A 65,416-nucleotide genomic window follows, 5' to 3' on the forward strand; every position below is an offset into this window, starting at 1 on the left:
TACTTTTTCGTGTTCCTTTGTTTTTAAATTGAACACGTAATAGGAACACCTTATAGTCATTAACATCGAACATATAGATAAAACCCGATTTGCATTTTCTATTTTAAACATTAGTGCATAGTTGTATCTTATCAAAACACATTCTCGTTTCTTGCCTTTGCTTCGCCATTGTGATGTGTCAGCCTGCTCTGTTCCGGCCGCTCGGCATTCCTCGCACCGAAGTGGGTCACGTAACGGGATTTCTCCGACTCTGAGGCTAAAAATAGCCTCCTGCTGCTCGATGCCTCGGCCTCTGCAGCACGGGCTGCCAACCTTGGTGTGTAATATCTCAGCTCTTCTCGATTCACTGGAATTCATGCTGCCATCTCCGCTCCCCTGGCAAAACTGCTTCTTTTGTCCTGTAATAAAAATTGAGAGATTGATTTCAGTACAGCGTACCTTTCCTATTCCCCCCCACCCCCCCGAATTTATGTGTGATTTTCTGTTTTTCATTTCTGTTGTGCCTTGTGTTTTTTCGTTTTATTTGGCTCTCTCTTTTCGGAATCAGTGTTCTGTTTAAGAAATGCTTTTTTAAATGTTTCTGTTTCACTTTGTAGTTTTGTCAGTTTATGTAAACTCATCTGCCCCCTTCTTGTTGCTCCTGGTTCTTCTTCTTCTTCTGTTTCTTCGTCAGTCTCCCTCCCCATGGTGAAAGTAAAGCCTTTCGGCACGGGGAATGAGGTCTTGGGAACGGTCCATCCCTCTTTCGTCTCGGTCTCTTCTTCCTTGTCTTCTTCTTCTTCTATAATTATTTCCTCGACCTCCATTTCAGCATTTGATGTGCTTGACGAAGAGTCGTCTATGTTCCTCTCTCCCTCTTCTGTGCCTCCTCCCGACCCTGTCGGCGACGTTGAATTTTTTCTTTTGCCTCGCCTTCCGCTGTTTCTTTTTCGTCTTCTTCGTGTTGTGTTATTGTCCGACTCCATATTCACTGCTTCCGGAGTAGCTCCTGCATCCTCTGTTTTTTCACTCCCCCCCGAAACTTCTTCGATGTCACTCTTGTCTACTTTCTTCTCAGTCCCTTGTTGCTCTTCCACCGCCGGGATGTTTCCCCCCTTGGTTTCTTCTTCCTGCGTGTTCTCACTTTGCTCCCGCACCGCTCTCTCCACCTCTTCTTCCATTTGAGTCTGTTCTTTACCTATGTCACTCACTTCCATTGGATCTTCCCCCCTCACCCTCTCGGCGTATGTAGAGTTGGTGCCCACACTTAGTATAAGTGGGCAGTTTATCCTCAAATGTGATGTCTCCCCACACCTGGAACACGTCGGCTTTTGCCCGTAATATAATATTGCTGCTCTGTATCTAGCCACCTGTAGATACGACGGGATGTCTTTTGTCAGCTCCATTTTCACGCTGCGGGCACCCGTGTAAGTGCCCGCTAACGTTTTGGGACCAGCCCAAGTGTTTAATTGGTAGTCGATTATCTTTCCGTAAGGCGCAAGTGCCTTCAACACCTCCTCCCTCGGTACCTCGATATTCAGCAGGTGAACTTTAACAATTGTCACTCTTCTACTCGCCGATGTAATCTTAACCTCCCTGTTGCCCATCTTCCTTAACTCGCCTGCGGCGAGTATTTCTTCCATTTTTTCCTCCGTCTTCAATTTCAAAAAAACCGTTCTTCTTTTGTTCGTTATTACTACCGCTACTGCCTCTTCGGATCGAACCCCGAGCTCTGACATGATGAAATCATGGATCTCTAGGGGCTGTGGTGCTTCAAAATTCTTCTCAAACTCCAAACATAGGGTGTTAACCTTTGGGTATTCCATGGTTAACCCCTGTTGCACTAGAGTTTAACTTGCTAAAACACACTTGCGTGTGTCACACGTTTTTAGTCGCGTCACAAGGTCGCAAAACTGTCCGAGCCCGCACTCAGCAAGGCTCCCGGCGATCGCAGGGCGCGATCGCCGGGGCTTGGAAACCGGTCTTCGAAATCCACGAGAAACAAAACACGCTCGGGAGCTCTCTCTCTACACGTCCTCTCGCCTCGCGTATTCAACGTGGTATTTTTTTCAAATCATTTATTTCAATCAAACTCAAAAATACATACTTCAGAAAAATTGAACCTTTCATCATTTACACACAATACACAAAAACCACCAAATAAGAAAAAATTTCTTTTTCCATTATTTTCCACAGAATTTTCCCTCTTTTATTTTTTATATAAAACGTTTGGAGGTCTGGGGATTCGAACGTCCGGCCACACACACTGCTCACCTCTTCTCCTCAGCCGAACGCCGATCCACCAGGCTACCACAGCTCTTGCATTTACAATAGGAAAAAACTGACAAAATGCTTTTCAAGATCCATTTGGACATTTAAAAAAAGTTATTTTCCAATTTTAACATTTATTACTTACAAAGAATAGAATTGTAGCATGTATTATTTCCACCTTGTAATTAAGTATCACATTTATCGCATTTCACTGAGATAATCTTCACGATTAAATTTTTATCCTGGGGACCTGGGGATTCGAACACCAGCCCAATTCACTCTCCCCTACTCACCAGTCGGGCGCCGATCCACCAGGCTACCCAGGGCGACACAAACACATCACGTAACCACCCATTTCATTATTCTCACTCTATTGTGGTCTCTTCGTCCGTGACAAAACACTTTTCTAACCACCAACCACAATTTCAACAGACATCAGGTATACAGGAAAAACACTTACGATTATACTAAATTAAAATAAATAATTAATTTCATAAATACCCAACACTGAACTGTATGGACAGATATTTATAGATCAAATATTATATTCAGAGAGATACAAACGATAATACAATAAAATTCCTTTTCCCAAACAAAACACAATTAACATTGGTAAAATTGGATCAGGAAATCCCTTGCATCTTTGTTCAGTGCTTTAAATTCATCCTCTTTTACATTCTTATTCACTACAACATTCCATTTCAAAATTTCATAACAATATCTTGCAATAATAAAAACCATTATCTCTGTCTTAAACGATGGAAACAATAGGAAATCTAGTTTTATCAGTCTGATACCATCTATATCATTTTCACCAAATAAGTTTAAAGTTCTGAACGTTTTTTTTATTTTGTCCCATTCATTTTTTATCTTAGGGCATGTTATAAATTTATGTCTTAGGTCCTCAAGGGTATTGCAGTTTTCACAATTCCCTGATCTGTCCAAACCTATTTTTTGAAGTTTTTCTTTTGTAGCTACCAACTCATTTATCACATTGAAAATTGCCAGTTTGTAATCTATTGGCATAGAAACTTTTTTTAGATTACCCCACGATTTTTTTGGCTATTTTATTATTTCTTTCTCCACCATACTGTTTTCCTTCTTTTTCCTCCATTAAGAGATTATATACATATTTTGTTACAACAATGTTATGCATTTCTACTTTGGGGATAAGTTCTTTTAGACTCTTTACGTAGGATTTAAAATTGTCAGTTATTTCCATTGTATTTAAAGCACTCTTTAGGAGAGTCTTTCTGTAGTCCTTTGATTTTTCCATAGCCTTTATTGTGGCCGTGTAAAAGAGGGCCTTAACTTTACTTTGAAAGTCTATTAGTCCTAGGCCACCCTCTCCCCATTTTCTGATCGCCTGTTCTTTCCTTATTTTGAAAATATAATCTTTCCAAACAAAAAAGTTAATATACTTGACAATCTTCGCCGCTATTCTATTTGGTGGTGGTAGTATATGCGCTACATACCACATCTTACTTAGGATTGTTGAGTTCATAAATCTTACTCTGTACACAAGGTTTAAGTGCCTGTTATGGGATTTAACAGTCTCCCACCATTCTGCTTACCAACAGTTCCCAGTTTTTAGTCAATGTTTCTACAATGTCTTTATTCCATTGTATTCCTAAAATTTTGGTTGTTAATTTCTCTACCCATATGTCCGGAAGAAGACCGTCTTCGTTTTTCAAGTTCAGATAATAAGTTTTATTCTTATTAATAGACATACCACTGATACTACAGAATAAGTTTATTACTTCTTCTACAGTTCTCTGTTGCTGTTTATCGGTTATCATGACTGTCACGTCATCTGCAAACGCAACAGCTGATATACTATCATTGCCAATTTTTAAACCCACTCCTGCCCGGTCTAACATGTCCAACAACGGGTTTAGCTGCAGACAAAACAAAAGCATAGAGAGAGGGCATCCCTGTCTAAGGGACTTTCCCAATTTTATCCAATCCGTAAACTCATGGATTCCTACTTTAATCTTAACATGTGGCTCATTATAAAAGACTTTAATTGTGTCAATTAGTTCTTCAGGGAAACCCATTATTTCCATTACCCTAAAAAGAAATTCCAAATTTACCTTATCAAAAGCCTTTTCAAAATCGATAGCCAGGAGTTGGAGGTTTGCTACATTTAGGCTACCTTTCATGACAATTAGATCTCTTATTATTTGTGTCGCATTGTTTATGTTCTCTCCATTCTTACATATACCAAATTGAAGGGGGTGCAAAACATCAGCAGCCACCGTCATTATATTTTTTTAATTATTTTTACAAAGATATTGTATTCATTATTTAAAATTGTCAAAGGCCTATACTCCTGAATTTTTGTCGGATTAGCTGTCTTAGGAATGAGGACAATTCTCCCTTCTCTTTGTGAAATTGTCATTTTCCTCTGTGTTAAATAGCATAAAAAACAATCAAATAATTCCTTGCTAACCGTCTCCCTAAAGGTCAGGTAAAATTCCGCCCCTAGGCCGTCGGTCCCAGCGGATGTTCCTTTCTTTAAGTCTATAATTGCATCCATCATATCTTCTATTCTATAGTTTTTTCAGTCTCTCTTTAGCTTCTTCTGTAAGTTTATTATGAACGTAAGGGTCTTCATTTGTAACTACATAACCTTGTGTCAAATTTGATTTAAAATAATCATGAACTGACTTTTTAATTTCATCTGCTTCTGAGGTCCTATTTATGCCATCTTTACATTCTGTTAACTTGAGAGCTGTTTCGTTAGCTTTCCTTTTCGCTTTTTCTAACTGATATAATGAACTTATTTCTCCATCTACGTAGTCGTCACGATTTTTAATAGTTAGAAATTCAGCCAGTTCTTTCTCTAGTTTGAGTATATGTTTATTCAACCCATAAATTATCTCTATGTCGGAATTGGAGTGCACACAGTCAAGCAAGGCATCTCTATAGAAATTAATTTTTCTTTTTGAATTCGAGATTTTCTTTTTCCCTTCCCACACCAGATACTCTTTTGATTTAATCTTTAAGAGTTCCCATTTATTCCCTGGATTTAAGTGCTTATATTTTTCACACCACTCAACCCATTTATTTTTAAAGTTCCTAACAATCATCTGATCCAAAAAAACGTTATTATTTACCCTGTTACTACCTTTCCTCAAATTTGTTGGGGGTACTAAGTTAGTATTAAATTCAATGATTAAAATATTGTGATCACTCATTGTCACCGGAAAGGTTCTCTGCTTAATTATTTGAAGACCTGAGTTTTTTTAGTATAAATTCGGTCAATTCTAGTAGCATAATATTTTTTAACAAGGGTATATTTAATTTTTTGGTCCTCAGAGACTAGGTCATTAACATCTATCGCATCAAATATGTTTAATAGGTTCTTTAAAACCTTATTAATTGGGTACGTAACCCTATCTTTGTTATTTAAACTATCTTTGGGGTCGACTATAGCATTAAAATCACCCCCCAGGAAACTCCTCTCCTGGAAGTTATTCATGTAATGAGGTAAATCTTCATTATAAAAGCTTACTCTTTCTGCCGCCAGCCTACTGCCAGCTGGAGCATATACATTAATTATATTAAACCCTCCAAAATTGACAACAAGAATTCGACCATCAGGACTATGACATTCACTTTTAACACATAATTTATTTTTATATATAATACCTGTTCCACGTTTTCCCATGGAATTAATTATCACCTTTGCATCCTTCCTTTCCCAAAATTCAGAAGGCATCACTTCTTGTAGTAATAACACATCCAAATCATTACTTCTAAAACATAAAAACACTTCGTCAATTTTCTTTTTTGCGGTTATTCCGCCAATATTAAGGGTAGCTATTTTTAACAACATGATTGGTTAATTAAGTGTTACTCTTTTTCTGAATAGCACTAGTCACTTTCGCTTTTCTCTCCTTCTTGAAGTACTCTAACGAGGTGGACGCTTCCATCCCGTGTTCCTCCTCTCGCATCATCATTTTTTTTGCTTCGTCTTTTTCGCTTTTCCCGTGTCTCCTTCACTTATATTCCCACTCCCACCCGTATCTAATGCATTAAGTCCCTTTTCCGCCTGACTAGACAAGGTGTTACTCCTCTTTTCCCTTGCTCCGCCAGCCGTGACGGCCGCAGGCAGGGATAACCAGTTTCCTCCCACCACTTCCAAATCCCCGTCGATTTGTTCCGTCCAGTCCATACTGCCCCTCAAACCGTCGTCCAACTCACCAGTCTGACTCTCTTCCCCTCCCCCAAGCTCTCCCCCAACACTTGTCCCACGATAGACTGGTTTTCACTTTCATTGAGATTCCCCGACACTTGTTTACTTTCCCATATGCATGTATTTTCAACCGTCGAGCCGGCCCCACTTTTTTCCCCATCTGAACCATTATCCGAAGCACATGTTTTCTGTTCGTTCCTAGTCCTCCCAATACGTTGTCCCCTTCCGCCTCGCCTCGCCTTTTTCTTCCCCTCATCTCCGCTGCACTCACTCTCCTTTGGAGACCCCTCCCCCTGACCCACTTCCATTTTCTCTTTATTACTTGAATTTACCACCTCTTCTTCATTTTCACCTTCCCCCATTCGTTTTAATTCTACGTGACTATCCTCTAAGTCAATAAGTTCTACCACCGTTACTGACTTTACAGCGTCACTATACCCCCTCTTAATTGGAGCAAGAATATTTGGGCAATTTACCCTAAGATGTTCTGTGCTACCACACTTCGAGTACGTCACCACCTGGCCGTCATAGTGGATTATGGCCCTCTCCCCAGCGATGTACAAGTAACTGGGGATATTTTTTTCAACATACATCTTCACTGTCCTATTCCCATTTCTCACCTTGATCCTGTGATTCCCTCCCCACCTCAGCTCAAGGTAAGATACAATCTTCCCGTAGTTACTTAATACTTCACGTACCTCTGTTTCGGTAACCTCAAAGGGGAGGAGACAAATCCTCACATGGGTGGCACTTCTTGAGGCAGGCTCAATATTTACCACCCCCCTCCTGTTCCTCGTTGAAGGGAAGGGTAGATCCCCTTCGTGGTCCATCAGAATCTTCTGCATTATCTCCGCAGTTCGGGCTTTTATGAAAGCTGTCCTCCGGAAGGGTCCAAATTGTATCCCCAGCAAGTCCTCCTCCTTTACTTTGATGATCTCCTCCAAGAAGGTCATTAGCTCGTAACTCGTTACATCGGGTACAGTGTTAAAGTTCACCTTTAACGTGTTGATTCTTTCTTTTGGCATGGTTAATTCCCGGCTGTTCGCGTTTCCGCGCTCAGCGTGCCAAAAATCACTTCTAAAATAAGAAAAATAAGTTTTAGACTCACGATCGCTCGCGAAAACAAATTACGCCCGAGTTTACCCCGAGCAAACCGAGCCCGGGCGAATGCCGAGGCAAACGCCGGGCAGAGAAACTCTCTCTCGCCGTATGAGTAAACCAAAAACGATCGGTCTGAGCGCTCCGCAAACACGTCCGTCTGGTATGGCCGTTGGCGAAGATATTATAGTCTTTTGAAGAATCTTATACTCATTCGGTGATTAGAGTCGATAGTTTACTATCTGACTTTGTAACAATTTGGATTTAAATTTCATACAGGAATGAAATGTAGCATCAACGGCGCATAAAAAATGTCCATTTCAAAGGTATCAGTTTCGGTAATGGATCGGTAACGGTAAGTTTTTAGAAATGTTGCAGTTTCGGAAAGGAAGGCAGCTGAAGCGCGGACTTCCCGTGACAAAGTAAAGGATTTTTAAGATGGATTTCAACGTGAAGCCAACGTGGAATATGGAGTGCAACTGAAAATGGTGGAATAACGGAGAAAGGGTTTGACGAAAGAGCAACTGTCCGACCAGTTTGCTGAGTGACATAGTGCCTTTGGTTGCAAATGGGATCTTACAACGAAATAACGTTAAGGAACGTCTCGTGCGGCTGCAATTAGACAAAGTTTCAACGCACTGGACGGATTGCCATGCAACGAGGAATAGTGGAGATTCGCGTGTGTCGTTGCTGAAATCAGCATTTATTTGCGTTTTATCGACTAATTGTCGATTTTTTCGCAATGAACTGTCTTCTTTTTATTTCCTAATGTTAGGCTTTCCCTCGCCTAAGTTTTTTGGCAAATGCTCTGTTCTTTTGTATCTATCCCAAGTGCTTGATTTGGGAATAGATAGGTCACTTATTATTTCATGCTCGTTTTGACTTAGTTTTTCATAATATGTAGTTATTTGTTCCTGTAATATTTCTTCTATTGTTTTTGTGTTCGCCAGTTTATATATTGTTTCATTGTCATTATTTACTCCCCATCTTGTTTTCAATATGGCCCGTAAAAATTTCCTTTCGGTGACACCCATTTTTGTCCTATTTATTTTATTGATTAGTCCGATCCACGCCGGTGCTGCGTAAGTCATTATAGGTCTTATGTACGTATTATAAATATATACTCTTACCTCAGGCGGCGTCGAGTTGTTATGAATTATAGGTGCTAAGCCGGCTTTTGCTGTAAGTGCCTTTGTTTTTATGTTGTCAATATGTTCACTAAATCCAAGTTTATTGTCCAGGGTCACCCCAAGGTACTTGGCCTTGTCAGTATACTTAATCCCTTGTTGACGAATACGGAGGATTAGGCACCGCCGAGCGTCCTTTCTATTGTGAAAAACTATCGTCTGTGTTTTGTCCGCGTTTATCTTAATTCGCCACTTCTCATACCAAGCGTGAGCTTTGTCAAGTTGGTCTTGTACCAGTTCAGCGGATAACTCAGCGTCCCTACTCCTCGTGAGTATAGCCGCGTCGTCAGCGTATAATGCTATCTTCGTGCGCCAATCCTCCGCATCTCTCGGGAAGTCGGAAGTAAAAACGTTAAAAAGTAGCGGTCCATATATTGACCCTTGGGGGACCCCTGCCGTCAAGGTTTTTAAATCACAAGTTTCATCACGCCATTTGACTTTAAAATGTCTATCTCTGAGGTAAGAGTGTGTCCATTTTAAAATCCAACCTGGAAAACTGTTTCGTTCCATTTTGAGAAGTAAACCGTCGTGCCAGACTTTGTCAAAAGCCTTGGATATATCCAGAAATACTCCAGGGTTATTTCTTTTCTGTTAAAACCGTCAGTAATATACTCCGTCACGCGATGGATTTGTTGGGTGGTGGAGTGAGAGCTTCTAAATCCAAATTGTTCTGGTGGGAGAATATTATTTGTCTCTACGTAATCACGTATGTGCGGTACAATTATCCGTTCTAACAGGTTTCCCAGGTTGGATAGAAGTGAAATAGGTCTCATCTCCTCGGGGAGTAATGTCTTCTTTTGTTTCTTAGGTATACATTTCACGACTGCAGTTTTCCATTTACTTGGGAAATGCCACGTTTTTATTGAAAAATTGGCCATTTCGGCTACATATTTCATTGTTTCGATGGGTATTTGTTTTATTACCTCGTTTGGTATATTGTCTTCCCCAGTTGCCTTTCTATTTGGAAGGTTCTTTATTATTATTTTGACTTCATCGACAGTTATTTCTGGTATATTATTTTCGTCAATTAACCAGTCATGAGGATTTATATTTATTTCCGGCGTGGATGGGCACGCTTTATTGGTGGAGAATATTTTTTCTAAGTTTCCAGCCATTATGTCCGCTTTCTCTTTAGAATTGTAAATTTCTGTGTCGTTCATTTTAATTACTGGGTCCCTCTGCGGAGTTCCTCTCATTGATTTTACTACTTTCCAGATCGACCCGTCACTTTTATTCAATTGGAAGAGAAGATCTGCCCATCTTTCTTTCCTTAATTGAACTATTTCTCTTTTTATCTCTTTATTTAGTGTTTTTATTTTATTTTTCAGATATGCCGTACCAATATTTTTATACATTCTTCTGGTATTATTTCTTTCTTTAATGAGATTTTTTATGTTATTGTTTAGTTTTATATCTTCCGCCGGTCTTTTTGGCTTTCGAGTGATTGCAACCTCCATGGCAGTTATGATCGCCTGCTCTAGCGTTGTGGCCATTGCGTCCAAGTCATTATTATTTTCGATGTTTTTAGTTCTCTCCGCCGCCGTCGCGCGGAAGAGACCCCAGTCTGCCGGGCCGTAACATAGCCTTTTTGGTAGATCTGGCAGCTGTATTGGTCGTGTACCAATATTTAAAAGAACCGGGTAGTGGTCACTGCTAAGTGCGTTCACCGTTATTACCTTAGCCGGGCGCCTCAGTCCCTTGGTCACGGCAAGGTCAATAATGTTATCGCTGTACACTCTTGTCGGCTCGTCCGGTGCAATAATTCGTAGGCGCTGTGTCTGTGTCCAATTGTATAATCGCTTGCCGTTGACATTGTCCTTTGGGCAGTGCCACTGCGTATGTTTACCATTAAAATCTCCTCCACAGATTATTGGTGTGTCGTGATTTAGTAACAGATCGAAGTCAGTGACTTCGAATTTTTTAGTTGGTGGCAAGTAGCATGAATAAATTGCTATTTCTCCCATATCCGTCATAATTTTCGCACCCACTACTTCGAGGCTCGTCATATTATGTTTTCCTATTTCTTCATATGGTCGTCTTTTATTATAATGGCTGTTCCACCAGAGCTTTTCCCTCCCCTCGTTTTTACTCTATCGTTTCTCAGAACGACGTATCCACCTACTTCCCACACCTTACCTGGATGGAGGTGAGTTTCAGAAATGAGACACACTTGTATCTTCTGTCTTCCCAGAAAGTGTACTAGTTCTTGCGTTTTTTTTATCTACGCCTTCGTTTATATTGAATAACATGATGCCCAGTGATCTATTTTTCTTTTTATTATACATGACTGGTTCTCCTGATAAGCATGTCCGTTATTTTCGTTATCATCTCTTGAAACATTTGCATCTGCTGTTGCATCATTATGCCGAAGTTTTTTAATGTCTCTAATATGCTCCGAAGTTCGTTGTTTTCGTCAGATATGCCCGAGCTTATATTAATATTATTTGAATTCGTTTGCGTGTCCGGAGTTGTGTGCTCAACTTCCCTTGTCTGATTATTGACGCTGTCATTGACGTCATTCTGTGACCTTGAGTTCGGATTAACGTTCACTTCGGGCCGGGCCTGCGTCGTAAGATTTGGATTATTTTCTCTGCCGTCGTTTGTCCTTGACCTTGTGTTGTGTACCTGAGTTTGAGAGTTAATCTCACGTGACGAGTCTGCGATTGCCGTTTTTTCTACAGGTGCTTGCTGCCTTATTCGTCTTTGCTCCCATGCATTTGTTGATGGAGCTGCTGCCGGAATAATTATTTTTGGTTTTTCAACGATTTTAGGGGCCTCTTTTCCTATATTTCTTTTTTCCTTCATTGCGTTAATTCTTCCCATTTTTTTTGGTAAAAGACGCATTCTTGCGATCTTGCCTCATGCGCCTCACCACAATTGCAGCATTTCTTCTCCCTTTGCCCCTGGCAGTCTTTGCCTTCATGAGGCCCTGCGCAGATTTAGCACCTCTGTGCCCTGGCGCAGTATCTCGAGCCGTGGCCATAGGCATTGCACCGGTAGCATCGCTGAGGAGTATTGTAGTAATATGGCGATATGCTTATCGGATGAGAGCATATTATCTTTATGCTCTCGATTTGATTTACATTAAAGTTTTCTTTCTTCTCCACCGTTGTGACGTATATGTCATTGATCTTTCTTGACATGGTGCGTACTGCTACACAAGGGATGCCCTGTTCCGTAAGACTTTCTTGTATGTAATCCAGTTCTATTCCCCTATCTAGACCATGGATTACATATCTCACCACTCCTTCTCCTTTCGGTGCCCAAGTGTGGTATTGCGCCTGTTCTCTCGTTAGGAATGTTTTAATTGTTTCGTAATCCTCCATATTCCTCATTTGGATTCGTGATCCATTGTCACTTTTACGTATTATAAACGTTTTGTTCGTTGCCATATTTTTCAATTTTCTTATGAAGTTCGTCATGTCCTTTATTTTCGTCACGACCATTGCCGGCGGCATTTTCTTTTTTAATTTATTTTGCACGGTAGTATTATTTGTGTCCGTGTTGTCTTTCTCGTTGCTTAACCCTTTCGCGCCGAATCCCGCACCTGTGCGGCGAGGATTTTTTTTCTTCAACTACGAATGCCACACCAGTGCGTTCAGAATGTTCTTACCCTAACCAACGAATGCCGCGCCTGTGCGGCACAGGTTGAAAAAAGGGACCGTGGCGGACACAATAGACCCACGGACGCGGTCGCTCCTTGTGATACGCCTTAGCGCGAGCCCAGCCCCTTCTTCGGCCGCTCAGGTCGACCCTCTCCTATCCGCTCCACGCGGTCAACTACTGTTATTTGCAGTGTGTTTTCCAAAAAAATATTTGTTACTTACTTTTGAAATCCAATGCTAGAAATGAAATTATCTTTTTTTGCTGACCACATGGAAATTTCAAACGAAATTCTAACGTTAATATCAACAGAGTTATAAAACAACTACTAAATATACTAAATCCGTCTATATAAACGTTAGAACTTCGTTTAAAATTTCTGCACGCTCAGAAAATAACACGAAATTCATTTTGAATTGAAAAAAATCGATACGAACAACAAGTATTTGCATATATTCTGCGTTAACATTTTAGCTAGTTGACCGCGGACTTGTGCTTGGAAGGGGCTTATAATCCCTCTGGGGTCCGGGACAGAGGCCGAGGAAAAGGATCGGCGCCCCACCGAGTTGGGTCCAAAAATGTTTCGGGAGGGACCCACTGCCTTTAGTCGATGCGGATAGGCTTCGTACAGAGGAGTAAGGAAAACTTTCAAGAGACTCGTATTGAGGAAGAATTTCCTTCAACGAAGGTCCGGCGCGAAAGGGTTAATGGACTGAATTTAATGTTCAGGGGTATGACCGGTGCCTGATCATTAAGCGTGGAGGAGAAGCGGCGCCTTTTGTTGTTTTTCCTCCGCGTTTCGTCGATCCTTTCAAAGATGCCCTCTTCCTCTGTGCCGTGGTCCTCGTTACTTTCGTTATTTTCCTCTTGAGTCTCCATTCGCGTGATCTCAGGTTCTGTAGGGTTTTGGCATGACTCAGTGATTATTTCTGATGCCTCCTCTGATGTCGTGACCGATTTTTTCTGCATACGTGCCTGGGTCTTCGATTCCCTGTGAAAAAGTACTCCCGCTATGTTACTTGGGAGCGAAATTCTCCCCTCCGCAGCGCGGGGTTTGGCTCCCAAACTATCCGACCTTTGCCGTATTCTTGGGTCCCGTGACGAGATTTTCGCCTGATCATTGTCCAATGCCTCGGTTCGTGCGTCTGTTATGGTGGCCGATGGCCTCCCCTTTACAGGGGAATGAAACATCTCGCAAGAGACTCTGCCCTAGTAATGCGTGTGTAATGTAAAAGCTCAGTGAGAGGGCGCGGTGATCCCGCCGATCCCCAACCACAAGCGGAAGGGGGCACAGAGGGTCTTCACCAACCCTCTCCCTACCCTACTCTCTAGATCCCTGTAAGAACCCACCTGCCACTCACGGAAGTGCAAGGAGGTTCACCACAATTGATCAGCTCAATTAGGGGCCCTCTATCCGGAAGTGACAAGTGAGAACGACCGATGTAGATGGCAACGAAAGTCTACCACTCTGGGATGAGAAGGTGGTGGCTCAGTTAGCCCCCCTCCCCGAGTGCAACTTTCGCGCGTGTCGTGTACTGTCGAGTCTCTTGCTCCGGTTGTAAAATTTTCCGAAGAAAAAGGTAATTAACCAAGCCAGTTGCTCAAAAAAACTGAACCATTCGTGAAGCAGCCGCTCTTAGCCGAGATCGCCGAGCCGAGGCCCTTAAGAGGGCCAAAGTGGCGAGAGACTCGGCTGCTGCTCCGGACCAAGTCCTCAGCTGGCTGAGCCTCTGACGGCGCTCGGCCTCTCCGGTCCTCCGGAAGCTGTTCAGATGACTTCCGGAAGATTCTTGGGCTGACCGTTGCAGACCACGTGGGTTGAGACCGATGCCGAGATGCCGTGATGCCGAGATGAGCCGTGCTGCCACATTTTGGGGTTGGCAGCCCGTGCTCCAGAGAACAGAACGACCGGCGGCAGAAAGCCATTTTTAGCCCGGCGGCCGCCCACTTACATAACCAGTTACATAACCAAGCAGTGAAGTCAACACGCGACGGAGTAGAAAACTGGTTCTGCACCCCAAAAAGAAGAAACCAAAATGCAAGAGAAAGAAACGAGCTTTACTATCTTGTCATACCTAAAGTTAGATTTAATATGTTATTTCATGTATCTATGTTATGTAGTCCTATTTATATGCTGGGTTTGTTTAAGATTACTTGAAAAAAGCACGATAACGTTCATGAGAGGAAGATTAAATGTTAAATTTTTACTCGTGTCTTCACATATCCCCGTGGCGCAGTGGCTTAGTCGCCAGATTCGTGCCGGGAACATATAGGGATGGGCAATCGAATCCATGAAAAGGATTCTCAAAGGATATTTTTTCCGTGAATTTTTTATTAGAGTTCGTAAATTACGTGTTGAAAAGGTTTAAAAGGTTAAGATTCTAGGCCTAATTTGGGAAAGAAAAGTAACAAATATGGTAATTACTAACTGGGAAAACATTACAAACGGTGAGGAATCACTCCTCAAGGTTTGGACAAGTAAACATACCATTCATAGCAAGAATAAAAATAACAAATGTTTTAATATACCCATGTTTGTGGTACACGGCACATATTTGGCCGCTGCCCAAAAGGATAAATGCCAATGTAATAAGAGCCACAAATAACTTCATATGGAAAGGGTTACTAATAAAATTAGAGAGAATTTGTATTTTAACCAAGGCAAAGGGGGGCTAAGGCTCGAAAATGTGGAAGAAAACGCTAACATTATTTATATGAATAATTTTTATAAAATCTATTGTAACAAGGAGACAGAAAGAGCAGAGCTACTGGAAGCTGCGTTAAAAAAGGCGAAAAAACTGCATACCTGAAAAATACGAAAAGCAAAATCATTCAATACCGGAAAATACATGCTATAGAGTCACCACTGTGAAAAAAATGTACGAAAAATACATCGATGACATGGAAAAAACATCCCCTTTCCTCCACCAGGGAAGATTTCATGGAAAAATTTTAAAGAATTAAAAATTGGGGTAGAAAAAAAAGCAACATGCTTGAGATATTGAGTAAAATTTTAATAACGAATGAAATGAAAAAAATATAAAAATCACCGAGTCAAGAATTTGTGAAAAATGCCAAAAAATAGATACGGTTGAACATAGATTTTTAAATTGTAAAAATGACACAGAAATATGGAAGAAGTTACGATTCATATACAAATCCTGGGACGTAATTGGAGGCGGTGTTGCCTCAGACAAAGATCTGTTATTTTTAAATTGTAATATATTCCCCTCTGTTAACAAGGTTATTTTAATTAAAATGATTACCAAATATGTATCACTGATAATTGGCGAGAAATTAAGCATGGAAAATTTTATCCTCGAATGTAATAAAAACTTTTGTAACAAATATTTTAAAAGACTAAAACTGTATTTTTATGTAATTAAGATTGTATTCAAAATGTACGTTTTGAACTAAGAAAAAATTATTTGTGTGTTATAATGTGTTCCTTATTCAGAAATGAGGATTTGAATTTATATAAACTCAACAACCAGAACAATGAAAATTTTGTTTTAAACTAATGGGTATAAAAATCCAAACAAATATTAATTGTAAAAATATTGTACAAACCATGATTTGAAAAAAAAGATATAATTTAAAAAAAGGGTACAATTACATTGTGAAAATTTGTTTCAAATATATTTTTGTTGTTTTTGGTAAAACATGATGGAGAAAAAACATAGGGAAAATAGTGTTAAGCATAGAAATTGGTCACTTTTTCAAACACGATGAAGCTAGTGTCATTTAACACTGCAGGGGTTACAAACTCACGAAAAATCGCTATAGTAATAGGATTTTTCAAAGATATAGGTGCTGAAATTATCCTCCTCCAGGAGGTGAAAAGAGATTCTGCATGTGTTTCAATGAGCTACAACACTTTCACAAACTTTGGTAATGGTTCCCTCGGGGTAGCTGTAATGACGGGGAAAACAATTGAAGTCAAAAACATTCGGAGAGACAAATCCGGGCGAATAATCAGTCTTATGGCTAATAACATCACAATAGTCAATGCATATGCCCCTTCAGGCGCAGAAAAGAGAGAGGAAAGAGACAAATTTTTTAATTATGATATTGTGCCTTACGTAAGCTGCTTCCAAAGGGAAGCCATTCTGGGTGGCGACCTCAACGCAATATATCGAAATGAAGAAAGCAGTGCAAATACATCTAGAATAAGTTATCAAACACCCACAGCGTTCAAACTGTTAATCAAAAACATCATGGCAACGGACGCAGCTCTTTTCGAAAACAAAAAACACACCCCGTTTACACGTTCTGGAGCTAAATCAAACAACAGACTTGACTACCTATTCACATCAAAAGCCCTAGCTAGTCATATCACCGCCTTCGACACGATACCAATGTCCACCTCGGACCATCACGCAATAGCCCTCACCATTACTAACCCACCCAACAGAAAAAACAAGCTAGTAATAGCATCACATTGACGCTAGATGACCGCATTCTGGGCAGCAAAAAAGACAGAGAAAAAATACAAATTAAAATCGGACGACTACTAAACAGTCCCAAAGCTGACAATGACCTACAAGCATGGTGGGAACATATCTTTCAAAAAGAAATAGCCGGTTACATAAAAAACTCACCATTCAGCTTTACAAAGAACAACGAGATACAATACATTTCTACAGAAAGGTTTCAGACGACTTGTTAAAAATAACAGTACACAGCGAAGAAAAAGAAAGGCAAGTCAAAGAATTAAAAATACCCATCAGAGAGCGGGAAATCGATAAATACGCCACAAGGAAATGGCAACGTGAGATACACGGGGAGACACTGGGGCCGGTCTCCTTGGCAACCTTAAAAACCCTCATCGAAAGGAAGAACACATAGCCCAGACGACGACACAGGAAATCACGACACAGAAAGTTTCATGAAAGAAGCTTTGCTTCATTTTGAAAAAGAATACAATATATACACCCCGTGGGACGAATCTCGCGCACCCACCATAGTAGATGGCCCCAAACTAGATGAACAAAGCAAACAAAACTACATACACCATATCACTGAACAGGACATAGACGCAGTAAAAGATAAATGAAAAAAGGGGAAGGCACCCGTGCCGGACGGACTGCCCTACGAATTTTACATAACCTTTTGGAATGAACTAAAACCAGCCTTAATTAGACTCTACAACCAAATGAAAGACACAGGACCCACAAAGGAAATGAAAAAAGCCACAATAACACTAATCCGAAAAATCAGAACACCGAAACAAATACATGACTACAGGCCAATCTCCTTACTGAATACAGACTACCAAATATACGCCCACATCCTCAAGGAAAAACTAGAACCACTCATATCCAATACCCTACACCCAAATGAACATGCAGGTGCAAGAAACAAAAACTCAATAGACGCAATCCTAACAATCAGATACATAGTCATGACAGCACCCGGCCCAAAAGATCAGGAACACACAATAACCGCAATAGACCTTAAAAATGCATTTGACAACATCAAAATTGAGTTGATAATAGCAACAATGAAAAAATGAACCTCCCACACAGCTTAATATTCTCCGTCAAAAACATATACCAGGACATTTATGCCAAGATCAAAATTCACAACCAGCTCTCCCAAATATTCCCAATCAAGAACTCCGTCAGGCAAGGGTGCCTCCTTTCCAAAAAAGTTGGCACATATAGGCGAGGGGTTCTCTACTCAACAATAGTCTACGCAGACAATATTACCGCATTCCCTCAAAGGTAACAAGAACAAATGGACTTAGAACATATATTACAAAAGTACGAATCAGTGGATATAGTAGTAAACAAAAGAAATCCTGTTACATGAATCTCACAAACAAAACAGTTGCACAAGGAAGCACTCCTTGGAAAGAATGCGAGGAGATAAAAATACTTGGTTTAATTTGGAAAAAAATACAGCGGAAACAATGACTAAAAACTGGGAAAAAGCATATAACTTAAAAGTGTCCATGAACATGGAGTTCGTGGAAAATATTTTATGTATTTTCTGTTGAAATGCGAATATTTTTGAGGTCCTGGTAAATGTGAGCTTTTTGTGTACTCCTCCTGGATTATTCTCAAGTTTTTGCGTTATCGTAAGTCATAGAAATGAACGTAATGTATTAGAAATTTGTAAATCACTGAGTGCTGTGTGGATGATTTTTGAGGAGTGAACTGGTTTTACAGATAGAATGAGTTATTGCTGTAAAAATATGAGTATTACCACTCGGAATTTAACTGAGTCTTCAAAAAGAAATTCCGAGGGTACTCCGTGCAGACTTTTCTTTAAGAAGAATGATTATTGTTACAACATATTCTTTTCAATTGCAGGAAGCCAGATGACTGGAAAGGATGCCTTAGGAAATTTTGTTGACTTATGTGTAAGTGAGGGTTTAAATTTTATTGATCTCCGGCCCCCGTCAGCCCCATCCGGGGCCTTCATTATGCCGAAATCCCGCAAAAGGGGTGCGAACTCCCCTCCAACCCTGCCATCAAAGCATCCTGTGACCACCACAAACAGGTTCACGCCAATACAGCCTCAAGATGATGACAGGGCAGCGCCAATCATTGAAGAAACAAACAGCAAACCAACACGGCCACCTACCCGACGCCGTCCACCGGCGATCATGATATACAGTATATAAAACTATAGACAATCCATGGCCCTCATTAAATCGGTCATCAAAGGAAAATTCACGGCAGACATTAGAAAGAACTTCACCAGAATTCTTGTCGATACCCCAGAGGACCACGCCGCTGTAATGGCCTTGCTTAAAAAGGAGGAATCCGAATCAAGCAGCTGGTCGTTGAGGGAAGAAAAGCAAACTTCCTTCCTCATTAGAAATCTCGAATCCGACTTCAACATAGATTACCTACGGGAACTCTTCGAGACAGAAGGGGTCCCAGTCACATCCTTCCGAACCATCCGTGCACGAAACGGAGAAAAGAAAGACCTGCACCAGCTCACCGTCCGTCCTACTGAAGAGTGGCCGACGAAGCGCATAGGTAAACTCCAAAAGATTGGCTTCGTTAAATTCTACCTAAAGCTCTAGCAACACGACCGGCCGCAGATGTGTTTTAACTGCAACAGGTTCGGGCACTCAAGCACTTACTGCATGGGGGCTCCACGATGCTGGAAATACGCCGGAGAACACTATGGCTCAAAATGCACTCTCGCCAAGGAAGAGCCGGCAACATGCTGCAACTGTAAAGGCAACCACCCGGCCATGTCACGGAATTGCCCGGTGTTCAAAAAGCACCTCGAACGCATGCGCAAGCAACGAGGCCCACGAAAAACCGTCCAGGAGCAGCCCCAAGCTCCAAAACCCACGGAAAATGCACAACAGGCCCCGCCGCAGAAGAGCGGAACAATTCCCCAGCCTTGGCCGTCAAAACCCATGGGAAACCGGACTGTCAAATCCAACATCTCGCCCTAGAAACACCCAGCGCCAACGACTGGACGTGAACATTCCAAACCAGGACTCAGCCCAACCACCATCTGCCTCTGCACCTCCACCGCCTCAAACAAACAATACTCCTGATCTGGACAACCTGGATCTCGGCTCCATACTAAAACAACTTCTGGCGATCTCCTTACAGAAACAGCAACAACTTCAGCTTCAGACGAGCCTTCTAACGAAGATGCTTGAAAAATTGGCGGTGGCGGCCTCATAGTAGCTCTGTGGAACGCAAATGGAGGTTTGCAGTGGAAATCCGCATAGCTGCTAGCATTTCTAAAAACCCACGCAGTAGACGTCGTTCTCCTCACAGAAACGAAACTACATCCATGGAAACACTGGCGCCTTCCAGGATATAAAATCATCAGGAACGACAGAGAACCCACACCACCGGAATATTACGTAGCAGGGAGAACAGCCGTTCTCCTTAAAGATGGCCTAAAAGGCAACGAAGTCAGTCTCCAAGGCACCGCCCCACTCGAGGTCACGGGAGTGAAACCTGACACCATCTGGACCCTTCCAGATTGCAGCGGTCTACCACAGACCAGGACGAACCTTCCCAGCAGGAAGCTACACGGCCTTATACCCGAACAACATGCCGGCCCTGATTGGAGGCGACTTCAGTGCCAAACACGGCACTTGGCATTCTGTTGCTCCAAACGCAAGAGGAGACAAACTCCGAGAATGGTTAAATGAAAAGAAACTCCGGGCGCTTGGGCCAAGGCAACCGACGAACTTTTACACTAATGGAAAATCAGATGTCTTGGACATATTTCTACTCACGGAAGCAAACATGTCCCTCTCCTGTCACACCGCAACAGCCCTGGAAAGTGACCATCTCCCGGTCCTATTGCATATCGGGCTGAGACCTACCCGACTGCCACCACCTATGCACAGAAGCATCTGCAGTGCTGACTCGCCAGCTTACCGCCAACATAATATCGACTTGCTACCATCCTCACAACCAGACCTGAACGAACCCGATCAAGTTGACGCAGCAGTCACACAGATAACAACCGAAATCATTTCTGCCGCAAACACCAGCATTCCTCTCACCAAACACCAAGTCCCTGACGACCTCTCCCTGTCCGCCAGCATAACCAATCTAATCCACAAGAAAAGCGCAGCCCGGAGGCGTTTTCAAAAGTACCAAAACCCCATCACCAAACGCCTCTACCAGACCCTCAAAAGAAAAGTTGCGGCAGAAGTTCGTAAATTCCGTCAGAAATCCTGGAGCAACAAACTTGCGTCCCTGATTCAAGGAGATGGCAGTATCTGGAGAAAGGCTTGCTCCCTGCAGAGCAAACACGTTCGGACTCCACCATTAAAAACCCTAAACGGCCTGGCATGCAGCGATGCGGGAAAGCCGAAGCAGCGACGGACTACCTACAGGACGCCTTCAAGCCAAACCCCCGAACACCCGATACAGCGGATCTCCAACTCCTCACGGAGCAGACACCACATCTGCCAGCAACAGAATACCAACCACCAACCATCTCCACTCAGGAAGTAAATGCGGTCATAAAATCACTGCCCTTCAAGAAATCGCCAGGACCTGAAGATATCCGACACGAGCACCTGAAGCAACTTCCCATCGGCGCCGCATCCTTCTTAGCAGTCATATTCGCTGCCTGCATCTGACTTGGCTACTTCCCGGCAGCATGGATTAAGGCGAAGATTATTTGTCTGCGTAAACCCGGAAAGCCGCCCTAAAAGTTGAAATCTACAGGCCAATATCGCTCTTAGACAATCTGGGAAAAATCCTAGAGAGACTAATGCTGCCACACATACTAAAGTTCCTGACGGATAAAAACATCCTGCCATCCTTCCAATTTGGGTTCAGGAGAGAACACTACGCAACATGCCCTACTTCACGCGACAAGCTTCATTGCTAACGCTGTAAATACCAAACAGGTGTAAGCGGCAGCATTTTTAGATGTGTCTAAGGCATTTGACAAGGTTTGGCACAGCGGCCTCATTTGGAAGCTTCAGAACCTCGGCTTCCCTGATTGGGAGCACCAACTCCAACGCAGCTTCCTGGACTCCCGAACATTCAGAGTCTCCTGGAGAGGAGAACCATCATCCGAACACCCAATAGAAGCCGGCGTCACATAGGGCTCCGTCCTGGCCCCCCACCTGTACTCCATTTACACCTCCGACTTCCCCCGAGATCATGGCTGGAACACCACCGTCAGCCTATACGCAGACGACACTGCAATTCTGAGCAAATCATAGTCCATGACAGGCGCTGTAAAACGACTCCAGGCAGCCCATAAATCGGCCGAAAATTGGTGCAAAAAATGGCGCACCGCACTAAACGCGGCAAAGACGCAAACGGTGCTGTTCCGCGGAAGGAAGAAGCCCGTCAAGGTCCCCGAGCTACGCTTTCTAAAACAAAACATCCCATGGAAGAAACACGCCTCATACTTAGGAGTCGAGCTTGAGGAGAAACTCAGATATCACCGCCACATCGATAAGATTCAGCAGAAGACTCATGCAGCCCATATTCAACTCAGAACTCTGCTGACATCGGAGGACATCAATCTTAAAGACCGCCTGAAAATATACAGGGCAATAATCATACCCCGCATACTTTACGCCTCACCCATATAGTCCGGCTTCCTAACGAAAGCGAAAACTCCAGCTTGAAATACGCACCCGAAAAGTACTGAGAACCATCTTGAAGATACCTCTCCGCTTAGGAAATGAATACCACTGCGAGCTTACTGACGAGCCAACCTTGACCTAGAGGATGAAAGATGCAGCAGCCAAATTCTACGAGAAAGCAGCCCTTAGCACCGTAAACACAATCAAAAGCTTATCAAATGACGTCCCGCAATGGTGGGATACCTAACGGCGGCCGATATCATCAACAACCCTGGTAGTAGTAGTAGAGATGCGTTTTTTTGGGGTGCGTCGACAGCAAGGTCATTTGCACCTCTCATAGTTCGCTAACCTTAAGGAAGCTTATTGGGTTCTATTAAGCGCTTTCAACAAAAATAGGGTATCCCATTGTATGAGGTCACAAGAGTTTAATTATTCCGGTGTTGACGATATATTGCATTACATTATTAATATTATCCAAATTATTACCCAGAATGGTTCGTATATCTTGGTTTCCAAGTAGTTCCCTGCGTTCAAGAGAGTATTTTGTACATTCCTCCAAAACGTGTCTCACAGTAAGGATGCAATCACAACCATCACAGCGGGGAGGTTGTTTCTCTTCGGTGAAGAGGTATGCATGTGTGAGCGCAGTATGACCAATTCTAAGCCTAGTGAGGGCGACCTCTTCCCTACGACTATTCCTGGCTGAGGTGGACCAAGCGGTCGTCTCTACTTTGATGTTTCTTAGTTTATTGCCAGCGATATTATTCCACACCTCTTGCCATTGCTCCATGCATATTCTCTTCAGTGCGGCTCTTAGATCGTCCGAGGAGATCCTATCGAAATCGATGTCGGTTTTACTAAGTGCCTTCTTCGCTGCTGCATCCGCTATCTCATTGCCTCGAATTCCGACATGCCCCGGGATCCACATGAAAGAAATTGTAATGCCCTTCCTGCTCAAAGAGTAAAGGGTATCTTGTATGAACTGCACCAAGGGATGAGAGGGGTAGTAATCTGAAATGGCACGGAGTGCACTTAAGGAGTCTGAGCAGATTAAATAGGACTTGCGTAAAGATATATTTTCCAGAGCATATTTTATGGCAAGAAGTTCTGCGTTGTATATACTGCAGAGCGGGTTGAGTTTAGCTTGGATCGTGCCGCCATAATAAGGAATGACGGCGCAGGCACAAGCTGATTCGGATTTTGAGCCGTCAGTATAAATGGGTACAAGCCGCGGTTTGCGTTCGAGGACTTCTTTAAAAAGGAGCTTGTACTCCAAATCCAAAGTGGAGGACTTAGCTACCCGCGCTAAAGAAAAAATAACGTCTGGTCGTGGAATGACCCAAGGCGGGTTAGCTGAGCATCCTTGGTGGATGATGTCGGGTAGCCGAAACTCAGCTTCATTCATGAAATTACGAAATCGCACGCCTAAAGGCTTCGTAGATCTTGTCCTACGGTTAAAAACATCCATAAATCTAGGTTTAAAAATTGCATTAAAACAAGGGTGATCTTTTAATGATAAAATTTTGCAGCATAATTGCACATTAAAATATTTCTCCGGATGGATAACGGTGGTTCCCCACAGTCAGCGTAAATACTAGTAATCGGGCTGGTCCTGAACGCACCAGTGGCCAACCGGAGGCCAGCATTGTGTACTGTCGTCAAAGGTCTTAAATAGGACTCTCGGGTCGAAGAGTAGGCAACCGAACCATACTCAAGTTTAGACCTCACCAAAGCTCTATACAACATGAGCATCGTGGTTCGGTCAGCACCCCAAGTCGTACTTGCTAAAACTCTCATTACGTTCAAATTTTTAAAACATTTGTCCCGAACAATAGAGATGTGGTCGCGCCAATTCAACCGAAAGTCGAATGTCAGCCCTAAAAAACGAGTCGTCTGCACAAAAGGTAGCTTCTTTCTGCCGAGGAACAGGGATGGTATAGGGAATATTCCACGTAATCGATAAAAGTGCATGCATTTTGTCTTCTCAGGCGAGAATCGAAGACCATTGTAGTTGGACCACTTCTCGATCCGATTGAGGGTCATCTGAATTTGCCTCGTAGCGGAATGGAGCGTGGATGCCCGGCAAAAAACTGCCAAGTCATCAACGAATAAGGATCCAATTACCGGAGGTATTATGCATTCCTCAATGCTGTTAATTGCGATAGCAAACAGCGTGACGCTTAAAATACAACCTTGAGGGACCCCGTTTTCTTGGGTGCGGGAACTTGACAGGATGTTGTGGATTCTAACTCTAAAGACCCGTTCTTCTAGGAAATTCCTGATAAAAGTTAAAAGGTTGCCCCTAAAACCCCATTCATGCAGAGTTTTTAAAACTTTGTGTCGCCATAATCGGTCATAGGCTTTTTCTATATCGAAAAATACTGCTATGACGTGCTGTCGGAGCAAAAAGGATTCGTGTATGAAGTTGGTGCTTCTGACGAGATGATCCGTTGTCGATCGGTTGCGGCGAAAGCCACATTGAATTTTGGAGAGAAGGTCTCGGCTTTCAAGATACCAAACCAGGCGTCGGTTAACCATTCTCTCCATTATTTTACAGAGGCTACTTGTTAGTGATATGGGGCGGTAGCTCCCAGGATCGCTGCGATCCTTACCCTGTTTAAGGACAGGGATGATTACAGATTCCCGCCATGCATCCGGGAAAGATCCATCATACCAGATCTGGTTGAACGTTGACAATATATCAGCAAAAGCCTTAACGGGGAGATTCCGTATAAAGGCATAGTGGATGTTATCGCCACCTGGAGCTGTATTCTTTGAGCATGCGATTGCGGCTTCGAGTTCCCATAGACTAAAGGGCTCATTATATGGAAAGTCCGCTTTATTGTCAAAATTCATAGGGGCTGCCTCAGCTATCCGTCTCATTGATATAAATGCCTGGTCATAATTTTTGGAAGAGCTAACTTCAGCGAAGTGCTCCACAAATGCTTCCGCGACTTCCTGTCGGGAAGTTGCAATTTTGGGTCCCGCTTTTAGGCCAGCGATAGCAGTGGACGTTCGGCTTCCTGTGATTTTATTCACCTTTTCCCATACCTTAGATATAGGAGTCCGACAGTTTATTTGGGACGCATAGGAAATCCACGAAGCCTTTTTGGCTTCCTTGATTATCCGCCTAGCTTTGGCCCGGAGTCGTCGGAAAGCTGCCAGGTTCATTGTAGTTGGGTATTTTTGAAAGTTCTTAAGTGCTCTTTTCCTAGCGGCAATAGCTTCTGCGCACTCGTTGTTCCACCATGGGACGGGTGGACGCCTTGCAGCTATCGATGTCCTAGGGACGCTAGCTTCGGCAGCATCCAATATAGCTTTCGTAAGGGTTAAAACATTTTCAGCTCCATTTCGGTCGTCAGTAAATGTAAAATTGAAAAGATTTCTAAAAAGCGGCCAGTCTCCTTTTTTAATCGTCCAAGTACGGGGTCCGTTAAAATCGCAAGTTCGTCTACTCGGTTTTGAAATAAAAATCGGGAAATGGTCGCTCCCGCAGAGGTCGTTATGTACTGACAGCTGTAATCTAGCTCCTAAACTACAACTATAAAAACACAAGTCAATAACCGAGAACTCTCCATTATGACTATTGAAACGAGTGTGTTCGCCGTTGTTGAGTAAAATAAAATTAAAATCATTAATAAAATTAGCTATTAGCTTTCCTCTACTATTAGCTTGTGCTCTGTTGCTTCCCCAAAGGGAGTCATGAGCATTAAAATCCCCCAACAGCACGTGTGGTTTTGGAAGCTGAGCGACTAGCGACTCTAGGGCATTCTTGTTTACAGGTGCCCACTGGGGCAAGTAAACGTTACAAAAGGTAACTAACTCTGGGGTGGCTACAGAAACTGCAATTGCCTGTAGGGGGGTTCTTAAAATGATCTGTGAGGAGTAAATGCTCTCCCGGACAGCTATTGCAACCCCTCCCTGGGCTCTATTGCCACTAACATCATCAGCCCGGTAAACGCAATAGCCCTGTAGTGACATTCTGTCGGATGGTTTCAGATGAGTTTCCTGCAGACATACGCAGGATGGGTTGGAATTCTTAACTAGAGCATACAGTTCCTCCTTGTGTCTGTAAATACCGTTACAGATCCACTGTAAGGTTTTAAAAATAAAATCCATGATTAATAAAAAGAGATAAAGGTATTAAAAAAAACATATACGGTTGACTACGATCGTCGTAGTCTCGTCTTCCCCTTTCCTGGAGGATTTGTCAAGCATTTAAATTGTTTAGCTACCTCGGAGGGATCGGCGTCCATCATATCGTCTGATACTGCGTCCTCCTCGAGGTCTGATTTTTTAAAATGAGTTTTTCGTAAGAGTGTTTTGGCCTTCTTTGATGAAGGCGAGTTTTCGCCCGAAGAGTCACTCTCCGCAGTAGCCTTAGCTTTATCCTTCGTGATGCTGATACTTGTTAAGTTCTTGGGTTTGGCGGGCAGGAACACGCCTTTGCATGGCGCGCATACAGAGGGCGTGTGTGTCTGCACGGCAGCGTCCACATATTTTTTGGCCGTCACCTGGCTATAGGATTTTCCAGAGAAAACAGGGTTCAGAGCTCTGAATTCTTTCTTGGCTTCTCCGTAAGTTATTTTCTTTGAGGTTTTTATTTCTTGTATTTTCTTTTCTTCTGCAAATATTGGGCAGGATGCTGACCACGCTGGATGGTCTCTATGGCAGTTCACACATTTTTCCTTTTCACTACAGTCTCCTTCGTGCTTCTTCAGAGAGCATCTACCACAGAGTTCCTCTCCTTTACAGTTGCCTGATGTGTGTCCATATCTTTGACAACGGAAGCATCGGATAGGCTTAGGAATATACGGTCGAACTTGGATAGCGCTGTAGCATACATAGATGGACGCGGGAAGCTTCGGAAGGGCGAAGGTGAGGACAAAGCTGTACGTGTCCTTTAGAGTGCCGCTTCGCCTCGTTTTCAAGCGGCGGACCGATATCACCTTTTGGTCTTTCAGACCTTCTTTGATTTCCTCCTCGGTGCAGTCTGAAAGATCCCAAGATGTTACGACGCCGTCACAAGTGTTAAGTGATCGGTGGGGATCAACTTTCACTGGGACTTGGAAGAACTCTTTCACCTCAAGCAGTCTCTTTGCTTGTTTTGAATTGTTGACCTGTATGAGGAGAGAACCTGACCGCAGTCTCTTCGCTGTTTTTACATCGCCAACCAACCCCTGGATCACTTTCGCGATTACGAACGGTGACACTTTTTTCAAAGCTCCTTCTTCTATGCTGCTCATTACTACGTAAGAAGGGTAATCATTCTGTAGTACATTTTCCGTACATAGCCTTTTGCTGGGATTAGCCTCCCTAGAGGCAATGGGTGTTGGGTTTTGGATATCCATAGACATTGATTATATTCATCTCCGGGGCCCCAACCACCATGGAGTCCGACAAGGGGACGATGCACCGCGGGCCGGTGCAGAGCGCCAGGTTCCCCCGAAGATATAGACGTGCCCCTCCGAGAATGCTCTTGGCAGTGTCCCTTTGGATCACGCTCACCCTTCCTGGCGTACGCTCGAAAGGAGCCGCCAAGCTCCCCAGCCGCCAGGAGCCGATTGACCGGGAATGGGTTAGTTCCCGGCCGCCCGTCTAGGAGAGTCAGGGGCCAAAGTGGAGTGTTGGGGATTCTCCCCTCCCACAGAGGAGGTCCCCTCAGCCACCAGGATCCCCGTTCCCTGCGACACGGGTCGCCACGCACGGCAAACACGTGGGTGGGCTAAGGCAGGATGGTATCGCCTTACACGGACAGTCGGGCCCACATGACTGTCCGGACGCTACCCTAGTCGTACCGGGGGTTTTTTAACGAGGTTGTCTCCTCGGTGGGCTCGGGTCCGTGGGGGCGCGGCTCCCCAAAGGAAGAGATTACTCTCTTCCCCCCGTGCGGGGAACAACCCTGGCCGAACACCAACCCCCGAAGAAAGATTAATTCCCTAATAAATTAATTACCAGCGCGGGAAGTCGCGCACCAAACCAGCAACAACTGCTGAGAGCCCGAAGGGCGAAAAGCCGAATCCGTTCCCCGGAGAACGGAAACATCCTCACTTACGGTGAGTGGTCTATTCATTCGACATCGATGCTCTGGAATGACTCCAATGCTTTCCAACATAAGAGCTTGGGTAGCTACCTGGTTACTTGGTCATAGCCTACTTGGTCATTCCTCTCACACGCCAACGACGCTCCGCGTCAGCCAGCATTGCTGCGGAATTGAGCGCGGCACCGACGCCAACCGGCGCCAACTCCCCGGCAGTTGAGGACGCCTAACAGCGTTGTCCGGCCAACTCCCCGGCAGTCGAGAACATCTCCTGCCACCAACCGAGGACTAACGACGCCAGCCTGAAAGGACCTAAAAAGGACGGAAAGGAAAGGAAGGAAAAATTCCGGGACTTCTGGTCTTAGTAAAGAAACCATTGCCACGATATCCGGACACAAAGAGGAGTCGAGCGCCCTCACGGAAATTGGCCGCAGAGGCCGCTAAGAGGACCTTTTCTGAAGAAATTGAAAATTTCTTGGGAACCTTCGCCTCGTCACCCGGACGTGAAGACAAGCACAGCGCCCTCAAGGCCCTCCGTGGCTTCTGGTTCGTATAAAGACAAACTTTTTAAGCTCATCGGCCCTCTTAAGGGCCTTCTCACAATTTATGCGTAAATTTACTCACCACTTGATCACAAACAACATTGGCCTCCCTCAGAGGCCTATTTACACACATATACACACACGTCAGGTACACACACTGGGCAAAGGCATCTGGGGGGAGGCGGGTGCAGTCCCCAGGTGGCGCATTGACCGCTCCTACACCCTGGTCGTTCTCGGTCGGCAACCTCAAGGCAGAGGGCAACATCACTGCACGTCTAGGGGGACCCGCCGGGTCCCCTCGCTAGGACTACACTCATGCAATAGGTAACACACACATGTCACTCGAACACCCAAACAAACACGACAATATGGAGTCCCTCGGCTCTCCAAAATCTCCCGCCGCGGTAGCTATTATGCCCATAGATCAAGACCCGCGCTTTTTGGCGCTCCTTATTGAACGCAGTGCCGACCTGCGTGCTTTTTTTGCAAGCCAGACAGAAGCAGCCAAAGCTCTACCTCCGCCGCCGCCCTAATTTACGCCCGCTGTAGGCAAAAAGCGAGTTCTCTCAAATACACCGCCAATGAAATGGCCCGTTTCCCCGCCGCTGCTGCAGCCGTCCATTGAAACCGCCAATCCTTTTGCAGCCATTGCCCCGACAGACGACGTCATGGAGGAGGACGCCACCGAAGACACTGAAGAAGCCACCAACAATAGGGATAGCCAATCAAAAATCCCGTCAATATTTATCACAGAAACGACCAAATGGTAACCAAAATGGCGGCTGATCAAATCAGCTTGCAAGTTTCGTCCTGTCGCTTCTCTCCGGAGTAAGGACATTATATTTAAATGCCAGAGAGTGGACGACTTCAGAATCACGGCCAAAATTCTCGCGGAACATAAAATCCCACACTATACTTATCAACTAAAGAATGACAACAAACAACATTTCGTAATCAGAGGACTTCCCGCCGATTCACCGCCTGATCTGATTGCCCACGAGCACAAATCCAAAGGCGTCATCATAGAGCACGTGCATCAACTACACACGTCGCACCTTACTCCGGACGAATATCGCCAACGTACTCAGATGCGTCGTAACGACCCCAATGCCAAACTGCCGCCAATTTATCTGAAACTGCTGCCGATGTTCCAAGTTCGACTCGACAACCCGGAACAGCGAGCCAACTTAACAAATGTTAAGCATATGCTTGGACTCACGGCCAAAGTGGAAGTTTACAAAGCAGCCCCCGGACCAATACAATGCCGAAGATGTCAAGCTTTTGGACATTCACATAAAGCATGTGCCCTCAGCCTCAAATGCTTTAAATGCGCAGGCCCGCACCACCACTCAGCTTGCACTAAGCCAAAAGACCAGCCGGGGAAATATGCAAACTGTGCTGGGGCGCACATCTCCACATACAGAGGCTGCCCACAATACAAGGAACTCGCTCTCGCGATGCACCTGAAACATACTCTGACTGAAGAAACCCCCGCAGCTCCGGCTAATACCGAAATCAATTTTCCTCCACCTCCTACTACAAATGCCTGAACACAACGACGGACAACAAACCGCCAAGCCACCACTCCGCCCACAGTTCCACAGGCCCTGACCGCACCCTCTGCCGCAACAATGCCCTCAGCACCATCGACATCCTCCTCTACTGCCAATCTTCCACGCTGCCACCCACAACCGCCACAAAACAGCCAGCCGCCATCGGCCCAAATGCTACTAGTGATTCCTGGAAAAGCCAACTGAAAGGCTGGCTCTCCAGTCTCATTAAAAAAATCATTGCCCCAAAGCAGGGCAAATCCAGAATGGACGTATTCATCGAAGAAGTCATTGCAGGCGCCATGATCCTCCTCAATGGCTTATAAATCAAGAATCGTCCATAATCTACGAATACTGTCCTGGAAAGCGGGCAGTCCTCGGCCGTAAAAACAGGAATTTCTACATCTCCTGTATTGCAATCAACCTGACATCTTACTCGCCCAAGAAACATGGCTCAAGCTGAGAGATGCCTTTAGTGTCCCAAATTACATCATCAGAAGAAAGGAACGAACCGAAGGGAATGGAGGAGGTGGTGTGATGCTCGACTCCAAAAAGACTTTACAAGAAACTCCATTACAACCCCCACCACCGATAGACTAGAACTCGTCGGGTCTAAGTTCACCACCAGCAATGGCAGCATTGACGTATGGAGTGCCTACCACCCACCAAAGCAGCACGGCATCAGCCGAACAGATCTTCATGCCATACAGACTGTCCTTAAGAACACCGCAATCATCGGCGGCGATCTTAATTGTAAGCACGCTGCCTGGGGATGCAACATCACAAACTCTAGAGGACGAGACCTGCACCACGCAGAGTTAACTGTCCCGTTCACTATTCTTTCACCACCAAACCCTACCCACATATCTGCCGATTCCAACCATATAGCTGATATCCTAGATCTCTTTATCACAAAAAAATCTTTCTCCATTCCTCTTGCCTACAACCCTTCTTCAACTTTCGTCTGACCATCTCCCGATTTCAATTTCATTATCTCTCTCGTATCCAATGACTCTACCCTCCCCTATAGTGAACTGGGACAAATTTACAACCTCTGCCTCGAAGATCATTCTTCCAGACCCACGCAGCTGCAACACCACCTAAGAACTCGAAAACCACGTCACTCTCTTCAATAAAAGTCTAAACAACTGCATAGCCGATGCATCATTTATGCCAAAACCTAGTTATCTTATCATAATCGACTATTTTAAATTTAATTTGATTTCAAGTTAAGTCATTTGTGGCTCATCAGTTATTTTTCTTCTCTATTGCAGGAGTGCCCAGCTTCCATAATTATTTATGTATTTATAATGCTTTTGTTTGTGCATTTGATGTAATTGGTAATTTGTCATAATTGATGTAATTGGTATTTCTCATGCTGTAATAAATTGTATTTTGAAAACTGTTGTGGTCATTGCAGTAACAGCTTTTGCTCAAAATCACCTAAACACCCTTTATCTTTCATCATCATGCATGCAAAATTGTGGATGGAACCAATTATGTGATCAACCAATGTTGGCTAGGTTAAGCAAGGAGATTTATGGTGTTCCATATGATTTGATGAGGGAATTTCAATGGATTGGGCAGGAGAATAGTATTCAGCCAAGCAAGGCAGTTTCAGCCTAGAAGGGCAGGGGAGTTTCAGTCCGGCAGGCAAGGGAGTTTCAGTCTGGCAGGCAAGGGAGTTTCAGTCTTGCAAGCAAGGGAGTTTCAGTCTGGCAGGCAAGGGAGTTTCAGTTTTACAGGCAAGGGATTTTAGTCTGGTAGGCAAGGAAGTTTCAGTCTGGTAGGCAAGGGAGCTTCAGTCTGGTAGGCAAGGGAGTTTCAGTCTGGTAGGCAAGGGAGTTTCAGTCTGGTAGGCAAGGAAGTTTCAGTCTGGTAGGCAAGGGAGTTTCAGTCTGGCAGGCAAGGGAGTTTCAGTTTAGCCAGCCCAGTCGGCCAAGGGAGTTTCAAGGGAGTAGCTGGAGTACCTAATTGCACTGCTACTGCACTGCCATCCCTCTTCCAAACTCCACTGGTTTGTTTCAATTTCAATGCAGTTTTAGCATAAAAGCAAGGCAGTGAGTTTCAAGGTAGTTTCAGCCCAGTTTCAGTCAAGTTGCAAGGGAGAAATTTTTACCTGAGTTGTATGATGGCATTTTCCCTTCTTTTCCTGCGCATGCAGAGAGTGGATCGAGGTACTTAAACGTTATTAATGAGGTAACGTCGGTAGCGACTCATATTGAACTATACTTTGAGCCTCTTTCTGTTCCAAAAAGCTGCAAATTAATAAGATTTTTTGCTTTAAGTCTGCAAAAACAACGTATTTCTGTCGTGCTCGTGCTTACCAACTTCTGAGATTATCCATCAACAAGAAGAGGTAACTTTGGCTTCTCTGTTAACGTATAGGCATAGGTTTAAAAAACAATAAATTTTCTAAATACGTCATTAATGAGAGGAGGGAAGGCAGAGTTGCCCTAATTTCACCTTCTTTCGAATGATATTTACTTAACATCGTCCTTGTGTAGAAGGACCAAAGTACTTATATTGTGAAGTTGGCAGTTTCGAAAGAAAAAGAAGCGACGGCAGCCGCCAATCCCGCCTAAAGTGGACCGCAACCAAACGAAGCTAACGTTGCTAACGAAGCTAATGTTGTATCCGTGCCGAGGAGGTTATTCTTCACGAATCTGACGGTAGTTTTGATTACATTAATTGGTCAAAATGGTCGAAAATTGTGGCTACAAGTGTTGGGTAGCGCATGGGAAGTACGCCCCTCCATTTGGAATGGAAGACATTTCTGTATCAAAGCTTCAGTACGAATTCACGAGCAAGAAAGGCAAAACCAAACGAAAACCCTTTTGTCCTCGTACCTTCCAAGATTTTGATTTGAATAGATGGTATGTGGCTACAACATCTCAAAATCTTCCCTCTGGGCAAGAGGATTGTTATTACGGCCTGATCGGGAAAATCGCAGGTGAGTACCCTAACGGTTTTTGTTCACGTTGAATTAAGGTTATGTATCACCCGTGACCTTGAATGTTTGCCTAGCGCAAAATTGCTAACATTCTCAGGCTTAAGATAAATCAAACAATTATGTGGTGGCGGTATTTCGGTACGGAATTATTATGTGGTAAAAACTATTCCTCGCCTTTCCTTATGGTGCTTCATTTCAGTTAAGTGATTTTGTATATTGTTTCCATCCATGAAATACTACCAAGCAGTCCATAAGAGCAATTCAAACGGACATGAATAACTTTTATTTAATTTTATCGTGCTGGGAAGAATGAAGATAGTAATCTACTACGATGATATAGTGAGCATGAATTATTTCTTATTTTATTATAAGTTATATAATGTCTCAATATTCCAGCGACAAAGGAAGACCTACACAGCACCTGCAGTGGAAGAAAACGATTTGGTAACCCTAATGTACCAAGTGATAAGCCAGATACAGAAGCTGGTACCACTGAACAGGATACAGACATGGTGATGAGAGAAAAAGTTGACCGGGTGTGTAACAATGCGATCTACAGAAAAGTTAGTCTGTTTAATATCATTGCTAATAATACTTTATCTTTATTTTCTTCAGATTCGTAAGAAGAATTTAAAAAGAAACAACGCTGTTCTAGGCATAGAGAAATACATGGGAAACACCATGCTCTCAATGCCTCAGAATCAGAATTCTGAGTTACAAGTTGCCTTGGAAAAAGTCAGAAAATTAGAATCTGCTCTGGCAGAGAGAAGTAATGCAGACACAAGGTTAGAGACTTGCCTCAAAGAAGGCTTTAAGGCATTGGACGGCAACATGACTGCCATTCAGAAGAAATTAGAGTCTCTTGAGGAAGAAAACAATACCCTAAGAGAGAAGGTTGAGGAGTTAATGAGTAAGTCACTCAGTAATTTATTGTGAAGTAATCTTATGCAATTACTTTCGGGTTTTTCGAAGTAATGGTGTGGGAGAGTTAATTTTTTATTTCTCTTCAAATTTGTTTTTTTTGCCTGGTGGCTCTGTGCTTCATGCAAAAAGAATGGTGAGCCAACTGTACCATTGTTTTATTTCCATCAAGTATAAGGTTACCTCTGAAAGATGCCAATCTCATTGTTTTCGTATGATTTCTCTCCAAATTAGTAGTCTTGAAAATGCTGCCCAATTTATTGGCTGAGTGATGGTGAAGAAGTTAAATCTCAGGAAAAACAATATTATTTTGTGGGTGTCTATGCTATTCTGAAGGATTTTTAAAGAAAGAATTGATGTTCTATGATAGATCAACGTTATGGTGGATGCATGTACGCCTTGTGTGCACCCTCAACATAATACTCGAGATTTGTTAGTTGTGACAATTTTAAATTCTAGCCACCTTCTCTCTCCGTGCAGGGCAGTCAGCATCTGGGCAAAGTGATGTCATGAGTGGGGATGGTATAGGGGCAACACTGGAGGAAGACTCCAAGGTAATAGCTATTTTAGTCGCTCTAGGTAAAGTATCATTTCTCTATTAAGGCCCTAAAGCGAGTAAATCAAAGTGTGTGGCATTCAGTCACATATGAGTTGGTAAGTTTATGCATTTTTTAATATTCAAGGCAAGTTAGCCAACAATCCAACCAAATCCAACTGATTAAATGAAGTGATTTTAAAAATGACTATAGTGTGAAATGCTGACTATGATATGAATACATTGTTTGTGAGTGACAAAACAAATAATTGAATGATAAAAAACTATATGCCTTTAGCAGTATCACTGTGACACTTAGGATTTACAATATAGACATTGTATGAAAACATCATTCAGCATTTTAGAAAGTTTCTTTGTGTCAATGAGACTCATAAAACAACCTGTGGCGCATCGTCCGCCACAATGTAGAGTTGGACCAGTGGATAAGTGTCCGCCTACTAATCGGACGGCGCGCGTTCGAGTCCTGGCGCCGGCCGGTATTTTTTCCTATATCTTTTCAGGAATTCTAGAAGGTTCGAGGAAGATCCGGCGCGGCGTTCCAGAATATTCGCCGCATGTATATAAGCTAGCCATCTGGGCTACCCAGTTCAGTTCTGTATTGTCAAGTCACAATAAACGCCTCTCCGCAGATAACCGAAGTGTGTTATTTAGCGTAGCCATCGCTACAGTGGTGACCCCGACGTGATGCGACCATGGCAGACGCAGATCAACTCGCCAAAAAATCAGGCTCAAATAGCGGGACTCCAGCAGCAGCTCGCCGAACACCAAACGAACCACAGCCAACAGCTAGCGCTCCTTCAAGAACAGCACCAACAGGCTCTGCAGCAACAACAGCAGCAAACAACGCTGTCATTGCAGCAAGCCTCACCGTCTCCATCATCCTACGGCGTCGACACTGCTGCCGTCTACCGCGTCACTCCGAAACTGCCTCCTTTCTGGCCAGCTCAGCCTGAAATATGGTTCGCCCAAGTCGAAGCACAATTTTCTTTGGCCAACATCACCTCGGACAAGACTAAATACGATTACGTCGTGGGAAACCTAGACCATCGTTTTGCCAGTGAAATAAGCGATCTTATCGTGAATCCTCCGGCCGAGAATCGTTACCTAACGCTGAAAAACCTATTGATACAGCGCGTCTCTCCCTCCGAGGATCAACGGGTGCGGTTACTCCTCACAGCAGAAGAGCTCGGTGATACCAAGCCTTCGCAACTATTACGACGCATGCGGTCTCTCATCAGCACCACCCTTGTGGAGGATTCTTTCCTCCGCACATTATGGTTGCAACGTCTTCCGGCCAACGCTCAAGCCATCCTGCAAACGCAAGTTACTTCAATGCCTCTTGATGAACTTGCAAATATGGCTGACCGCATCGTCGCCGTGGCTCCGCCTCCAACTGCACCCGCCATCCATGCAGTACGCCATACCAACGATGTTTCGTCATTGGCCCAACGGGTTGAGAAACTCTCAAAGCAGCTCGAAGATATACAAGCTCATCTGAAAAAACCTCCGTACTCACGGACTTGGAGCAGATCTCTACCCGCGCCGCGCCCCGCTCAGCCTGAGATGTGTTACTACCATCGCAAATTTGGAGCCGAAGCCAGACGTTGCATCCAGCCATGCACCGTAAATGCAGTGAATCCGGTAAACTCCAACAGCGACTCGTAACGGCGGCTATGAGTCGTTCTATCACAGGCTGCCGCCTCTTCGTCACCGACCGCCTCTCCCAGCGGCGTTTCCTCGTAGACACAGGATCGGATCTCTCAATCTACCCTGTAAAATTATGCACCGAACAACGAACCTGCACTGACTACGAGCTCTCCGCAGTCAATGACAGTAGGATCCATACTTATGGTACTTTACTTCTACGCCTTCAGTTCGGCCTCCCGCGTGACTTCCTTTGGAGATTCATCGTTGCCGACGTTACCGAGCCAATCATCGGAGCAGATTTCTTAACCCACTTTCAACTCATTCCTAACATGGCCACTGCTCAGCTCATCGACGCAATCACTGGCCATTCTACATCGGGTCATCGAGGTCGAACTTACCAGGACAGCGTGCGCGCTCTGTCGGGCTCTTCATCCTACCACGACATCCTGGCCGAATTTCCTGATATCACGCGGCCATCAGGGACTCCTCGGGAGATCCACCATCATACCAAGCACCACATACGCCTACAACCTGGACCGCCGATCTACCACCGTGCCCGCCGTCTAGCCCCGGATCGACTCCGAGATGCACAGGCAGAATTCGAGCTTCTAGTACGCGAAGGCACTGCTCGTCGTTCACACAGCCCTTACGCCTCACCACTACACATGGTTCGCAAGAAGGATAGTAGCTGGCGACCTTGTGGTGACTACAGGGCTCTCAACGCACGTACGATACCGGACCGCTACCCCGTCCGCCATCTGAAGGATTTCTCCCACGCTCTTCAGGGGTGCAACATCTTCAGTGTTATCGACTGTGCCAAGGCCTTCACTCAAATTCCAATGGCTCCCGAAGACATAGAGAAGACAGCCATAATTACACCCTTCGGCCTTTTTGAATTCCTATTTATGCCATTTGGACTTCAAAATGCCGCCCAAACATGGCAGCGCTTCATCGACGTAGCTCTCGAAGGCCTAAATTTTTGCTTTCCTTACATAGATGACATCTTAGTATTTTCCCGTTCGCAGGAAGAGCATCATCAACACCTGCGGATATTATTTCAGCGCCTTTCTGACTACGGTGTCATCGTCAACTCAGCTAAGTGTGTCCTAGGATCTTCCAAGGTCACATTTCTGGGCTTTCACGTGAGCGCTGACGGATGCTCGCCGTTACCTGACAAGGTAGCTGCTATCAACAACTTCCCTCCACCGAAGACCATAAAGGACCTTCGGAGATTCCTCGGTATGCTGAATTTTTATCGACAGCACATACCACACGCCGCATCCACACAGGCCCCTCTCAATGCTCTACTTCAAGGTCCTGATATCAGTAGCTCCACTCCAATTTTCTGGACACCAGAACTTCAGCAGAGTTTCGATGCCTCTAAAGGCGGACTAGCCAAGGCGGCAACCCTGTCGCATCCAATCGACTCAGCACCTCTGGCTCTTGTCGTCGATGCTAGCCGAACCGCAATCGGCGCTGTCCTACAGCAAAATTTTGGGAACTCTTGGCAGCCACTCGGTTTCTTCTCTCGCAAGCTGACACCTTCCCAGCAGAAGTGGAGCACTTACGACCGCGAACTCTACGCCGCCTACCAAGCAGTGAGGCACTTTCGGCCGATGGTTGAAGCCCGCGATTTCGCCATCTTCACCGATCACAAACCACTCTCTTATGCCTTTGGCCCCAGCACGAAGAGTAGCGACACCTGCTCACCACGACAATTTAATCACCTGGAATTCATCTCACAATTCACCACGGACGTGAGACACATCTCCGGACTTGACAACGTCGTCGCGGACTGTCTCTCCAGGGTAGAATCCATATCCACACCGTCTCCGATTGACTTCGCCGCTCTCTCTCGCTCCCAAGATGAAGACGAAGTGCTCCAAAGACTACGCCACAGCGGTACGGCTCTTCAACTTCACCGTAGGCCTGTACCCGGAACGAACATTTCACTATGGTGCGACACCTCCATGCCAACCCCACGCCCCTACGTTACTCCCTCATATCGCCGGCAAATCTTTGACAACATCCACTCCCTTAGTCATCCTGGTGCAAACTCCACCATTAAACTCGTCTCCCGTCGATATGTTTGGCCATCCATGCGAAAGGACTGTCGCGCATGGGCTCGCAGCTGCCTCCCCTGCCAACGTTGCAAGGTGTCTCGTCACATCACAACGCCACTTGGAGACTTCGTTCCGCCAACCAGGCGTTTCGAACACATACATATGGACATCGTGAGTCCTCTCCCGTCTTGCTCCGGCTCCGGTAACCACATGAGCCAGCTGCGTCCGACCCCTGCGTCACGCCACATCTCATCGCAGCGGGTCTTCATCCACAAGGACTTGGCCACATCCTCCCAGGTCTTTGTCCGCCAAGACGCTTTGCGGCCAGCCCTGCAACCACCTTACGCGGGACCATATCCTGTCCTCAGCCGCGGTGAGAAGACGTATACCCTGTACATCAATGGCAAACCAGCCACTATATCAATCGACCGTCTCAAGCCAGCCCATCTTCTTGAGGAGGACCCTCCGCCTACTCCGTCACCAGATACCACCACTCGCTCCGGCCGCGCCGTCCGTCCTCCAGAACGTTTTGTTGCCAACACTCTGTCTCTCCTCCAAGGGGGGGAGTAGTGTGGCGCATCGTCCGCCACAATGTAGAGTTGGACCAGTGGATAAGTGTCCGCCTACTAATCGGACGGCGCGCGTTCGAGTCCTGGCGCCGGCCGGTATTTTTTCCTATATCTTTTCAGGAATTCTAGAAGGTTCGAGGAAGATCCGGCGCGGCGTTCCAGAATATTCGCCGCATGTATATAAGCTAGCCATCTGGGCTACCCAGTTCAGTTCTGTATTGTCAAGTCACAATAAACGCCTCTCCGCAGATAACCGAAGTGTGTTATTTAGCGTAGCCATCGCTACAAACCTTATACATTCAAGGAAATTAGAAGCACGAAAAAAATGTCTTTGGATTAAATTTTGCTGTATATATTTGTTAACAGGTGGACATAGGGGAGGGCCAAATGGTGCTAAAATCATCGCTGATCCACATGCAGCACACGACGGACCATGCTGTGTGGGGATCTGCCCTGCTCCAAGGTAGTTTCAGGGAACAAGCTCCTCTGATGAGAGTAAAGCCAAAGGGTGAGGGGCAGAAAAAATTCCCCCCCAAATTCCTGACTGCAGCTAAAATTAAGTCATTTCTTATTGTTGTTTGAAAGGATATTTCCGGTGAAAACTTGACATGTATGAAATATTTTGTAACTAACCCCTGTGATACTTTTACAGTTCTCCATCGAAAATGGCTGGAAAATCAAGAGAAATATTCTCCAGCCGAGATAGAAAAATATTTTCAAGGCCTGCCAGCGTATTTAAGTAAGCGGTGTGTGGATATGAAGGGGCCTCGTGGGTTGAGGGCGCAGATAAGTAAACTCCAGGCGGCTGGTGGTGATACGGAATCCCGTATTGCTGAATTGTGCAGAAAGTCTGCTGAGAAGGCTCACCAGAGAGGGAGCCAGAAGAGAACATATACGAGAAGAGGTGCTCCAAGTGCTACAACAGGAACCTCTTCAAGTGCCTTGAGAGGCCATCTCCCTCTGGAAGATGATGTTCCTACTCTTGAGCTGCCCCAGGATGTGGCTGCAAAGACCTTCGTTTCAGATGGGATAGTGGCCGAGTATGATGTTGGACCCATCCAGACGGCCATCATTGTCCTCCACCAATTATGAATCATTCATTTATTTTACCCCATAAAGAAAAGATTACTTAAGAAATGTATACAGATGATAAGGTTGAAAGCGCTATTATGGGGAACTATATAGGTAACGATAACAAATAAATTTTGTACATAGAATCCATATTAAGAAAAAATAATAAATTTGAAATAATTGAAATGTCATTCAACAATATTCAGTTAAGCATTCATTATAAAGCGGTGATTTTATTGATAAGATAAATTTGGAGAAAGTTAAGTGAAAGTATGTCAAATGGAAGATAAAATATTTAAAGATTTTTAAATTCAATTATGAAGTCTAGGTCAAAGGAATTTGCTTCTTTAATCATTCTTGGTATAAATGATTCTCTTAGTAATACTGTTTATACAAGTGTAAGTGAAGTAAATTCTCGGAGCATGAAATTCATTAGTTGAGAAGTTTGTACAAAAAGTCTAGAATTTGACTGTTTTTCTCAAAGTAGCCATTGTTTATATTATAATTAATCGTAATTGTACTTTTAATATGAAGATATGTGACTGTTACATATTTCTTTAAATTCATTGTCATAAAATTACTTGAACGCCAGCAAAAAGCACAAAAGGTGGAATTCTACCTGGGCCTGGCCTCATTGTGGTGTATGATGAACAAAGTTTCTTAAGTTCTTATGTGATTGTATGATGTATTTGTAAATAAGTATGTAGTATTTAAAAAAATATAATTGTTCTATCATAACAGCTAACTTTATGGTTTCCATTTCATTCGTGGACCCTGATTGACCTGAATGTCACTGATTTATTCTTCATTTAATTTATTCACTGCAAGAATGTATGGACGCATTGGCAAGTGTTTCCTTAGCGTTCAAGAATGATGCAAATCACACTAGCATCTTACATTATGTTGATGAACATACTCAATAGCTTAGACAGGGCATTCTCAAATTTACGTAAACGCTCCAAAATGCTGAAAAACGCTATCCCAGTGCGTTCTCGAGCGGAAATGTGAACGCCTTCGAGCGTTCTCAAACACTATACAGAGCGTTTCACCGAGCGTTCAGCAATGTTTCTGACTGTTTGTTAATGTTCTCAAACGTTCACGAACGCCCTGCGAATAGCACTCACAGGGTGTTCATGAACGTTTGAGAACATAAACAAACAGAAACATTGCTAAACGCTCGGTGAAACGCTCTGCAGAGTGTTTGAGAACGCTCGAAGGCGTTCACATTTCCGCTCGAGAACGCACTGGGATAGTGTTCTTTGAGTGTTCTTCGCAGTTTATGCACACCTCCGTGTTGCGTTCTTAACCCTCATATGGATTCTCTGCGCCTTAGCGGCGCTCGTGGTTTTAAAAGTGGTGTAAAAATTTTCCATTCCAATGGATCATTCTGAAATTTACAGTAGTCTATTTTTTCTGCCTCCTTCGTCTACGCATAAAATTTTGTTAGCATAGTGTCGATAGTTTACATTTTATTGGCCTCTAATGGAAAAAGTTACGTCGTTGGATTTTCTGCGCCGCTGCGGCGCTCAGTATTTCCTCGTCGCTACGTCATTGACTGCACTCCCAATGTTAATGTCAAATCATTTATGTTTCGTATGAAATGCTATAATATATTTATTATCATATTATTTATATTTTTAAACATTATAAACAAAATGAAATTGTTAAACAAAAGGAAAATTTTACCATACCTATTTTGCTTTCTATTACAGCTAAAAATCAAAATATTTGCCTCAATATGATGTTCAATGACAAAACTTCATCTTTTTACCAAATTATTCATAAAAACTTATGGCTAGTCAAAGTTGTTTTCTCATGGGCCGCCGACTTAGTTTTGCTTGGACCGAGAATTTCCTCATCGTTACGTCAGGGTCTGCACTTTCAACGCTAATGTCAAAGCAATAATGTTTCATATGAAATGCTATAATCTATTTTAATCCTATTATTTAATTTTTAACTTATAAACCAAGTGAAATTGTTTAACAAAAGGAAAATATTACAATACCAATTGTGCTTTCTCTTTTAGCTAAGAATCATTACGTTTGCTTCGTTATAATGTTCATTGACAAAACTTCATCTTTTTGCGAGAATTATTCATAGAAACTCATGGCTATTCAAAGTTGTTTTCCATGGCTTCCGACTTAGTTTTGCTTGGGCATCTTCTCCGCTCCGCGTCCACGTTACTGCCGTGGTGATAGTCAGCTTTGGGTAAATACTAGAGTGACTCTGTTTAGAATTACTCCAAGCAGCAATTCTAAGAAAAATTTAACACAATGCATTATCCGAATTCGTAGAATAATGCTTCCTCACCGTTGTGTGAATATTTCTCGCTGAATGAGTAACTGTAACTTACCAAGAGATTCAGAAGTTTCTCCGACTACCGTGAAGAACACATCGCACAGTTATTGTTATATGTCTTGTACTTTTCATTCGAAAAAAATCCCTTTGCGGCTACGATAGTCTATACAAAATTGCTGGCGTTTATATAGCTACTGATGACGTGACAGTTTACCATTGAGGTGAAATCAAGATAACTACCCAACTAATTTCGTGATAGAAAATAATTTCTCTTTCCTGACGATGAGTTTAGACTTTACATGGTAAAAATCGTTTCATTATGAATAGATGAAAAGACAATTTGCCATGAGGTGAAAATTTGTAAACATATATCTCGTTTCTATGTGTACTGAAATGTACAGATGTTTTATGCATTGGGGGTGTTACTAACGTAAAGGGATGAGTGAGAAGGAGAAAGGAGAAGGAATGCCAGGAGGTTGTTTTGAAGTGAAGAGGCGGTAGTGTGTAGACTGCCAAGGATCGGGGAGTACCCAGATCGTTAGGACAGGTAGGAGTAGAAAATCCTTATCGCAAAAAAGGTTGGGAGTGCAAGGAGGCAATTAGATACAAAAGCCTGCTTTTTCTTCATCCTTCTAACGCTGCATGAAGGACAGGGAACAAAAGCCTTGTCAAAACGCCCCGCGGTGGCCCTCCCTTCATTCCAAGAAGGTCCAGCTCGGTGGGTCATTAGGGTGGTGAGAAGTTCAATCAAGTTTTGTGGAAGGGGGTAAGAAGGTGGTGAATGACGAATAAGGGAGCTTAGTGGGAAAGTATGGAGAGTCTCAATGTTTGGGTCAGTGAAACGCTAAGAAAGGAAACGGAAAGAAAATGTAAGGGAAGTCCTTCCAAAGTGAGGGTATTTTTGTCACCCCAGAGCATATTATCATCAGTTTCTCACGCAGATTTGGACGAAAAAAAGGCAGCTGCTCATTCTCCTCTACCACCAATAACACATACCTCTAAGAATTTATTTTTTTGGACTTCCCACCAATCCAGGAGTAAAACCTAATCTTATGCACTCCCACGCAAAACATTTACCCGTCCATATCTAAGGAAACCTTTCGCTTGGGCTACACGTCCCCAGTGGGGGAATGGGGCTCCGTGGTAGGAAAAGAGTACCGACTCTTCTAGCTCCATCTCCAAAGAAGCGTTGAGTTCTTTGACACGCCGCTTATCATCCAATATTATTTATATTTCAAAAGCCATAAGACTTGATTTTTTTAATTTCAGGACATAAGCTCCCAGAATATTCGTAAGATTTGTCTTGATCGCCAGAATCTTGTAAAAATCACGAAAGTTACACTCGTCTCTTCACACTTAACCTACATCTGTTCCATTATTAACGTTTAATAACTTATCCTTCTATATACACTGCAAAGATATAACATATGGGTGGACGCATTGAAGCAAAATTATGTCATATGGGCATAAACGAATTTTATTTGGTCATCATTTTTAGCATTTAGATACATAAAATTATAAACAATATAAACATTAAAAAGCTGAGTTTGCCGAGCTCTGCATATCAGAAAAATATTTCAAACAACAATTACTCACGAAATTAAAACTTTCACTCAAAAATAACATACAAAGGGAACTGAAATAAAGAGCATTACGGCAAGAAATGGAAAAGAATGCAGCGTTCAATTTTTTTTGTTATTACTTCAACAATAAGGGTTTAAATCTAGCAAAACACGGTAAGAAATAAAGATAATAGATGTATTTACCATTATCAATCAAAAAACTTGTAAATTTAGGCTAACTTTGAAAGATAATAGCAAAAAATGACGCGGCGCCGCTGCGGCGCCGAGAATCCAACGACGTAACTAATTTTGTAAATCCATATGAGGGTTAAACAATCAGAAAACGCTCACATTTTCACCAGGGATATGTGAATTAATGGTCACCGTACTCTTATTTTATCTGAAGGACAAAAGAAGACCTGTGTCCGCTGCAATGAAGAGTGCCACATCCGGAAAGACTGCTCGAGAAACGAAATCTGGATCCGAGTCGCTGACGGACTTCCTAGCGCATATGAACAGCGTTCATCCCAACATCAAGTTCACCATGGAGACCGAATTGGACAACCGGCTACCCTTCCTAGACATCCTGATTGAACGAAGGGCTGATGGCAGCCTAGGACACAGCGTGTATCGGAAACCCAACCATACGGACCTGTACCTTAATGGAAGGAGCCACCACCACCCAGCGCAGAAAAATGGAGTGTAGAAAACTCTCATCCACCAAGCCAAAGCTTTCTCTGACGCGGAACACCTAAAGTCGGAAATTGATCACCTGAGGACTACCTTCCGGTCAAACGGATTTACAGAGGGAGACATCAAAATGGCCCTTAAAAGGTCCTTAAGGAAAAAAGCAGAAGCCGATAAACCTGACATAAAACCAACAGGGAGAGCCTGCCTGCCATATGTCTCAACAATATCAAACAAAATTGCTAGGATATTAAGAAGGCACAATGTGGAGACAATCCAAAAACCACTGGGAAAACTCAAGGCCCTTCTCGGAACCACCAAGGATAAATTGGGATTGAAGACATCAGGAGTCTATCGCATACCGTGTGAGTGCGGCCAAGTATGCATCGGGGAGACCGGACGCACCATTGAAAAACGCTTGAAGGAGCACGAAAGATGCATCCGACTGTACTATCCCTATAAGTCTGTGGTGGCCGAGCACAGCCTAGAAAACGGTCATCGAATAAATTTTCAAGATACAAAACTAATATGCCAGGCCAAAAATTACTGGGCCCGTGTCGTGAAGGAGGCAGTAGAAATCAGGCTCGAGGGGAAAAACATGAACCGAGACTCCGGCTTCCACCTGAGCTATGCGTGGAAACCAGCTCTGAAAAATCTGAAGGGGGAGAGGACGCGCATTGGCCCGACCGTCGACCAATCAGAGCCCACCTGAAACCAACGCGACGGTACATAGGAAGGACACAACTTGGCTAATCCATTCACCCTGAAGACGATGGCAGACTTAGCCTTCGAAACGTCGGTGCTGACAAACCTTTGGACCCGGCTGGAAACCCGAGATTTCTTCCTCCAACAATCCCTCTGTTTCCACAAAGTTCCACCATTCATCAGCACTCCACTCGCTCCAAGAACCACATTCATCTGCACAGTTACAACCTGACTGCTGCTCAACATGGTCCGCATCACTCTGCTTCCCTTATATACAATAAATTGCCCCAGTCAATTAAGTTTATTATATCTCCCCACACATTCAAATGTCAATTTAAGAAAATGCTGCTCAATAAAACTTACTACTGTGTTAAGGAATACTCTTGCGACCAACTCTAATGCTATGATTAGAGTATCTTGAAATATAATGTGTCTCTATTGTGTAAAGTGTATATTTTTATGTTTTCATGGCCATGTTCTATGTCAAATTTCCTTGACCAACGGAACAATAAATATTATTATTATTAACTGTTAAAGGATGTCTCAGAGAAAGACATCAAGCTGGCCATCCCTTTGTTGCACCGTCACCCTTTTAGTCGCCCTCTGCGACAAGCAGGGATACTTGTTGGACTCTCTAGTCCCCCATTCCCAGCGAATGCTTCCCTAATGAGAATGACCAAGAACTTGCAACAACCAGAACTAAGTCCATTGTGTTTCCATCATGTGTGCTAATTCACAATCCAATATCAATATTCTTTCACAAAGTGGCACACTGAATATCAAATTGCTTTGTCACAGGTCAGTGCAGTGTAAAAAACTGATGTTCCTATAGGAGGGCATGTAAGCAGTGTATACCCAATAGCTATTTAATTAAAAATTCAACCATTACATGGTATATTCCATTGCTGTGCCACTAAGTTGTGATGGTATTTCAACCATTACTACAGCATCCACCACTCAGCATAGAAGACCCATCTTCAAAGCACTGGATCCAATCATTTAACTCAATTGTGTCACCCAATGCTACGCCTTAGTAATGCATATTCCCTCCTCAAAAATCAACCACTATCAGCACTCCACTTGAACTAAGAATATTCACCTTCATCACTATAATATCTTACTACTGCCCACGATAAATTCTGAATCAGTGATGGCATTGATAAGGATTAAAACATTTTGCATTGCGAATGAACTGCACTGCAACAAAGACAGTGAGGTGTGGGAGAGAGAAAGTGATTTTTCTCAGATCAAGGCGATAGCAACAATTATTTAAAATAACTGTAATGATATAGATATTCATCAGTGATTCTTGGTTTTATTTCCTCAAGAGGGATGATATTTAATTTCATAATGCAAAAAAATGCTATCACCTTGAGTTTTCCCATTTGATACCAAGATTTTGCCCTTGCCCACACCTTCAGCTCATAAAGCAGACCAAACTACTGCCATCAGGCATCTAGTAGGTATTAAGAGCAATCTGTTTTCACTTAACTTGCTCAAAGACTTCTGTAATTGAATAATAATGGATTTAAATTGCAGACATTTTTGAACTTTTGTGGTTGGATATCAGGATGGCGATATTGATGCGTAAGGCAATAAGTTCATGCAAAAGACATACACGAACACTTAACTTTAGCAAATAATTTTGACTAATAGATTGTACATTCATGTCATGATAAAGTAATGCAACATTAAGAGGTAAAAATTGAATTTTTGTTTTCATTATTTACTTCCTCATGAGCCAGCACAAAAAATATGGGTTGCTTTAGATACACGAGGGTCTGGCTTACTTAAGTATATACTATCTCTTCACATAGTAATTCAGTTCCACACTGCATGTTAGCAGTGAGTTATATAGTTAACTGTTTTTTTGTATTTCCCATTTCCATTACTATGATCCATTTCAATTTTTTTACTTTTAAAATTCAAAATAAGATAGTAAGATCTATGCATTATGATGGGTTCAGGAGCCATGGCCGCCCACTTTTTAAAAAGTTAGAATTGCTTATTGTACCATGTATTTATATTTTATGTGCACGGTTTTTATAAGGGAAAATTTATCTTTGTTTCTGATAAACATGTGCTACCAAGAACATAATACTAGACAGGTAACTGATCCATATCTTCAACAAAATGGTGAACTCTCTACTAGGAGGGACCCAGAGTTCTGTATTAAATTGCGCAATGCCCTTCCAGTGAATCTAAAAACACTCCAACAATGTCTGTATTTAAATGACAGCTATTGTCATTCCTATAGTTAAAGTTTTTTTAGTGTGTAGGATAACTTCTTTTAGTTTTAATCTGACCTGTAAATGACATTCTTGTAATTCCTGTAATTTCTTTCTTGTAATTCCAAGATGTAATACATTATTTTTTCCAATTTTTATTACTAAGGAACCATAACTTTCATAGTTATTGTGATTCCAACCCTTTTAGTCGCCTCTTACGACAAGCAGGGATACTGCGGAGGTATTCTCGAATCCCCTCTCCGCAGGGAATGCTTTCCTATACCGGTAATATAAAATGCTTGTTACACTTAAGAGTAATTCTTATGTTTTTTAAGAATAATGTACAAGCAGCCTAGGTCTGATTGTGAAACTCCAAAAAAAGGATAAAATCAAGTTGCTTATTCACCACCAAAATTTATATTACAACTGAAAGCAATGTTGCACATGAAATGCGTATATTTTCTTCCAAAGTTAGGAGAAGAAGTGTGACTGCAATGTATAAGTAAAGGTATTCCAGTATAGGTATATTGTACAAAAATTAACGTTTTTAAGGTAACTGATTTGATGGCCCACTGTGGTGCAAGTATAGAAAATATACACTTTCACAATCGAAGACCATGAAATGATGACATCAACAACCTAATTTAAATGTGATTTTACAAATTAATAAAACTCTTAACTGTATTCCATGAAATGTCTGTCGTAATACTTACTGACAGTTACTTTGGTAGAAGTAATCCAGTACAATTAAGTAGTTGACATACATAAGTATTGCAACACAGGTATAAGCAATTTAAGGCAAATAAGATTCTTTTGCATGAGCAGAAACAAAGGAGAGATCAATATTTATTTATCACATTCAATCGAAATTTTGTCAGCAACATTTACCAATGGTTGTTTCACATATTTTTAGTGATTTGGGTAAAACAGTTCAAATTCTGGCCACTTTATTTCCTTTAACAGCTATTTCATAATTGCTTTCCAATTCCTGAGGTGAGGTTTGTGAACTAAGATACGTTAACAGTGAAATACATAAGTGGACACCATGGGTTTCACACCTCTTGATGCTTAGTTGTACGCAGGCAGATCAGGACTGCACTCTTGCCATTTAATCCAGCCTCTGCTGTTCCTGGATTAAGATGAATGCCTCATGCTTTAGTACTTCTGGGTTAACATCCATACATCACTTCAAAGCCTTGAGTTGAGCCTCTGGAAGGCATGGCTCTCTTCAGAGTATCCATATGTTGTTTAGATAGACAGAGGGAAGAGATTTCCTCTTGTCCTAGTTCGCCTCTGCTCTGCCTTTTGCATGTCTTAAGAAATCCATCTGGAACAGTCAAGCAAAGAATACCTACATGACAATAATTGGACAAACGATCTGGATAAAGTTAAAAACTGCCTCATAAAATTATGTGTACTGGAAATAATGATTATAATAATAATATCTATTAGGCATTTTAGGAAATTTAATATTCTTATAATGTGGGTATGCCACAGTTCTAAGAAGTTAAGACCCTAGATGTAATTCCACTGCTGGCACTGATGAGACTACATCACCACTAACCACTTCTGGCCATTGCCTAGAGATGTTACAGCATTTTGCAGCCTCTTATTAATGGGAGCAGTAGGAAGGGAACAGGATGAACAAGAGACTGTTCAGGCCTACTGAGGGTAGAGATTAGAGAGTAGGATTATACCAGAGGTTACATAGGTCAAATTCCAATGCAACAACACCACTTCAGTGTATACCATTTATGTACTAACACGAGTATGCCTGCGGAGCATTTCAGCAAACGAGAACTAACTACATATGACCAAAGTCCTGGTACACCCATGCAGCCGCCAAAAAGCTATAAACCAAAGTAAATCTCTAAAGCACCATGTTGTGCTGAAGGATATGCATCAAATTTGCAGATAAAAATGGTGACTTGCAAAAAAATACCGCCTTAGAATATGAAGCCATTGATGAGAAAATCATTGCATCTACAAGATGGTTGGTGGAATTACGGTAGCTGCAGGATGGAGAATGAAAAGTGCCGACATTCACCGAGATTTAATTTTTATGTAGTACGGTACTACCATTATTGATGAGTTAAAATAGAAATATAAAAAGAGATTATCCCTACTTAAGTGAGAAACAATACTATGAATTATCAACCAGTCATGAACAAACAAATGCATAAAGTCAACAAAAATTTAATACATTTGATAAAAATTTTTAGTAGCTTACACACACAACACGTAAACATATTAACATTGAAAATAAGGAGGTCAATTTACCACTTAAGGCTTTTTAACATGAGTGCGTTATATTTAAAAATCCAATTTAAATGAACCCATGTCTGCCGATCCCTTCAGTTTCACCAACTGGCAGGATCCCCAAGCATGGATGCTCTAATGTCACCATAACTCAAGACCCTTTCTAAAAAGGCCTCATTCCCATAAAAAATACTTTTCCCATTAACATTCATGATAACATAGAAACCTGAAATCAAAGATTGAAGGAAAATCCTCCATCCCTCCCACGTGACAACATAACTCCACATTCCTGTGTAAAAAACTGCTGAAATGGGTAGAGAGGCTATACTAGTGTTCTCTAACTTCGAGAGCCCATGCATTGATATATGATGCAACATGCTTCTTATTACAGCACTCACTATCAGCATATCGTGCAATGATATATTTGCTATGCCAAAATTAAAAAAATATTATTTCTCACTTTTAGTATTTTTTTATTTTTTATTACATGCATACATATTTAGCATGCATACATTACATACATAGTTCTGAACAAAACATTCCCCACCAGACATGCAGAACTGCCACGCATTTCAATTAATGCCAAAATCATATCAAATAACTCATACAAGAGATCAAGGTAAGTTGATATGATATGAATAAATTGTACAATAGCATACCCCAAAGAAGCTCCTTTTTGGACCTCTTGCATTAATATATCATGCATGGTGCCTCTCATAAAGGCATATGAATTGCCAGTTTAACTAAAAAGAAACGATGATCAATTTTTTAAATACCTGTTCCAACTATAACAACTATACAAATAAACACACCATCATGTAACACTCGTATTTCGTGCACACACATGGTAGTTTTAAAACACAAAAACTACCAAGCTTTTAAGTAAGCAGAAGAATTAAATCTTACATCTGATAGCAGAAATCCCATACATTTATGCATGGGATATCTGCTATCATCATAGTAATTCAGCTTTTGCGAGTCCTCGCTCGCTAACCTAAGGTTGATTTTTATTTAACCATCTTGGGAATTACTGTGATTTTTCAACATGGCAATAGCTGATAATGCCTTGATCGAACTACATTCCAATGCATTAATTTCACATCGAAATATACAACACCTAATACCATGCAGTGACTGGCCATGTTGCCCTATGTTTCCATTAGTCGAAAGTCAAAGTAAGGGTGCCGATGTAACTACAACAATGTTGCATTTTCCACTAACGTACCACGGGAAAAGATGGAGTGGGTTTCACTACAACGCAAGTTGCAGCTCTCAAGACGTAGCCAACAGCGACGAGGTCAGCCAAAAGGAAGAGAGGGGGGACCTATCTCCCTCTCCCACTGTCATCTTCCTCCCATTCCCCTCCCACTGATATCTAACCCAAACAAAAGAAGAACGTGAAATAGGAGCACAAGGAGCATACTTAAGGCCATAAATCACATAAATGCTTGGACATACCTGGCTTTAGGTGTGGTAGAACTGACAAACATCTACTATTTTTAGTTTAATAAACAGATAACACAAAGCATAATAGGTAATACTTGCTCAGCAATGCATTGCATTCGAGAAATATCAGTCATAAAAGCGGGCTTACACAGCGAAAGAAATTTCTTGACCTCGCTAAATCAGATTTATTTTATATGTAAAACATACACCATTTGGTGGTACAAAGACTGTCACTTGCAAAAACGCAATTCTCGTAAAATGCCGTATTTGCAAAATGGGGCTTCCACTGTACATAAATAAGTCCTTATCGAAAACGCACTTGGATCGATCATTACTTCGACTGTAATCATTCGATCCGCTTAATTTAACTTTTGTCTAATTAAACATATTAGCAGTATTACTATATATAACTTTCACATTCAAACATTGCTTACCAAAAAAGTTATTAGCGAATAAAGCATATAGAAGAAGATAGGTATTGACATAACTCACACATGATTCCATAAAGCTGAATGAACATCATTGGAAAATTTGATATACATATTTGTTGATAGAAATACACTGAAAAGTTTATGCATCTAGCGCAAACATTTACTAAGATAATCCAATTTGTATTCTCTACATGAAAATAGCAACAAGAATTTTTCACCCGCAGCACATTTTTTTGGAATTTTATTATGAATTAACCAAGAGAGTCACAGGAAAATCAGAGTAAAACACGAGGGAACAAAGTAGCCTCCATGATTTTTCATTAAGATTCCAAATTTCACATTCCAAAGTCTCAAGGCCAAAATCCGAGATTTATGGAAAATTTGCCTATCTCAACAAAGGAAAATCGAAAATTAATTTTGCTTGGAAATTTTTCGAGGCATAAAAATTCCAAGATAGCCGTTAAATCAAGCAAAAAATCTGGTATATTTTCTTTCAGGGATTTTTGTCCCACCATTATTGCAAGTAGGTGAAAAAAATTCCACAGTTAGGCTAATAATAATAGCATTGCAAATTTGCAATAATTAATAAAAAATATTCTAAATTCCAACACCACACCAAAAATCAGAAATATATTCTAGTTTCAATCTAGGGAAATTCATGCTCCTAAGACAGTCAGAACTACCAAATACAAGGGAAAAAGTTTTATTGCCTAACAACTTCCATGTTACCATAGAAGTGCATCCCACACACGTGCAAGACACCAGACTCTTACCCAATCTTTTAAATTCTACAGGGAATAGAACATGTGAGTTATTTTAACATAAGTATAAATTATTGTGAATTGTACATAATATTTCTATTTAAAACAGTGCAATAATTTGAACGTGGACTCATGGGCTAGAGGGTCTAGTACAGGGCCTGGGGTAATAGCCCGGCACCCCATTGAGTTAAGTCCCAAATCAGAGGAAAGCAAACACAAGAGAAGTGCACTTCTCTCAAAATTACACCTCAATAGAGAGAGATTAAAAATATTCTAATGCTATGTGTAGAATGGAAAACACTTTTCTTTGGCAGAAAGAGTTAAGTAAGCCACCTTCAACATGGAGTTTGCCTTAATCAATTACTCACTGACCAGAGGTTCTTGCTCAACTCCAGCAGCAAGCAGGTGTTATTCCGTAGCCTTTACCCTCCAATCATAATTATAGCTGGAAGGTGGAGCGTTACTCAAGACACTGGGGATTCTGAAAACACAGTAGTCCTCAAAGACACTGTTTTACCTCAGCTTGTCCAAACAGACAGAACAGATGCATCTCTGGAAGCCATCTGATGGCACAACCTACAAATCAAGAAGAGGGAAATTTTTCATACAAATAATAGGACCAATGAAATCATTTCTTCAAATTCTCCTCAGTCGAAATTGCGATTGTTGAACAACGATGCCAAGTCATGAAAGTCAATCGATAGTCAAAGTATGGCTTGATTAGGGCTGAAATACGAGAAAAAATTCCTTTAAGTTTAGGCCCCCACAGCGACAATATCTCTAGTTCTGTCTAACAATTACACCTCAACAATTACCATGATTCTAAATGCATTATAGAAATAAACAAAAAACTACTTACTTCAATTTGAAATAAGTCACCTATCACTCAAGAAGTTTTTCAAGGATGCCCAAGAAGGTGGAGCAATAAACATATCCCTCTTGTTAGTTTTTGACCTCCAATGAATACGTAGGGGTCAAATGTCACAGAATCTTTCACGGAAATATCAGGACAACTTCCATAACAGACAAAAGGTTTTAAAAGTTGTTCTAAGATATGGTGCTGTCCACATATCAAGAGGTTACCCTACATAAGTTACAAAGTTACACATTGACCTTATTGTGTGTCTCAAAAACTGTTTGATGCATTTTTCAAGTATTTTAATGCAGGCACCCTTACCTCAGCAACAATGTTACCCATTTGGGAAACTCTTCAGCTGCATGTCTCTTTGGCATTAGTTTGTCGTTAGTCGTAGTGGAAAGAACTACCATGAAGAGCCTAACTCCCGCAATCGGGGCGGATATAATCGAGATATGCTATGCTGGAGGAAAGCCTTTCCCGGGATATGGAGCGTGAAAACATTGGAAATGCTGAGGAAGTGAGGTTGCAGCAGGATGGAACTCCTGCACACAGGTCTAAGGCAGTCCTCAATGTGCTGAAAGAGAAGTTTGGAAATCGGCTTAATCGAGTTTTATACATATGACTTTGACTTTATCATTAATAAAAACCAAAATTTTACTTTCATTTCAACGCACAGTTAAGTTTGAAATTAGCTCAACACGACCCAACATCTCTTTATTAATCACTAATTTAGTAACATTGAAATGGGAACGGCACCACCCTTTAGAACACATTTTAAACCTTTAATTTAGCATGATGTTCACCGCTGCATTGTCTTGGGGCATCCTTGAAAACTTTCCGGCTAGTGATTTAATTCCCTGGATATTTTTGTGCAAACCTCAGTGAATGTTGGCCACCTTATGACCTCAGGAGGGTAATGACTTAACAAAATGAACACTATTCACTCACTAGGTCACCCTTTGGTTGGGGACATTAGTTTCCTTGAAATATCAAAGCATGCCTTCATGATCTTTGACTCCCATTATGACCTATGGAGGTCAAAAAATCAACAATACTGATAAATAAACTGCAAAACTGTCGTAAGAACCCTTAAAAACCCATGGGTCGACACGCTGGTTGTCACGATGGCCCGACGTTTACCTCAAAGACCCTTGACCCCCATTGTGACCTCCTAAGGTCAAAATATCAACAATACTGATAAATGAACTGCAAAAATGACTAAAGCACCCTTATGTCCTTTACTGTGACCTTGCTGGGTCAACAGTTGAATATTCGTGAACAAAAGTGTTATTTTCACTTTGCTCATATTCGAAAACCTACGAATTGACATTCTGATCAATGAAATTCTGACTTTTTCCTATCTCGATTTTTTTAACATTGAAACCCCATAAGGTTAATTCAAGATTTTGGTTAGGGCCCACATTGTGAGGTCAAATGATCAAAATTCTAAAAATTTGCTTGCATTCAACAACACATAGAACCTTTCCCCACAAGTATGCCAATTTTCACGAATATTTGCTGGAGTGGGAGTTACTAAAATTAGAGGTCAAAAATGACGCACCACCATTGGGACAGTCTGTACAATTACATAAATCTAGGAAGCAAGATGTATAGATCAAAATTCCTGCAAAAAAGTTTGAGGGAGTTGGTAGTCATTTATAAGAAGAAGATCAGAAACAAAATGATCTCAAATGAGCTGAAAAGAAAGAATTGGTGGATTTATAGTATGTTGGCAGAATAAAGACATTAAAACAAAATTGTTCTGTTGCTCATACAATAATTGGATGTGCATGAGCTATATGATTTATATTTCCAAGGACTGTAAGAAAAATTCTAAGGATCACTGACGAGGAAAATAAAAAGTAAAAATATCAATACTTGTTTATGTTCATTAAGACCCTAGACAACGAAACTTTCATACGTTACGGAAATATGAGTCAGCACACGGCAAAAAAGGACTGCCGTGCTAATGCCATGATAACATTATTCACAGTGCATACTGAAGATTCTGAGGAAGTAAGTAAATTTTGTAGGAGACAGATGAGGATTAGGCTATAAATTTTGGGGGGAACACCACCCCCAAGTATAATCTCAGGATAATCCAAGTATTATCAGGCACGTATTGGAAGTTGAACAAAAATTTCTCAGATGGAACACCAAGTCACAGTGGCCATTGTTTCAGACTTGTCAACACTATAATCGAGCATCATTTTTCTGGGAAAATGTGAGTCACCTCTGCCGTGACACTCTCCATACACATTAAAACTGCAAGCAAAAATTGATTTAAATCATAATAAGTACTTTCAGATGATAATATGGTAAAATTAAAGTTAATTTTTTCCCTTCTATTAGATTCCTTCACTATAAAATCTAATTCCATTTGCTCACCTTTATTGTATTGTATTTGGGCACTGATAACAACCATAATTAAATTTTTTATCTTTTATGGGATGACCCATTATAGGTTCATTGATGCTATACTTATAACATAAATCCTGGTAATTTTTTCAATAAAAATATTGTCCAACCCATTTTTTCCAATGTTCTACGTGGTGTCAGGAGCACCCCACTTGAGTAACCTCGATTGGTAATCTCGTGCGGGAAACGCCGGGTTATTAACGTTATAATGAGCTAAAACTAAAACCAGATGGAACTGTCTGTGATAACTCAAAGAATATAGAATTCAAGATATTTGTTTCATTCAATTCAAACATCAAATTTACGGGTTATACTTGCAAAAATTAATCAATTCATGTATTTTGTTGAATGCTGAACATTTATCACTGCTCTGTCGATCATTGTAAAGGTCCTTTCATAACATTTAATATTATTCATTAAAAACTTTTATGCTCCATTAAATTTTGATCTCTAACTGAATTGCTTTTTCGTAAATTTGGCACGTAATACTTTGTATGAGTCACTAAGCATTATACTTTGCCCTTCGTGGCAAATGATTCATCAAATACAAGATTTAGTTACTTTTTCTATTGCTATAATCTGTTGAGCCCACAAATACAAACATTTTGCTAAATTTTTCATTCTCGATGATATGAACTTGAAACTATTAAGGCCGGGCTACATAGTACATCAACACGAACAAGTTAATATCTGCTTGCCTGAATGATTTCAAGGGGCTTACAATGAAAAAAGAATCAATCACGCTGAAGAAATTTCCACAGAAAATTTTGCAAAATTTCCAGGCAACATTCTGCATCCAAAATATGACAAATATATCTGAAATCATTGAATTCGATGAGCTTTTTCAAGCACAGTGGGCATAAAGTGGCAGGTAGGCCATCTCCAACAGCAACCTACGAAAGGAATGAAAACATATGCAAGAGATTTCAGACCTGTCATGGAAAGCATGCCCATAGAATGGAATAAAACAATAACTAAGGAAATCAATAAAATGTAACCCCTCCCTTACTCTGAAGTAGACAAAATCATACAAGGCATACTCTACAGTTATCTGGCCTGCCACATTTGAAGTGAATATGTTGTAATAATAATAGTTTTCTTCACGCTAAGTCTGCACAGGGGTACCCTCGGAATGGGGAATTCTACTGAAAATGAATGATTATGCGATAAAAAAAATCCTTCGTGCTGTAAATTAAGTGAAAGCAATTCTTCTCTAAGCTGAATATTATTCATAAAATTTCACTTTGAAAATTTTACATTAATCTTGCACTAAAAACGAACCATTGCCATGTTGGCTGAGCGTGACATCAGAGGCCAGTAAACAATAGATTTATGTGGTGCCAGTAGACTATTTGTCCCAGTTTTAGTAAAACCTACGCATCTATCTACGTAGTTAATTTTTTTATATCTTAATTCCATCATCAGTCATGTGAAATATTTATCCCGAATAATTGACAGATTTAAAGAATGTATACAAACTGGAAGATGCAGCACCATCTTGACAAATAGCACTTATTACTTCCTCATCCTCCTCATCCACGGCTATTTACATAGTATAAGCTTATTGTTCTCACTTAATGTTCTGGCATCACCTTAGCCTCAACAGTGCAAACGTTCAAATTTATTAACACTTGAACCTAACAACCTGCTGAAACACGCTATGTCTCTCTTCCAGACCTTAGGATTGCTAAGTAAATCAGCGTAAAAGATGACCCGTTGTACTTCTCCAAAATGTTAACATCACATATTCCAATATTGCACCAAGTACACATTAAAAGCAATGAGTAAATGACAGTAGTTAAATGAGACACAAACCAAGCTTTAGATTACTAGCAAAATAGATTATTGATTTAATTTATGTTACATTTCAATTTCGCAGCTTCTCAACTCATAGAAATCTTCATCACTGGAGAAGAAGTAAGTGGCGATGAATTAATCGACCATCAGAATGTTCCCAGGATGCACCTTTACAAAGTCAGAGTCAACCATTGCGCAATACAAGCACCATAAAAACTTTAAAACTATTCACAACTGTTTTTGACACACCCTTCAAGTTATGAATCATTATCGTCGTAGATATTTGTTATCATCATGTTTAGTCTGCACAGAGGTACACCCCACCTGAAATTCTACTGAAAATGAATGATTATGCGATAACAAAATATCTTTCGTGCTGTAAATTTAAATGAAAGCAGTTCTTCTCTAAGCTGCATATTATTTGTAAAGTTTCACTTTGAAAATTATATATTAATCTTGCGCTCAAAATGACCCATTGCCATGTTGGCAGAGCATGACATCAGTCGCCAGTAAACAATAGGTTTACGTGGTGCCAGTAGACTATTTGTCCCAGTTTTAGTAAAACCTACGCATCTATCTACGTAGTTAATTTTTTTATATCTTAATTCCATCATCAGTCATGTGAAATATTTATCCTGAATAATTGACAGGTTTAAAGAGTGTATGCAAACTGGAAGATGCAGCACCATCTTAACAAATAGCACTTATTACTTTCTCATCCTCCTCATCCACGGCGATTTCCATAGTATAAGCTTATTGTTCTCACTTAATGTTCAGGGGCGGAATTCTGTACACCGTACCGACGATTGTCGGTGTCGGTAAGCCGGTCCTACCGATAAGTCTCGGTGGGAGCGATTCAGGAGACACGTTTTACCGACGATTGTCGTAATCCCACCGACAGTTGTCGGTAAACCCGTCGGTACATACCGACGATTTCAAAACACTCGGTAGGACCTACCGACAAATTTTTAGCAACATGGCGGACTTTTGTTTACACTTTTCGGCCTAAGCTGACGATTTTAAATCATAATCTACGACGCTAGATCCGTGGAAGCGCTCTAATTGTATGTTATTTATAATAAAAATGATTGATTAAACACTTGAAACGTAAAATTTACATAGTGGGAGCAGTATTTAACTTTACCAATGTTACACGTACCAATGATACATTATGCGTTCCAATAGCGTAAGGTATTTTACATTATAAATATTCCGTAATTTTAAGTATGTAACGTATTGCTTTGCTTTTAAATTACTCACAACAAGACACGATAGGTATCTATTGTTGATTCGTAAAGTTTGGATCCGAAATTAATTTATATTTTCAATAAAAACGAATGCCTATTGATGCACTTTCAATGAAATATATACGTGGACATTTCATTCACTTTCATATTAACTTCAATACCCTATGTGAGCATCTGAGAATGGGGTTTATAATGAAAATACCTCTCCTACCTTCGTAAGTACTCTTGAGAGCATCAGACAGCAACGACGAAATAGAAAAAGCATATTGCTACTATATTTTAGAAGAATATAAATGGCATCACTTAACTCCTCTCACTCTTTGACGTCGTTACCGGTGCACAAAACTTCCCGTAAAATTAATGCTGAATTTACTTCACCATAATAACCAAACACCGTACGGGACTTAAAGATAGATTTTCATTATTACTATAAGAGCACTGAGTAGGTACGTACCGTGTATTCCATCGGTAGAAAGGGGCAAATAAAAAGAATTATTGCACGAAACAAGGAAACATTTAATGAATTATTCATCATAAAACTACAAAAATTTCATTTCAACACGAGAAAACCTTCATACTTTCACAAATTAACACTGATCAAGCGTATTTAGTCAAAGTCATATCAACGCAAAGTTTGAAATAACACACAAATGGTATGAAAATGCAAAAGTATGCAGTTCCAAATAGATAGCGTAAAGTATGTCACTCAAGTTCACAATCACAACACTTGACGCAATGATACTGATGATACCTTCCGTGACATCCGCGGAATCTCGGTGTTTTTCTCAACGAATGTATTTTAAATAGCCCAAAATGTGAATTCAAGCGACAAAAATGTTTTCTAATTAAATAATTACCCTTGTGGAAGTATCGGACTTGCGGCGAACAATGAGGCAAACGATGTAAACAAGCCGTGGCTCAAGATGAAGGTACATTGTTACAATACTAATAAAAATAATTTCGTCACTGCTAATCCCAAGAATACAATTATAATAAGCGTAGGTGAACATTTATGTAGCAGACAAAGTCCTCTTCAAGACAATTATACTTGAAAATTGCAATACATTGAGCACCAAATGTTGCCGGTGTTCTTCTATCAACGACCGTTAAATCCTCGAATATAAAGGCTTTTTTACTTGGGCTAGAAAAAATCCGATGGTAAATACAGCAAAATCTCGGAATACAAGCCTCATCGCACCAACGGGAGTAAGAAATTGTGTTCGCAGAGTGATTAAACATCGTAAATATCTCAGAAAGCAGTGATCAACTCTGTTTAACTTCTTCGCGGGCTGACGAATAACAGATGGCGTTTTCGGAGCCTCATTTGTTTAATGGAAACAAAGGAGAAATATGATTGGTCGAGGCACCTAGCCTCGCGTGCGGGTGCCACTTTCGTACCGACAGAAGCACTACGTCACGAATTTGTCGGTTGCACCGACAATCTGTCGGTAGCGGCGTTTTGTGAATCACATTTCTATCGGTGCTACCGACGATCGTCGGTAGCTACCGACACCGACGATCGTCGGTATCCGTGTACAGAATTCCGCCCCTGGTGTCTCCTTAGCCCCAACAGTGAAAAGGCTCAAAGTTATTAACACTTGAACCTAACAAACTGCTGTCTCTCTTAAAGACCTTAGGGATGCTAAGTAAATTGGCATAAAATATGATCCGTTGTATTTCTCCAAAACGTTAACATCATATATTCCAATATTGCACCAAGTAAACATTAAAAGCAATGAGTAAATGACAGTAGTTAAATGAGACACAAACCAACCTTAAGATTACCCAGCGAATGAGATTATTGATTTAATTTATGTTACATTTCAAATTCGCGGCTTCTCAACTCATAGAAATCTTCATTACTGGAGAAGAAATAAGTGGCCATGAATTAATCTACCTTCAGAATGTTCCCAGGATGCGTCTTTAAGAAGTCACAGTCAACCATAGTGAAATACAAGCACCGTAAAAACTTTTAAACAATTCATATATGTTTTCACACACCCTTAACATTATGAATCAGTATCGTCGTAGATGTTTGTTACCGTCATTACTGTTTTGTTACTGCCACAGAGCGAGTCTGGGTACTCGCATTCTGATATCAAAGGGCATTTTCGTAGCGCGAAATAATTTGGTAATTGTTGCGAACTCAGAAGCTCTTTAGCAACAAGAATATTGAGAATCATGAATTATTTATCTTGCATATACATTTTATATGCAAAAATATTATTTTGCATACGTTAATAACTTAAACTTACTCATCTAAACTTGAAAAAAAATTAGCTTTTAATTTTAGGAGAGCACCCCATTCCTTTGTAAAGACTAGGAGAAATTCCCAATGGTAATACTTATGTTTTTCACTGCAATAACTCATTCAACCTGTAAACCAGTTCACTCCACAAACAAATCTCAAAGCACTCAGTGATTTACAAATTTCTAATACATTATGTTCATTTCTATGACGTACACAACGCAAAAACTTGAGAATAATTAAGGAAACAGACATAAAATGTTCACATTAACATATGACCTCAAAAATAAATCGAATTTCAACAGAAAAGACAGCAAATATTTTGCACGAACTCCATACTCATTGACGGCCTGGCTCATAACTGACCAGGCTAGCAAGAATTAGTTTAGATACCAGACTTCATTTGCGTATTACACCACTAGAGGTTTACGTATGCAACAGGCTTACCATCGAAAAATGAGGTATATCTAACGATGAGTGAAATATTATTGAGGTGCATTGAATTATTTTAAACATGGATATTTTAAAACTTTTTTCACTCGACATTACTGAGATTTTTTTACTGTTTTTCATACTAAAAGACCATATATGAAATGTGGCCAAGTGCAAGCCATGAAGTACCTCTTGGACTTAGTGATTGCTACATAAACTATCACAAATTGTTCCTTCAGCAAAGCCGTTCACCACTTATACTAAAAACTGCCCAAGAAGACAGCCATTAAAATAACATTGCAAAATATACTAGAAAAGAAGACTATCCCGTTCAAGTAGTTCATTGCCATCTGTACACCAACAATTATTTTTTTCATGTACTCCTAATTAAATAAAATTGATCTATAAAAAAACCACATCCCATCAGTAAATAAACTTATGCGCAAATATGATTCTAGAAATAACCTTAACTTTGAGTGCAAACCAAATAAAAAAGCTAACAATTTCCCATGTACTCAAAATTAATTAAACAAAATGGATCAATAAAATTAAACACATCCCATTCTCTTATCCATGAGTCTAATTACAAAAAAAACTTATACGTACAAATAATAAGCGTTTCCATAAAAGAAGACAAAAAAATATATCACGAAAATCAAAATCATCACCTCATATTTTTAACTCCTGTTTACACCACACATTAACATACACAAGTTATTGAGTGAATGCATGAACGACTTTAGAAGACCAGAATCTAATGTGTACATATGCGTTGACCATATCAGAACAGGATCTATTGTCTATTCATGCATTCACAGGAGTTGTGTGGTTACACAGTGCATTATTGTTTACATTCAAGGGTTCATATAGTTAGATAATAACTGGTACAGGTAAATGCATGGAGTAAACACCAGTAAACATGGAGAACGATAAAGAAACGACCTCTACTGATTTAAAAAGCACTAAGGAGTTTAATATCCCCTGCGAGAATTATGAGGACTCCTGCATGGGAAAAACATCTAAATACATAAAAAATAGTATTTCACAGCAAAAATATCTCTTAGAAATAACACACCTATGGGAATGAGCCCATTTTCCCCAAGCAATAAATGTATACCACACTTTCATTTTTGACAGCACCAATATTATATACACAAAATACAATTAAACAAAAAATTATTTGAACAAACATTTTTTTATGCGAGTGCATATATTTTTTTACTAACATCTGACAGTCATCAGACATCAGACCAGATCAGACATCAGACATCTGAATTTAAACAAATAATAAAGTTATCAAATCAATCAATTACGAAACAAATATAAAAAATGCATACGTATGTAATATTGTGACATGGTAATGAAGAGTGCACTAAATAGCCCCAAATCAACAATCTTAACTTGTTTTAAAATACTTATATCGATTTGTTGAAATGCCTCATCATGGATATTTTTTGCAGCTGAATTATTCTGTTGTAAAACAAAGAGGAGGTAAAAAGCAAAAGAAATACATGGAAAACATATTCCACAAAATTCTTCACGTTCATTGAAGTGTGTTATGAGTTGGTCATTGGTAAATTCAAATTATTCACTTTTATGACTGAATGAAATGAAAACACTTAGTTATACCACAAGAAAAAGCGACTTCGGTCGTCACCATTGAGGTAGCAACTGCGAGTTAATTAATGCCTCATCAGGATTCGGAAACACAATGTGGGAAATTGGACTTTTTTCACTGCTCCGTCTATCATTGGCGGGGTCCTTTCATAACATTCAATGTTGTTAACTAACTTTAATGCTTCATTAAGTTTTGATCTCTAATAATTAGTGCTTTTCAGTTGATTTATCATGTAATACATTGATGCAGTCACTAAGCATTTAGGCCTGTTTCCACGATGCATTAACAGGTATGAGTTAATGTACGTTTTCTTGAATGATTTTTGCTGACCGGAACCGTACATGTGCGATTGCATGAACCAAATTAGAACAAGTTCTATTTTCTGTGCATGCATTCGCAAAAGTTGGGTGGATATACGGTGCATTATGGCATTCACTCTCGCGTTCATACATTTAGACATTAACCCGTACGTGTTAATGTACTGTGCAAACAAATACATCGCCCGCCTTGGCAAGTGAATTATCAAATACACGATTAATTACACTTTCAAGTTATTGCTATAATCTGTTGAAACCACAAGTACAAACATTTGACAAAAATTTCATTCCAGTCCATATGAACTTTTAACTATTAAGGCCGGGCTAAACGTTAAGTTAACACGAACAAGTTAATATCTGGTTACGTGAATGATTTCACATTATTTGAAAGTTACACGAGGCTTCCAATGAAATAAAATAAGATGCACTCACCCTCAGGTCATTTCTACACGAAAATTTAGTCAGTTCTGCGTCCGATTCATGACAAATATCTGAAATCGTTGACTTCGATGAGCTTTTTCAAGCACAGTGTACACATATAGTGGCATGCAGGCCATCTCCAACAGCAACCTACGAAAGGAATGAAAACATATCCGCGAGAGATTTCAGACTTGTTGTAGAAAACATGCCCATAAAACGGAATAAAACAATAACAAAGGAGATCAGTAAAATGTAAACCCTCACTTACTTGTAAGTCAACAAAATCGCCTAAGGCACCCTTTACAGTTATCTGGCTTCCAGCAATTGAAAAGAATATGTTGTAATAATCAGGGGCGGATCCAGGATTTCTTTCTGGGAGGGGCACAAGCAAGGCCGCATCCAGGATTTTGTTCAGGGGGGGGCACAAGGATACCTCGTAATACAAAACGAACGCAATGATAATGGGACCATATTAAAAATCTAGCATATTTTTAAGGGTTTGGGGGGGGCACGTGCCCCCGTGCCCCCCCCCCTGGATCCGCCTATGGTAATAATAATCATTTTTCTTCATGCAAAGTCTGCACGGAGTACCCTCGAAATTCCTTTCTGAAGACTCAGAGAAATTCCCAGTGCTAATACTCATATTTTCACAGCAATAACTCATTCTATCTCTAAACCAGTTCACTCCTCAAACAAACCATGCACACAGCACTCAGTTATTTACAAATTTCTAATACATTATGTTCATTTCTATGACTTACGCCAACGCAAAAACTTCAAAATAATAAAGGAAAATTGCATAAAAAGCTCACATTTACATTGTACCTCAAAAATAAATCGCATTTCGACAGAAAAGACAGCAAATATTTTACACGTATTCAATGCTCATTGACGCCCTAACACTTAACTGACCAGGCTAGCAAGGATTAGTTTACATACGGGACTTCATTTGCGTGTTCCACCGCTAGAGGACTGCAAATGCAAAAGGCCTAAAATCGAAAAATCAAATATTTCCAACAATATGTGATGCATCATTCTGGTTTATTGCATTATTTGGATAACACATATTTTAAAAATTTTTAATTCTGCATTAGAGAATTTTGAACTCTTTCTCATAAATTCTCATTTCTTTAAAGACTGCAGAAGTAATGTGGTAATGTGACCTTGTAGACGACGAAGTTGGGCTTTAAATTTCGTTTCTTGCCAGGTGATTGAATAACTTTTAACCAAACATTTTTGCACTAAAATCAATCGAACATTTGATGAATTTTAAATGAAATGGTCCTTTATTTTTTTTATAGAAATAAATTACTCTTCACACACCGATGTTTGGCCTGCTCTATAGGTGTGCTGTTGGCGGATAAAATGTCAACTAGAGAAC

General features: G+C 41.4%; 3 protein-coding genes and 1 long non-coding RNA gene across 4 annotated transcripts; 2 read left to right on the plus strand and 2 right to left on the minus strand.

Moving 5' to 3' along the window:
• Nucleotides 1-21,862: 21,862 nt before the first annotated feature.
• LOC124170365 lies at nucleotides 21,863-29,237 on the minus strand. Its single transcript, XM_046549088.1, has 3 exons — nucleotides 29,055-29,237; nucleotides 26,626-27,510; nucleotides 21,863-21,979 (listed from the first exon to the last, which is right to left on the minus strand). Exons 1-3 carry the CDS (start codon nucleotides 29,235-29,237, stop codon nucleotides 21,863-21,865), a joined length of 1,185 nt encoding a protein of 394 aa, XP_046405044.1.
• Nucleotides 29,238-33,222: 3,985 nt separating this feature from the next.
• On the plus strand, nucleotides 33,223-39,813 carry LOC124170366. The gene is made up of 5 exons (XM_046549089.1): nucleotides 33,223-33,475; nucleotides 33,872-34,011; nucleotides 34,091-34,385; nucleotides 34,877-34,950; nucleotides 39,598-39,813. The coding sequence occupies exons 1-5, from the start codon at nucleotides 33,223-33,225 to the stop codon at nucleotides 39,811-39,813; spliced, it is 978 nt and encodes a 325-aa protein (XP_046405045.1).
• Nucleotides 39,814-44,982: 5,169 nt separating this feature from the next.
• LOC124170367 lies at nucleotides 44,983-45,561 on the plus strand. The gene has a single exon (XM_046549090.1). It carries the CDS (start codon nucleotides 44,983-44,985, stop codon nucleotides 45,559-45,561), a length of 579 nt encoding a protein of 192 aa, XP_046405046.1.
• Nucleotides 45,562-48,610: 3,049 nt separating this feature from the next.
• Nucleotides 48,611-53,489, minus strand: LOC124170196. The gene is made up of 2 exons (XR_006867352.1): nucleotides 53,052-53,489; nucleotides 48,611-49,109 (listed from the first exon to the last, which is right to left on the minus strand). It is a non-coding gene; the product is annotated as an uncharacterized LOC124170196 (long non-coding RNA).
• Nucleotides 53,490-65,416: the final 11,927 nt, after the last annotated feature.

The sequence above is a fragment of the Ischnura elegans genome, chromosome 13, assembly GCF_921293095.1.
Source record: "Ischnura elegans chromosome 13, ioIscEleg1.1, whole genome shotgun sequence".
Classification (NCBI taxonomy): Eukaryota; Metazoa; Arthropoda; class Insecta; order Odonata; family Coenagrionidae; genus Ischnura; species Ischnura elegans.

Excerpts from the sequence above, each read along its gene's own strand:
- LOC124170365 (XM_046549088.1), bottom strand. The coding sequence starts at position 29,237 with ATGTTGCCCTCTGCCTTGAGGTTGCCGACCGAGAACGACCAGGGTGTA. Across the intron at positions 27,511-29,054 it reads ATGTTGTTTGTGATCAAGTG|GTCAACAATTCAAAACAAGC; the intron begins GTGAGTAAATTT and ends CTCCTCATACAG. Across the intron at positions 21,980-26,625 it reads TGGACGCCGATCCCTCCGAG|GCTGACGGTGGTGTTCCAGC; the intron begins GTAGCTAAACAA and ends GTCTGCGTATAG.
- LOC124170366 (XM_046549089.1), top strand. The coding sequence starts at position 33,223 with ATGGTCGAAAATTGTGGCTACAAGTGTTGGGTAGCGCATGGGAAGTAC. Across the intron at positions 33,476-33,871 it reads CCTGATCGGGAAAATCGCAG|CGACAAAGGAAGACCTACAC; the intron begins GTGAGTACCCTA and ends TCAATATTCCAG. Across the intron at positions 34,012-34,090 it reads TGAGAGAAAAAGTTGACCGG|ATTCGTAAGAAGAATTTAAA; the intron begins GTGTGTAACAAT and ends TATTTTCTTCAG.
- LOC124170367 (XM_046549090.1), top strand. The coding sequence starts at position 44,983 with ATGGCCCTTAAAAGGTCCTTAAGGAAAAAAGCAGAAGCCGATAAACCT.